Source organism: Schistocerca cancellata, chromosome 4, assembly GCF_023864275.1.
Source record: "Schistocerca cancellata isolate TAMUIC-IGC-003103 chromosome 4, iqSchCanc2.1, whole genome shotgun sequence".
NCBI lineage: Eukaryota > Metazoa > Arthropoda > Insecta > Orthoptera > Acrididae > Schistocerca > Schistocerca cancellata.
The window spans coordinates 114,638,098-114,710,186 of NC_064629.1; positions in this window are offsets into that span (position 1 = coordinate 114,638,098).

The window sequence follows — 72,089 nt, forward strand, 5'->3', positions numbered from 1 at the left end:
TCACACGTGCTATACGCGTCTCAGTTTGGGCTTAGACTTATTTGAACCTGTGAAATTACGAAAAAGCGCGCTGCGCTGCGCCGCACCACACGCGCTATACGCGTCTCAATGTGCACCTAGCCTTACGGAGTGTGGGGATGGGGACTTGTGCCACCACTATCTTTTCCCTCCTTCCCCGTTCCGTTCACCAACGGCGTGCGGGAAAAATATCTGTCTGTCATGCTCCCTACGACATCTAATACCTCTGATTTTCTCGTCGTGTTCATTTGGCGGGACGGTTGCGGGAGGAAGTAATATGCTGCCCGGCTCTTCTTGGAACATATGCTCTCGAAATTTCGACAGTAAATCTTTCCATGATGCATTACGCCTCTCATACAGCGTCTGCCACTGGGGTTGTCGCACGGCAACTGAATGAACTACGTCATTTTCTGTATGTACGTCACTGAAAGTTATGATTTCTCTCCCCGATTTTCCCCTTTTCCTTCCACTTCACACATACAAGCGCGCGCGCGCCTTTGTGTGCAGAGTTGGCTGCTCCTATACATCTCTGGCTGTCAGATCACTGGCTTTCTTTTTCAACGCCACGCTCGCGAATGGCCATTACTGATGCAAAGGCGGAATCTTCTGTCATCACTAAAAACAGCAGAATTTTTCGATGTTCCGTCAGAGGCGGGAACCTCTTGCAATGCGTTGACGCGCTTGCTTACGAGACACGCAGATGAGTCAGAGCCAGATCGAATGCGCACGCGGTATTACCCAGTGGCCCCTGGTCGGTGCACCGGTCATCTACAGAGTGGCTTATAAGCGGTTTCCCACGCTCGTTCAGGCAAACACCTGACTCGTCCCGAGCCTCTGCTTCTGAAACCACGATGCACAAAGAATCAGAAACACGATAACAAAGCTTGCGTGATTCACAGAAAGCTGGCGCGCCCACTAGCCTCTATTTGAGTAACGATCGAAAACAGTAATCGATCTCATTGTAAAAATCGATACAAAACTTTGCGTATTGTAGCTACACCACCTAATTACATTCATCATTCAATTATACACATGAAAAATAACCTTGATACTTATCAACCAAACAGCTCTTCACCACGACCATGGAAAAATTTCTAGACTAAAATTATATTTATCAACGAATAAACGTAAACCTCAAAACAGCATTTTCTACCAGAGACTAAAGTTGCCCAATAATTTGCCTAGGAATATGAAAGAGAGTACTAAAAAAAATTGTTTAGGAAGACTGTTAAAAATATCTGCTAGGGAATACATTATATACAGTGAAGGATTAACTAGATAACACATAGTAGCGATTTGATAAATAATTTAACACCATTAATTAATAATACTCGTAAAACACCTCTGTCGTTTCACAAAACATTTTGCGCAGTATAAAGTTGTTATTTTTAAAAAAATTATTTTCTGAAAAACCTGACACCAAAGCCCTGTAATGGATAAAACTAATATTTTATACCGGAGTGCATTTTAAACCTTTTCGTCAGGTGGTTTTTTGAAAGTACATGTTCTTCAATCAATGGTTTAAGCCGATTCTAGAAATAACTTTCGTTATTATCTGTCACGTCAGGTTTTTAGACAAAATAAGATACGGTCGCAGGTTCGAATCCTGCCTCGGGCATGGATGTGTGTGATGTCCTTAGGTTAGTTAGGTTTAAGTAGTTCTAAGTTCTAGGGGACTGATGACCACAGATGTTAAGTCCCATAGTGCTGAGAGCCATTTGAACAAAATAAGATGTAATATTTTGACGATTTTAACTTCTAAGCCCGCAAACACATCGAAACCCTATTTCACGCAAGGTGAGTTTTTAATCAAAACACATTTAAAAAATAAAATATATTTAAAGAATACTCTACAGAACACTCTTGATTTACTTCGTGACTACCTTGTACAAAAACAAGAAGTCAACAGTGTTTCTTTAATTTTTAAACTTCCTCTTCCTTGACTTTCTTGCAGATCCTTGTATACGATGACTGTCCCTCTTCAACATCCAACAGTTGTCCGTCCACATAGCTCCATTCAACTTCCCCTGGTATCTTCTCTCCACCTCCATATCTTGGTGAAAACTTTCACCTTGTCCTTCACTATAACGCCCCAAATTTTGCGGAAAGCCGTCGATATGTGAGTTTAGAAAGTGGACTTAACACTTACGTTACAACCCATCTTCTTGAAATTTTGCAAGTGTTTTTTAACAATGGCCTTGTAATTAAGATCTTTGTTATTCTCTAAAGAGTTCTCAGTAACTCATAGGAAGGCGGTCCATGCGTCTTCTTTCTCTCTGCTTCATCGTCTTTTGAAAATCTTCATGCTTCATCGTTTCTTTATTTTAGGATCTTCAAAATTTCTAGCTTCCAATTCGTCTTTTGTGATGAGGGGAAATTTCTTGGAAAAGTCCTTGAAGCAGCTTCCAGGACATGGTAGAGCCTTTACAAATTGCTTCATCAAGCCCAATTTTATGTGTACTGGTGGAAGCAAAATATTTTTTGGTACCACAAGTGGTTCGTGCAGAATATTTTTAATTCCAGCCGTAAAATTTCTCCGCTCTGACCAAACTCTCACGGTCCAATGTCATTGCCTTACCCGACCTTCCCATTCACGTAGAAAGCAATGCATTTTTGTGAACGCAGCTTGTTGTCCTAATGGTATTCCAACAACTCTGAAGTCACCACAGATAAGCCATTTGTGTTCCTCATACTGAGTACTTACTAAGAGTATCTTCATGTTGTCGTACGTCTCTTTCATTTGAACTCCATGTTCCACAGGAATGGACCCATCAGGCTCCTCGTTGTTGAGTCTAGAAAATGTCTCCACTCAGTAGGATCATGTTCAATGCCACAGAAGTGTATTAACACATTTATGTTATTGCAGCAAACCACGAATTCTTTCTACGAGAATAAAGGAACTAGTTCTTTCTCTCTATGTCTGTAACATGTGAAACGTCCCCTTAGAACAATTTTACAAGACTGTGCTTAAACTGACACCCAATATTTTTAGCGCAACGCAATCTGACTTTCAAAAATCCCTACAAAAGAATAGCCCTGACTAACATTAACCTATACCTTTCACAAATCACTTACCTCACAAAAATCTTCGTTACTCGAACTACTGCAATACAGCGAGCGCCACTAATGCCAGCTAAATAAAAGTTTCAAACTACTGAAGGCACTAACTACTGATAGGCATAGTTAGCAAATGAAAGATTTTGATAGAGAACAAACAATATATTTACCTTAATAGTCATCAAACGTCATAATATATATATAGCAGTTCATTACATCCAATCTTAGAAATTTCAAAACTCCGCCATCTCTCTCCCCACATCCACCACTGCTGGCGGCTCACCTCCAACTGCGCAACGCTACGCGCTGTTCACATCCAGCTGCAGCTGCCCAACATTACAATGGCAGACAACAATGCAAACTAGCCACAGACTGCACACAGCACAGCCAGTGATTTTCATATAGAGCGCTACGTAACGCTACCAATAAGAAAACATAAACAGCCTACTTACATAAAGAAAACAATAAGAAAACATAAACAGCCTACTTACATAAAGAAAACATAAACAGCCTACTTACACATGAATTAAGTGTTCCTGGTTCCAGAAGATTCTCACTATTTAACCGGGAACCAAATAGTTCCACAGATTCCATAGACAAATTCAAATCTCGTACGAGATCATTAAATTCACTCTGAGAGAAAAGTTGTGGAGTAAAGTCGCATTCAGGCTTGAATACATCGCTACCGTCTTCGGTAATTCACCTTCATTTCCATCTTCATCTTCTGCCACGTCTGCTAAAACAGCTCAAAGAAGTGGAGCAATCAGATCTTCTCCAAGTGCAACTGGCCTAATGGCTGAATCAATGCCTGGATACACAATTTCTTCCTTATTTTTCGAATTACGTCCTTGAACATTAATTAAACAAAAGTAATAGTCATTAAGGTGATTTTTAGGCTCCCTCCACACCACTCGAATCGCAAATGGCATCCGTGGTATCTTTGCTTTCGTCCACAATCTTAAAGTCTCAGTACAATAGCGGCAACCCGTCTTTTGCTCTCTTCTCTTGTCCTGCTCACCAAATTTCATTTTAAAATCAGCACGGTAAATTTTTTTCATAAAGTCCATTATAACCATTCTCTCCTTAGGCACTGCATGATTTCCACAAATGTAAGAGAAAACATTTAGGTTGTTCACACATTTGCGTGTTGACATTGTAGTAACTACAAATAACAGGCTAACTGTTTTATCAATACTGTCTTAAACATGTAGAATAATCGCAGTAAAACACTGTTAATGCAAGCCTGTGAGATAAACAACGCTTTCATCGTCACAAAATAACAACTAGCATCAACAAGTGTAATAACCTAAAGGTATACAAGGCTGTAATGAGAAATTTCTCTCCAACAATACGCATAACCTGGTGATGCCTCCCTTTTTCTTTGTGGTGACTTTGGATGTCCGCCCCAGATGTCATTAGTGTAGTGCTAATGTTTGAACCTTTCTCTTTCATTTTCAGGTGGTTCCGTTGTTCTGCGGTAGTTGGCACCAGCAGAGAAGTGTTCCAAAATGGAGTGATTCGGACGCACGTACAAAACAGCGACATGTGATTGAATTCCTCACTGCTACTAAATTGCGCCAAATGAAATCTATCGACCCTTGCTAAAGGTGTATCGATGCGATACAATAGACGTGAGCAATATGGGGTGATGGGTACGGCATTTTCCAGGCGGTGAAAAGAGTGTGCAAGACAATCAAAATCGTTCAAATGTATTTGACTTTCTAAGGGACCAAACTGCTTAGGTTACTACTTAAACTAACTTAAACAAACTTATGCTAAGAACAACACACACACCCATGCCCGAGATAGGACTCGAACCTCTGGCGGGAGGCGCCGCGCAGTCCGTGACATGACGCCTCAAACCGCGCGGCCGCTCCGCGTGGCTCATGACAAGCCACGGCGCGGCTGACCCTGCACGGCTGTCATCCCTCGCAATGAAGAGAGTGTTGATCAATTCATCCGTGCTGATCGACGGACAACGACCAGGAAATTGTGTGCAAAGCTGAATGTCTGCTGTAATGCCGTGGAAACAACGTTGGGACATCTTGGTTATTGCAAAATCTGTGCTAGATTGGTCCCTTGGATGCTTACAGAAGCACAAAAAACTCATCGAATGGAAATATGTAGGGACCGGCTAGACCAATCTGAAACATAATTTTCTGAATAGCGGCATCACCTGAGATGAGACGTGGTGTCACCACTACGAGCTGGAATCCAGAAGACAGTCCATGAAATGCCGATATGCGAATTCTCCGTCAGAGAAGAAATTCAAGACACAGCCAGCTGCAGGCAAAGTGTCTTCTGGCATAGCCAGGCTGTGACTCTTTTGGATGTCCTGGAGGCTGGAGAAACTTTCAGTTCAGCACTCTACAAGACAACAATGACCAAGCTGAAAACCCGAATTTCCAGTGTAAGGCCAGAGAAGAAGACCGACTTTCACTTGCAACATGATAACGCCAGCCTCCACATCAGTTCTGGGACCACGTAACTCATTGAAAAATTTGGCTGGATTGTCTTACCACATCCCCCATACAGTTTAGATTTAGCGCCTTCAGACTTCCACGTCTTTGGGACTCTGAAAGATGGACTACGTGGCGAACATTTTCAAGACTCGGAAGCTGCTGTCAATGTTGTAAGGAAGTGGTTAGCCTCAGCCGGTTCCGATTTTTACAAGCACAGCATGCAGGCCCTGGTTCATCGTTGGCAAAAGTGCATAAACGAATTGTACGGACTATGTGGAAAAACGACAGTCTGTAGCTGAAGTATTGCTCTATTTAGCCGTACTGTTTTAATTTATGTATCTCCTGTAGCTTCCACGAATAAAAATAATAAGCATTAACTTCGGAACGATCCTCGTTTCTTTGAAGTCGAACTGCGGCAAAACTGTATGTGATAGAGAAAAGCTGAAAGCAGACTTGGCATCAGCATAAAAAATTAAGATAGTATCACATATTAGTGACGAGATGTTGGTCGTCCACTCCTCCTATACAAAAACCACTGTCCTACAACAAAAATTCTCCCAAATGACATAAACTGTTGTTGCGTAACCACAAGCGCTGGAACGAAGATGAAGAACGCAAGAGAAGGCGGTGAAACGTCGGTCAATGGTGCGCTTATTAGGACCGCAGCACGACGCGAGCGCCCTCTACAAAAGGAGAATATAAGCGCCGCTCCTGCCAGCGTCGACCACTGAGATTCGCCCAGTTTTCGGACAGTACACGGACAGGCCCAGCAGAGAACACTACGACAGCAGTTATTAGTGATCCACAAACCGTGTGTCAAACTTACATGAAAATTGTATATAGCAAAGGACTCGGATTTATATTGTATATCGCCCGTCGCTTGTGACATCATTGTTACTTCAAAGTTAAGTATTGTCAATCTGCTTTATAAAATAAAACCACTAATATTATTTGCTTCAATTGTTGTATAGCATTCCGAGAACACAGCATGCTTTAGGCACCCTATACGATACGAGAAGGGTAGACCCCGCATCAACAAATTACAGTTTCAGGCCTTTGTACTTCTCACACTTTCTCGGGAGCTTTTGAAATCGGAATGTTACATGACTATAAATGTCGTCAAATAAGGAGACCACTGTTCAAATAATAGCAACAAAAATAGTTTCACATGATTTAGCGGGAATAAATATACTTTAAAAATGGTTCAAATGGCTCCGAGCACTATGGGACTTAACTTCGGAGGTCATCATTCCCCTAGAACTTAAACCTAACTAACCTAAGGACATCACACACATCCATGTCCGACGCAGGATTCGGACTTGCGACCGTAGCGGTCGCGCGGTTATACTTTAAAAGGACAGCTGATAACGGGAATAATATACCGTGGCAGGGCGCGGAAAATAAACGCTGCCTGTCTTCTAGTAATTTATACTAGTGTTGTGATATGAAAAGTATACAGGGTGTTACAAAAAGGTACGACCAGACTTTCAGGAAACATTCCTCACACACAAATAAAGAAGAGATGTTATGTGGACATGTGTCCGGAAACGCTTAATTTCCATGTTAGAGCTCATTTTAGTTTCGTCAGTATGTACTGTACTTCCTCGATTCACCGCTAGTTGGCCCAATTGAAGGAAGGTAATGTTGACTTCGGTGCTTGTGTCATCAACACAGATTTTCTGTGAACGTTTGGGCAGGCATTGTTGGTGATGTCTTGATTGGGCCCCTTGTTTTTTCACCTACGCTCAATGGAGCATGTTATCATGATTTCATGCGGGATACTCTACCTGTGCTGCTAGAACATGTGCCTTTACAAGTACGACACAACATGTGGTTCATGCACGATGGAGCTCCTGCACATTTCAGTCGAGGTGTTCGTACGCTTCTCAACAACAGATTCGGTGACCGATGGATTGGTAGAGGCGGACCAATTCCGTGGCCTCCACGCTCTCCTGACCTCAACCCTCTTTCATTTATGGGGGCATTTGAAAGCTCTTGCCTACGCAACCCCGGTACCAAATGTAGAGACTCTTCGTGCACGTATTGTGGACGGCTGTGATACAATACGCCATTCTCCAGGGCTGCATCAGCGCATCAGCGATTCCATGCGACGGTGGGTGGATGCATGTATCCTCGCTAACGGAGGACATTTTGAACATTTCCTGTAACAAAGTGTTTGAAGTCACGCTGGTACGTTCTGTTGCTGTGTGTTTCCATTCCATGAGTAATGTGATTTGAAGAATGAATATGGTTGCGTTGTTAAAATGTTTGTGCTTATCTTATTTTCGTTGACGATCGGACTTCGCTGACGTACTTGAAGCTGCAGGCGACGGAGAACTCCGGCGACACCGGCGCTTGACGTGATCACGAAAATCCCCTTCAGTTCAATAAATAAAATGCCTGATACGGTTTTTAAAATTATGTAATTCACTCACACAAAAAAAAACATCGAGGTCGCAATACTTCATCTCTAAAATCGCACCTCCTCACCGTCCTTCTACATACGAGAGAGTCTGTAAGAGTGAAGAAAACAAAAAAATAGTTGAATTTTTTTCGTTCATTTGTCTGCGCCTTACCGCGCATTTATAATCGACATCTTTGCCAACCCTCTAGTTACTCGGTGTTTGATTTTTTTCTTTTTTAATAAATCTTAATTTTACGGCATCCTGGGTGCCTTTCATTATGTACTTATCCAATTGCCTCCACACTTTACGTTGACATGTTATGGAGACGTACAGTGTTTTTTTAATTACATTTGCTGATAGGGGTCGATGCCCTTAATGTCGGCTTCTTTTTTATTTAATTGAATGGATATGTCAGCGTATCCTATGTATGTTAAAGATCTACAAGACATAAAATATTATATACACTCCTGGAAATGGAAAAAAGAACACATTGACACCGGTGTGTCAGACCCACCATACTTGCTCCGGACACTGCGAGAGGGCTGTACAAGCAATGATCACACGCACGGCACAGCGGACACACCAGGAACCGCGGTGTTGGCCGTCGAATGGCGCTAGCTGCGCAGCATTTGTGCACCGCCGCCGTCAGTGTCAGCCAGTTTGCCGTGGCATACGGAGCTCCATCGCAGTCTTTAACACTGGTAGCATGCCGCGACACCGTGGACGTGAACCGTATGTGCAGTTGACGGACTTTGAGCGAGGGCGTATAGTGGGCATGCGGGAGGCCGGGTGGACGTATCGCCGAATTGCTCAACACGTGGGGCGTGAGGTCTCCACAGTACATCGATGTTGTCGCCAGTGGTCGGCGGAAGGTGCACGTGCCCGTCGACCTGGGACCGGACCGCAGCGACGCACGGATGCACGCCAAGACCGTAGGATCCTACGCAGTGCCGTAGGGGACCGCACCGCCACTTCCCAGCAAATTAGGGACACTGTTGCTCCTGGGGTATCGGCGAGGACAATTCGCAACCGTCTCCATGAAGCTGGGCTACGGTCCCGCACACCGTTAGGCCGTCTTCCGCTCACGCCCCAACATCGTGCAGACCGCCTCCAGTGGTGTCGCGACAGGCGTGAATGGAGGGGCGAATGGAGACGTGTCGTCTTCAGCGATGAGAGTCGCTTCTGCCTTGGTGCCAATGATGGTCGTATGCGTGTTTGGCGCCGTGCAGGTGAGCGCCACAATCAGGACTGCATACGACCGAGGCACACAGGGCCAACACCCGGCATCATGGTGTGGGGAGCGATCTCCTACACTGGCCGTACACCACTGGTGATCGTCGAGGGGACACTGAATAGTGCACGGTACGTCCAATCTGTCATCGAACCCATCGTTCTACCATTCCTAGACCGGCAAGGGAACTTGCTGTTCCAACAGGACAATGCACGTCCGCATGTATCCCGTGCCACCCAACGTGCTCTAGAAGGTGTAAGTCAACTACCCTGGCCAGCAAGATCTCCGGATCTGTCCCCCATTGAGCATGTTTGGGACTGGATGAAGCGTCGTCTCACGCGGTCTGCACGTCCAGCACGAACGCTGGTCCAACTGAGGCGCCAGGTGGAAATGGCATGGCAAGCCGTTCCACAGGACTACATCCAGCATCTCTACGATCGTCTCCATGGGAGAATAGCAGCCTGCATTGCTGCGAAAGGTGGATATACACTGTACTAGTGCCGACATTGTGCATGCTCTGTTGCCTGTGTCTATGTGCCTGTGGTTCTGTCACTGTGATCATGTGATGTATCTGACCCCGGGAATGTGTCAATAAAGTTTCCCCTTCCTGGGACAATGAATTCACGGTGTTCTTATTTCAATTTCCAGGAGTGTACATAATATGGGAGTCCATTAAATATTTAAATTTACCGCGCTAACAATAATTTCCAGATTGCTCCATTTTCGCTGCCGGGTTTCACGCTGGCGCACTGGCTGATTTGGCGGTAATAACTAGTTGCCAGCGGTCAACATGCTATATGCTGCCGTTGCACGTTCGTACACTCCTTTTCGTAGGTGTTGATGTCACATAGAGCGTTACACTTTCATCTGAGTGCCACGTATCGAAGAATTGCTGTGGCGATTGTCTTCGTTCTGGGTGCAGTGGGTGTGTGATTACTGTTCAAAATTCGGCGCTGTGGCAGAAGACCTCCATTTTTACGGCCCGGGCGTAATTACTACCCATCGTACTCGCATTTTCAGCGGAGAGAACCCTGACCAACAACATCTGTCGATGAGGTGAGTACTTGCTTGAACAACTATAGTTCACTTGTCAATGTATGAAGATACTCAGATGTTATTTCGTTGCACACGCATGTTCATGTCACCACACTTGACCGTGCACTTTTTGAAAGACACATACAGCCGTCAAAAATATTGTATAAATTGCTTGTCTTTGAAGTTCATTTCTTCATATAGAGTTTGGTTTCCAATGAGAATTCATACAAGTATTGAGTTACAACAATATACATAACATGATAGCTTATACCTATGGCTGACATTCCATCGACTGCTTAAATTATGAACATAAATTTCTTAAGTTTTAAAACGTTATAAAATTTTCATCAACTGGGTTCTCTTACTACAGTTTGCTTGTTGGCTTCAACTTATCTTCGTTCACATCAAATATACAAATTAATTACATATCATATTTTTATGACACAATACAAGCATATGATACATTTTTACTTCATTTTATAGATAGGCTTTTGTTACTTATGAGAGCTCATTTCTTTCTTAGGTAGAGGAGGGAGAAAAACATGCGAAATTGGACTAAAACATTGCGCATTGCTGGCCTAACTACGCTTGGCGCCGTCTCCTTTGTTTGGAAGGGAAGAAAGGAAATACTCGTCTACTGGTTCCAGGATTTATGAGGAAATGTTACTCGTACAATCATGGATTGGTTGCCAAGGAACTATTGCTTCCTGTAAATAATGTGTACCGACTAATCACTGACGAAGTGTCATATTGTTTCTTCATGTGCTAGTGCTGTTTACTTCACTTCAAGCGTAGCTTAGTGTGAAACATGTTGGTTTAACCATCGTATACTTACTTATCTTTCTCAAATACCTGGAAATGTCATTGTTCAAGGTTTCATGTGACACGATAAAAAAACATTTAATTGGTTTTTGTAAAATCTCCCGCTTAAAGGTTTATGTGTACTCTGCAGTGAATAGGTAGTGATAATTGTCACCGAGACACACTGCAACGATGCATATTTCATTTTTCATTTGCCTTATGGCCCTTGTACAAATATCCTTATAACTAAATTGTTTTCTCGAGGTGTGGCCCGTTTCTTCATTTGGTACCTGCTACTCTCGAGGTAATTCTCTTCTGCGCCGTGGCGATGCACTAGTCGCTGAAAGTAAAAATACATAAAACTAACTTAAAACTAATTGCATTTCGTAGCTCGATGGCCACTGATACATTTGGTCATTGCATACTTCCGGAGATATTTCCATATTTTGTTTAAATTCATAGACATTCGTTTATTCTGTTACCCTTTATAATCATTTACCCTGCAAAGAAAGTTATCTGACATTTCTTACGGTATTTTGTCGTTAGTCCTTAGCTTACATGTCTCGTATAGTTTTTCATAATGCCTCCTTTTGGTTGTAAATATGTTGCATATAGCTTAGTATTTAATTAACTCTCTGTGTACGTATATCAATAGGTTCCCTAGTTTTTAGATAGTAGACGTATTAGCGCAGTATTTCCGTTTACTTTGTATTTAGGTTAAGTACACAATATATTCCTATTTTGGTTGCACCTTCAGCCAGTCTGTCACGCATGCGCACAGCTCAATGTCTCCTCTCCCGCTACTGACGTCAGTGCGTATTGTTGAGCGCGCGACAGTTGAGCCATAAGCTAGTTACGTTTATACTTTTGAATCGCAAGAAGCGGTGAGTTACTTCTCATTGCTGTTAATTTTTATGCCTATGTGTACAAATTAAAAGGATTAAATACACCTATACATATTACTTTATCTTAAAATGCACTCCAGAAGAAAAATTACACTTTGAATTATGTACACGATGTACAGTTATCTTGAGATAAAAAAATGTTACCACGCTTCGTCATTCTATAAAGGCTTTTATATTCTTGTGAGGGTAGAGCCCCTGTCTTTTCTTGTTTTCTCGTAGGCTAATCTGTAAATCCCAGGATATGGTATTTTGGAAATTACATATGGTCCTGAATAGAGTAATTGCCACTTCTTATTCAGTTTTCCAAATTTTATCGATTTAGGGTGATTCCGAAAGAGGACTCGTTGCCTTTGAAAAAATTGTGTAACATGTTTCAGTTTCTTGTTATAAACTTTCCTTCTATACTCGGCCCTGTTTTCTAGAGTAACTATGGCTTGTTTGATTTGTGTCTTGTAATGTCATTTCTGTAGTGGGTACCTTTGGTACTCCCACTCATTCGTTTGCTTTGTCCGGAACATCAATTCATTAGGTGTGAAGCTTGTTGAAGAATGTGAAAGGTTATTGACAACTTGCATGAAACTAGTTACGTATTCTACTCATTGGGTATGTTTGTGAAGGGTGTATGTCCTAATATACCCGTTAAATTCTTTAAAGACTCGTTCAACTGTGCTTGCTTATTGGTGAAAAAAGTTTCCTAATATGTGCTTTATGCTCTGTGAGGTAATAAATTGTTTCCACTTTCGCGCAATGAAATATGAAGCATTACAAGTTAGTAGTACTTTTGGTTTACCTACTCTTCTCAAATAGTCTCCCGCAATTCTTTTTCTGATATTTGTGGCTGTTGCATTTTTAATGGAATACATTTTGACATGTTTCGAGAAAAAGTCGTATAGTGCTACTACGTATTTTACTCCTCCATTACTTCTTGGATATGGACCAGCTTTGTCCAGGGATACATTATCTAGAGGGTTTTTTCGTGAGTATTGGGTGTAGCTCAGTATACTTTGACACATTGGACTGTTTTGATACTTGACATATTGCACACTTTCTTAATACCTGTAGGACTCGTCTTTTCAAATTTGGAAAATAACGAAGTGTTGCAATTTTTGCAGTACATTTGCTCACTCCATAATGTCCCCATACTTCTTGTGTGTGTCTTATAAATTCGTCGATATAATCTTCAGGAATACACACACACCATTGATCAGATTTTTCATGTTTCCTATGAAACAAAATACCCTTGTACTCCTGATATCATTTACTTACCTTTCCATCTTCATCTTGCGTTAGGTTTTGCATGACTTTACTCTATCTGCGATCTTGCTGTTGTATAATTTTCATCTGCTTACAAAACATATGATAATCAGACTGTTGTGTTGTACCATGCATTAATAACGTTTTGATATCTGCATCTTCCTCTGTTAATTCACTAAATTCCTCTAAACCTAGGAGTAGCCTAGACAAGGCGTCTGCAATAACGTTCTGACTTCTTTTAATATAAATTATCTCAAAATTGAATTCTTGTTAATATAGGCATCACCTAGCTAATCTACGGTGCAATAGTTTACATGTTAAAAGAATTGACAGTGATTGGTGGTCACATTAAACTTTGGTATTCTTTCCCCACGAAATATATTCAGACTTTTTAAATGCCCATATTACCGCTAAACGTTCCAGCCCTGACACAGAGTAAGACCTTTCTGCTTCTGATAACGTGCGACTAGCAAAACTGATGACCTTGGGTACTTCCGTACCTTCTTCCTCTCGCATCTGGAATAAGCAAGCCCCCAGCCCTGTCTGTGCATAGACAAAAATCCTTTGACATGTCAAAGTGGCTAAGAATATTTGCATTTACCAGTACCTGCTTAACGTTATTAAGTCCTCTTGACACTTATCATCCCGTAACCAAAGCCTACCTTTTTTGTAACAAGTTGAGCTTTGCATCACTGTTCATTAGTTGTTGTGGTACGAATTTACGTAGAAACGAAGCTAGTCCTAAAAAGGCTTTTAGTTGTTTTTTATTCCTTAGAGCTAGCTGAACAATTGCGCATGGCATCAAGTTTTTTCGGATCAGGTAATATAACTTGTTCTGACACAGCATGTCCTAAAAATTTGACTTGCTCCTTACTGAAAACATTTGCGTACTTAAACAACAAGTTAGGAAGTTCTTGTCGTTGCATCTCATTTAGAACCAGTGATTCACTTAGTTTCTGCTTTACAATTTCGTAATTAATCTCAGTGTTCGCTTCTTGTTCAGTATCAAATTTGTTTGCGAAATATACAGCTGGAAAGGAAAACTGTACTACGACATTTGACTCTGGTTTGTTTTTGTTACTTTCATCAGGTGTTTTGACTAAATCAATAGAAAAGATCTGATCAAGTGGCATTTACAGTTACCTATGTCAATCTGTGTTTTGTACGTTCTAAACGTGTCCATGCCAATAAGGCAATTAACTATAAGTTTGTCATTTATAAGAAAGTATCACATCACTGTAAAATGTTCAATCTATACTGGAATAAGTGCCTGCTGCTTAACCAATTTAGTCTTACCGCCTGTATCAGTTTGCACATTGCAATTTTGTACAGGAAATTTTGGGAACTTGCCTCTCTTCTTCAATGCACAAAAAATGCATTTGACATTACGTTGGTAGTTGAACCTGTATCTAAAATTAACTGTGTGTCAGTGTTAATCATTTTCACCTTAATGGTTGCTTGCATTTGTTCTTCTTCAACTTTATCTACTATATCTAACTCATGCTGATACAAATCATCCTTGATGTCACCTTGTTTGTCAAATCTTATGAAACATGTTTGTAGTTCTGCCTTGCCCCCACTCCCTGAGAGGTCAGTAGCTTGGGTCTTAGTTACGACCGGTTGGTGTTCTCCGACGACGTAGTGTAACTTAGTTAATTACCTGGAGAAATTTTCGTGAGTTGCTGTGTGTGTGTGTACTTTTCCAATTTGTGACGTTAGCTGCTATGCAGTTATTTTGCTGCCCAAAGGTCGGCTGCGGTACAGCGTAAGGCATAGCATTGTTGCGTCGCGTCGACTATTGCTGCGGCTGACTGTCCCCAGTTATGTTCGGCTTAGGGCCTTGTGATGGTGAAATGTAATTCGCTCGTGCGTTGAAATTACTCCTGTCGATTTGAAAATTTCTCGTAAATCGTTTGTTTTTTCCGTTCCCGTTACCGTACTCGTTGCCTCTGGGTATGTAATTTTGCTGTTGTGTGTACCAACCTCGCTGTGTGTTTAAATCAAGTTTTACTGACTGATTTCCTTAAGTATGTTGTTGTTGTGCCTGATTTTCTGTTGCTCTATTGGGTACACGTCTTTCCTCATAGATTAAGTCGATAGAATCTAGTACTGACAAAAAATATTCAGTGTCATGCTCTGGCGTTGTGACTTACTTTTCTCTAATATGCGATGGTAAACGACTTTTCAAAATTTTTAACACGTCTACCTGTGATATTGGGTTCGCCCAGTAGCTTGTCTTGTTCAGGTATTTTTCAAACTATCCACGTACACTACCGTATTTGCCATGGAATGGTGCGGAGATGAAAATCTCACGTCTGAATCTTTCTTACACTGCCTCAGACCAATATTTGTCGACGAAAGCTCGTTCAAATTGGGTATAAGTGCTGCAACGTTCGGCCACTTCCCCATAAGAGCACATCGCCTTGCGTGTATCCCACGACAAATACATTTTCTGTACTTCCGTCCAGTTGCGTGGAAATACATGACGAAAGGCACTGATAAATACCACGCGATTCATTCTTTTACCTTCGGTAGTGAATGTAGGAAACTGTGGATGTCTCAGCAAACCTTCGTCTACAAAAATAGTTGATAGCCTTGTGGCATTTTCGATCGTATTTATGTTGTTACTGTAGTTACCTGTAATTGCGGCTGGTAATGGTTGAGGTATTGGAGTTGTGGTTATGTTTACATTTTGCAATCTACATCTGTCACTGGTACCTGCTGTGGGACTCGTGACAATTTGTGAATAGATACCTACAGGTTGTGGTTTGTTCACTGTAGCCTGTCTCTTATTTACATTCATATTTCGAGATCCGGTAATATTTTCTTCTAAAAGATTGCGGATACTATTTTCCGCGGCTTGTAGGTTAATGTTTACCTTGTTAACGATTTAAAAAAAAATGGCTCTGAGCACTATGGGACTTAACATCTGTGGTCATCAGTCCCCTAGAACTTAGGACTACTTCAACCTAACTAACCTAAGGACATCACACACATCCATGCCCGAGGCAGGATTCGAACCTGCGACCGTAGCGGTCACGCGGTTCCAGACTGAAGCGCCTAAACCGCACGGCCACACCAGCCGGCCTCTCGATTTCATTTTCTTTTTTCTGAGTAGCCTTTACTACTACAACTGTATATAAATTACAATCGGTTACTAACTTCTCTGCAGTGTTGTTACCCTTATCTAGCGTAACTGCTTCAGCTTGACTAATGATATCACTCAGATTTTAATTAATCTCCTCTCTCTCCTTCTTAGCACATGCTGAGTCAACTTCTAATGTTGCTACCGTTAACGTAAGCTCTTCTACAGCTAGAGGTACGCCTTCATAGTCTTTATTTAGTTTGTTAACGACAGTGGTTACCTTTTCTACTGTCGAAACCAACTGGTTTTGTGTGGCTTCAATGTTTGTGTTTGCGTCTGTGATTTTCTTTATTTGTTGCTCTGTGACATCGTGATGATCATTGAAAGAATCTACCTTCTATTTTAACGCCTTAATTTTACTGTTAACTTCAGAAAGTACTTCATGCCTTCATGCCTTATCTGTGTTTTCATATCATTCAATTTTTCGTCGATGTCAGTGCAAAAATTTTTGGCTAAGTCATCAAATTTCTGTGAGACCGTGTCTTGCAAATCCTTGTATACTTGTTTTTTTTTTTTTTCTTGCTCCATTGCATTTAGATCTTGTGTAACAGGACTTCGTTTCTGTTCTACCGTGTTCATATCTTGTGTAACAGTGTTTTGTTGCTGTTTTACCAGGTTCAAATCTTGTGTAACAGTGTTTTTTTGTTGCTTTACCATGTTCATATTTTGTGTCAAATTACTGAAATTGGTGTTCATATTGTGGTTCATATCACCAAATTTCGCATTTACGTTAGATAGTAACTGCCGTTGCAGTGCTTCAGTTGTAGTACTGTGGTTGCTGTCCGCTGTGCTTTCCAAGTTACTGTTTGTATTGTGGCCAAGTGGTGTTTGTAACGTGTTGTTAAGATTCATATTTAGATCGCTCTCCGACGTTTCATTCATGAGCGGTATGTTACTGAGGGAGATGCGTGACATTGTCTCGTCAATTGTAAACATTGTGTCGTCAAGGTTATTCTGCTGTGGAGCGTCGCTATCATTTGTCACTCCTGCAACACTCATGTCTGATCTTCTTAAACCTTCTGCAGCAGGCATACATGGCGCCTGAACTTAATTGTTCGATCTCGCAATTCTACGCCATCTTGGCTGATTGCGTTTTCGCTATCGCTATCAACAATGGGTGTATATTTTTCGGCCGTGTTATATGAATTTGCAAAGAACAGAAATTTCACAAAAATCTTAAAAATTTCATACGATATTTATTATACTTGATAATGTAAATTACGTAATGTCAAAGCCTGTTTTGCGTCTACGATGCGCAAACTATTGTGTCACAAATCTTTATGTTTTACTGACAATATTTATCACATTGAAAAATTTCTGTAAATTTTTCGCAAATTAAATTTAGGGAAGGGAATAGTGAGGAAAAGGTTTCTACCTACATCAAAAGAGGGGTTACCAAGCGTAACCATAAGAGCAACTATGCTGCGCCGAACAAAACAGCTTACTATGGAAAATTTTACGTGACCTGGGTCCAATTCTTATTCCTTTAAAAATTTTTCTCCTCAATGTTTGCCTTTTTGTAATACTTGCTCCCCGTCGTGATTCATGCAACAGAAAATACAGGCAATTAGTTTTTATAATTCAAAACAATGTCATAGAAATTTCTTGCTATAATAATAGTTAACAAACACTACTCACGATCGGTGCCCAGATACGCACACACACACACACACACGCACACACACACACACACACACACACACACACACACACACACAAAAAAAAAAATGGTTCAAATGGCTCTGAGCACTATGGGACTTAACTGCTGAGGTCATCAGTCCCCTAGAACTTAGAACTACTTAAACCTAACTAACCTAATGACATCACACACATCCATGCCCGAGGCAGGATTCGAACCTGCGACCGTAGTGGTCGCGCGGTTCCAGACTGTAGTGCCTAGAACCGTGCGGCCACCCTGGCCGTCACACACACACTCACACACACACACACACACACACACACACGCACACACACAGATATATATATATATAGTTGCGTTAAAATGTTTGTGCTTATCTTATTGTCCTTGGAGATCGGACTTCGTCGGCGGGGGTGGCCGAGCGGTTCTAGGCGCTACTGTCTGGATCCGCGCGACCGCTACGGTCGCAGGTTCGAATCCTGCATCGGGTAAGTTCTAGGGGAATGATGTCCTCAGCAGTTAAATCCCATAGTGCTCAGAGCCATTTGAACCATTTTTTTGATCGGACTTCGCTGACGTAGTTGAAGCTCCAGGCGGCTGAGGACTCCGGGGACTCCAGCGCTTGTCGTAATCACGAAAATCCTCTTCAGTTCAATAAATAAAATGCCTGATACGGTTTTTTAACATTATATAGTTCACTCACATATATAATACATCGAGATCGTAATACTTCATCTCTAAAATCGCACATCCTCATCGTCCTTTTACATACGAGAGGGTCTGTAAGAGTGAAGAAAAAAAAAAAAAAAAAAAAAGACGAACTACAATAGTTGACTGTTTTTTCGTGCATTTGTCTGTGCCTTACCGCGCATTTTAATCGACGTCTTTGCCAACCCTCTGGTCACTAGGTGTTTCAATTTTTTGCTTTATAATAAATCTTAATTTTACGGCATCCTGGGAGCCTTTCATCATTTACTTATACATTGTCCACCACAGGGAAGGACGGCACTCAAACCGTAGTAGCCCTGGGTGGTGGTTAGCGACAAGGTGGTCCACAAGGAATGTAGTGCTGTGATCAGTCTGGACTCAAAACACATGTCACACCAGGGAGATGGACGCCATCGGGAGGTTGTCAGGCAGTAGATGATTCGGTAGCGTGAAGATGGTAGGCAGCCACATACAAGTGCCTGTAATTTCTGGCACCTAAGTCGAGATTACGTGACAGGCTGCGTCTCCTTGCACTCCGAACGGTTTTCATCTCGAAGTCAGAGGCTGGCACCAGTAGCGTAATTCCACATCACATATATACCTGGATACTGTCTGAGAATATCTGAGGACAGTGGGAGAGAGGGTCCGACAAACCAGGCCGGCTAGTGTTTTCCTTTCGCCAGTGCATTAGCCCCGAAACCAAAACAAGACAGAGCGCTTGCTCGCCTGCGTGAAGCAATAGTGAATTCACTTGGCCTTCTTTTCTCGCCTCTTCAACTTTTATGGATGACCTGTCGGAGCTGAAATGTGTCTCTACGTCGCTTATCAAAAGCGGTGACGGGCGTATTTTGCAGCATCGGCATACTGAATAAGTGCTCTTGCATTCTGAATATGTCTTCCTACTTCATAATGTACAGTCACAATGTCGGCGCCGGCCGGGGTGACCGAGCGGTTCTAGGCCCTACAGTCTGGAACCGCGCGACCGCTACGGTCGCAGGTTCGAATCCTACCTCGGGCATGGATGTGTGTGACGTCCTTAGGTTAGTTAGGTTTAAGTAGTTCTAAGTTCTAGGGGACTGATGACCTCAGCAGTGAAGTCCCATAGTGTTCAAAGCCATTTGAACCATTTTCACAATGTCAGCGCCTCGGTCCTTATGTCATCGTTTTGATATACTGCCACCAGGCAGTTGAATGCAAAAGACTAGGTCATGGTGCAACAGAAGGAAGTAATGTAAGTGTAACCTCAGGTCGAGGTTTAGCAAATTAGTGTTAGGCTGCAAGTTTGAATTTGGCTCCGAGGCAGATATCAATAGTTGGAGATTTGAAGAATCTTTTTTGTTACACGGATAGATGCAGCTAGTATAATAGATACGCCAGCTCTTGTATTAGCCTTATTATAAGTTAATAGGGTTTTTGTAGGAAGCTAGGAAATGGCAGGACTGCAGACTGAATAACTGATAAAGAAGTTCCGTTGTAAGGTTGTCGCCCCGCTTGTATCTTGGCTTGCTGAGAACAGCAAAAAAAAAATGGCTCTAAGCACTATGGGACTTAACATCTGAAGTCATAAGTCCCCTAGACTTACAACTGCTTAAACCTAACTAAGCTAACGACATCACACACATCCATGCCCGAGGCAGGATTCGAACCTGCGATCGTAGCAGCCGCGTGGTTCCGGACTGAAGCTCCTACAACCACTCGTCCACCGCGGCCGGCTGAGAACGGCAGCAAAGGTTAATCATAATGAGTGATTGTCCATGTCTCCGTATTATTTACAGTGAAATTATGTTCCGGAACATTTGGTAGGTGTGCCGGCACGCTAAAACAAAATTGTCTGCCCAAGTGCTCATTAGCAGTTGCACAGAAACTTTATCTGTTTTTTGATATATTGACGAGGTAGACGTATTTCTCACGCCGAGCTGATTCTGACAATGTATATGAAAAGGAGGCACCAAGTGAAAGTCGTCAGCAATGCGTAAGTACTTCGTGTCGTGAAAGTTCTTTGGCGCTAGGCTTTTTTTAAAGAGTGTTCATCCCGGCGGCGTACGGTGGACGAGTCATCGCCGATGGTACCGCAGTTAATCTGCAGCATGTCTGCGGGCTATCTAATTGCTTTGCCGCTATTGGTGGAAGATGAAAGGCGTTTCGCTTTGCGGCTAGGCATTCGCGGGTTTTAATTAGCTGTGGAGGACGAGCAGCCGCCGAGGGCGACGTGCGTTTGCGTTCTGCGTTCGGCTGTCTCGCGATACGAACCAGCTCCCGGCACATCCGTCAACAGCCATACATCATCTCCAACATATACCGCTAGCCATTAAATTTGCAACACCACGAAAGATAGCAAATAAATTTTTTTTCTTGGTTTGTGTGTAGAGTATAGTAGGAACTACACATGATTATATTTGCAGGTGATTTGGGAGTATACAGAGTGTGAAATTAGTACACGGAACTACCACCTCTGGCAGCAACACAGATCTGGCATCAAGTCGAACTTGACTTCTATCAGCCGGCCGCAGTAGCCGAGCGGTTCCAGGCGCTTCAGTCTGGAACAGCGCCACCGCTACGGTCGCATGTTCGAATCCTGCCTCGGGCATGGATGTGTGTGATGTACTTAGGTGAGTTAGGTTTAAGTAGTTCTAAGTTCGAGGGGACTGATGACCTCAGAAGTTAAGTCCCATAGCGCTCAGAGCCATTTGACTTGTATAAAAGCTATGGGCACGTCATTCCATGCTACTTCAGCTCTATGGCAGAGTAATGGCGGTATAATTCGAGCATTTCCCTTTTGTTCATTACAGAGTATTTCAAAATTGCAATAGCTGAGCCTGAAAAGTAAGTGAATCATCTTATATTATCTTCAAAGTATACACTTCGTTTAATTTTTTTTTTAAATGAAGAATTTCAACATAATATGTAGCTACTTAAAGGGTTTTCGTGAAGAAATGAATGTACTGTAGCGCAACAGCGAGAGAATGCTGTCAAAAATTATTTTCTGTGCTACAATTGTTGAAAACATTTCGTTCCCAAGCAAAAGCGCGTCGGTACTTTACAGGTAGAAGGAGTATCTGCTCGCTTCCTCCTACTGTCGTGACACATAGCCGAACTTTTCATATTTACGTCCTGTCTGAAGGCTCTGCTTCTCAGTGGAATTCCTGGTTGCCCTGCATTCAGTCCTGCTGGAAGTATGTTGAGCTAGATATAGCAGCGATAGGAGGCTGGACCCGAATGCCAGGCGATCCGCCATCGCAAATGCAGCGTTCTTTATTTCTTCTTCATTTTATTCTGGTGAATTAAAAAGGGATCTTCAGAAGCTATGCCACTACAAGATCGCCGTCGCTACTGGAGAAGTATCAGATTTCTCACCGTTTTGTTTAAGATTAAGATATACTGCACCACACAAAACACACAATAATATTCTTGCTATAGAAAGAAACAATAAAGAAGAGTATAAAAGGCTATCTAAATAAAGCCAAGAGCGTATCAAGAACGAGAAACAGCGATCGTAAATGACAACTGTCTGGAGGTATGGCTGGGCTAACTGAGGAAGCAACCGTCCAGCGACGGCAGGGATTGTGGTAACAGAGTATTCACGGCGATGAAAATGGTTCACTGAGCAAAACCACAGATAAATTATGATTAGAATATGTAAAACGATAGTCTATGGTTCAATTTCTACACAGTTTCCGGTAACTGCATGCCTTCTTCTCTAAGACGAACGGACAAAATGTTACGTTTCTGTATCGCTACCAGATTTCTCGTAAATTACGTGTTTTTGTAAGTGACAACGCAGCTATTATGCTATGGAATGTGTTTTATTCCCGGAAAAGTTAATAAATCGAACACGACAATGTACCAGTACAACAAGCCAAATCTGTTCTCTGTGATTTCAAGGGCAAGACAATGTTTTGATTAAAATAACCATTACGTTTGTTGCGCTACTACCACGAAAAATGAAGGAATTTGGCCAGAAAATAGTTAAAACACTCATGTGACGGCAGGCGAAGATTATTGCAGTTGGCGATGAATTTACAATAAACATGATACATGAGGCGTAGAAGGTAGACATCGTGAGTTAATATTAAATCAAGACAAACACTTTGTACAATATCCCAGGTCAGAACAGTTGGCCCCTTCAATATTACTTGGATATTTTAGTCAGTTTAAGAGATTATGGTGTATAGTGTTAGAATTCAGTTTCAAAAATCAGCAGGTGAGTAACACACACAAACCTACAAAAAGTATCCGGAGACCCCTAAGTAAACTGGAATTAACCAATAGAAGGCACGAGAGGCGGATAGCCCAGTATAAAAGGAGATAGGCAGTATTGTGTCGAAAGTTTCTGTATCCAGAAAGGTCCATACAGGACCTGCAAAATGCTGTCGTGCATTATCCTGCTGAAATGTAGGGTTTCGCAGGGATCGAATGAAGGGTAGAACCACGGGTCGTAACACATCAGAAATGTAACGTCCACTGTTCAAAGTGCCATCAGTGCGAACAAGAGCTGACCGAGACGTGTAACCAATGGCACGCCATACCATCCATCACGCCGGGGGACACGCCAGTATGGCGATGACGAATATGCGCTTCCAAAGTGGGTTCACCGCGAAGTCGCCAAACACGGATGTGACCATCGTGATGCTGTAAACAGAACCTGGATTCATCCGAAAACATGACGTTTTGCCATTCGTGCACCCAGGTTCGTCGTTGAGTACACCATTGCAGACGCTCCTGTCTGTGACGCAGCGTCAAGGGTAACCGCAGCCATGGTCTCCGAGCTGATAGTACATGCTGCTGCAAACGTCGTCGAACTGTTAGTGCAGACAGTTCTTGTCTTGCAAATGTCCCCATCTGTTGACTCAGGGATCGAGACGTGGCTGCACGATCCGTTACAGCCATGAGGATAAGATGCCTGTCACATCGACTGCTAGTGATACGAGGCCGTTGGGATCCAGCACGGCGTTCCGAATTACCCCCCTGAACCCACCGATTCTATATTCTGCTAACAGTCATTGGATCTCGGCCAACGCGAGCAGCGATGTCGTGATACAATAAACCGCAATCGCGATAGGCTACAATCCGATCTTTATCACAGTCGGAAATGCGATGGTACGCATTTCTCCTCCTTGCACGAGACATCATAACAACATTTCACCAGGCAACGCCGGTCAGCTGCTGTTCGTGTATGAGAAATAGGTTGGAAACCTTCCTCATGTCAGCACGTTGTAGTTGTCGCCACCGGCGCCAACCTCGTGTGAATGCACTGAAATGCTAATCATTTGCATATCACAGCATCTTCTTCCTGTCGGTTAAATTTCGCGTCTGTAGCACGTAATCTTCGTGATGTAGCAATTTTAATGGCCAGTAGTGTGTGTGTAAATAAATTTAAGCCCCAAATCTAAAATAATTTATTAATTCCGTGTATTGTCTTTAAATTGTCTTACAATGTAAAATTGTAATCAATTTTTAAATGTGAAAGAGCATACAGATGTTAAAATTGCCGAAAGAGAGCAATTGTATGTTTTAATTGGCAGCCGGCTGGTGTGGCCGTGCGGTTCTAGGCACTTAAGTCTGGAACCGCGTGACGGCTACGGTCGCAGGTTCGAATCCTGCCTCGGGCATGGATGTGTGTGATGTCCTTATGCTAGTTTAATTAGTTCTAAGTTCTAGGCGACTGATGACTTCAGAATTTAAGTCGGATAGTGCTCAGAGCCACTTGAACAATTTTTTTTTAATTGGCAAATAATCCATCAGACACAGCACAAGTGGCGTCAGCAGTCAAATTTCATGCGATCAGCCGCAACGGGAACGAGCGCAGCGAAGTCTGTCGAACATTTTTCCACGAATAGGCTTCCAGAAAAATAAGAAACTGAGGAAAAATGACAGTAAAGTTGCTTTCAGTTGTGTACTTGTATATAAACACGAGCGGCGTCTGTCTCTCTCTCTCTCTCCTCTATTGATGTCTCCGCTCTTGCCGATCGCACTCTCTTAATGATCGCTCTCTCGAAGGATTTTGTAACAGGTAATTTACTTGAAAGAAATTTTCAAGGTGTGTAAAGTATTTATATATGTAAAAGTATCGTCAATTATGAATAATTGTTGTTGTTTACCAATGTTTCATTTCATCAACATTAACCCTGCTTCCCAACTCTTCTATGTTTCAATGAAGAGAACTGAAAGACTGCCGACATATCGTTTGCTGGCCGCTGCCGAACATCATTGACGTTCGAATTTGTAGCAGCCACTCTTGCGTCCCTGAGATCTGTTAAGGGTTAAGCTGATCTCTAAATGCAGATTCCTGGCAGCACTTTTGTGCATAACTCGTAATATTAATGATCGGCATACGGCCAACAAACGATATGCGTGTTCAGTCCATTTCACTGTATCTAAGCAGGTTAGACAAAATTTTGAATTACTAATTTTCTCTCTTTTAGTGGTAAATTTATCTGTGCCCTGTGATAATTTAAACCTATAATTGTTTTTACTTGGCTGCTTCTTTTGATTAACGGCACTCCAGTTAACTTCCTCTTATCAAAATTTATTTTTCAGTTACTACTAAGGAGGGTCACACAAAATAGAGAAAACTTTCATTTTTAATTTAATAATTCGAGTGACCACCAAGCGTTGTGAAAGGTGGTTGTAAAAAATCACATGACTTCAGTGGAAGGAAAGACTCGTGAGCCCCGAAGTGCAACTAGCACAATGACTGAGCATGTTGTTGTTGTGGTCTTCAGTCCTGAGACTGGTTTGATGCAGCTCTCCATGCTACTCTATCCTGTGCATGCTTCTTCATCTCCCAGTACCTACTGCAACTTACATCCTTCTGAATCTGCTTAGTGTATTCATCTCTTGGTCTCCCTCTACGATTTTCACCCTTCACGCTGCCCTCCAATACTAAATTGGTGATCCCTTGATGCCTCAGAACATGTCCTACCAACCGATCCCTACTTCTAGTGAAGTTGTGACAAACTCCTCTTCTCCCCATTCTATTCAATACCTCCTCATTAGTTATGTGATCTACCCATATAACCTTCAGCATTATTCTATAGCGCCACATTTCGAAAGCTTCTATTCTTTTCTTGTCCAAACTATTTATCGTCCATGTTTCACTTCCATACATGGCTACACTCCATACAAATACTTTCAAAAACGACTTCCTGACGCTTAAATCTATACTCGATGTTAACAAATTTCTCTTCTTCAGAAACGCTTTCCTTGCCTTTACCGATCTACATTTTATGTCCTCTCTACTTCGACCATCATCAGTTATTTTGCTCCCCAAATAGCAAAACTCCTTTACTACTTTAAGGGTCTCATTTCCTAATCTAACACCCTCAGCATCACCCGATTAATTCGACTACATTCCATTATCCTCGTATAGCTTTTGTTGATGTTCATCTTATATCCTCCTTTTAAGACACGGTCCATTTCATTCTATTGCTCTTCCAAGTCCTTTGCTGTCTGACTGATGACCATAGATGTTAAGTCCCATAGTGCTCAGAGCCTCCTTTGCTGTCTCTGACAGCATTACAAAGTCATCGGCAAACCTCAATGTTTTTATTTCTTCTCCATGGATTTTAATACCTACTCCTAATTTTTCTTTTGTTTCCTTTACTGCTTGCTCATTATACGGATTGAAGAATATAGGGGAGAGGCTACAACGCTGTCTCACTTCCTTCCCAACCACTGCTTCCCTTTCATATCCCTCGACTCTTATAACTGCCATCTGGTTTCTGTACAAATTGCAAATAGCCTTTCGCTCCCTGTATTTTACCCCTGCCACCTTCAGAATTTGAAAGATAGTATTCCAGACAACGTTGTCAAAAGCTTTCTCTAAGTTTACGAAAGCTACAAACGTAAGTTTGCCTTTGCTTAATCTATCTTCTAAGATTGAGAATAGCGAGTTGAGAAGAAAAGTCATACATTTCCGTAGTCAGTGCTAAGCGTCGCTTGAGATGGTATAAAGAGCTGCACCATTGGACAACGGTTGACTGGAAACGATTCATTTGGAGTGATGAATCATGCTATTCCTTGTAGCAATACGATGGAAGGGTTTGGTGTCAACAGTGAAGACTGGATAACGTGGTGTTTCGGTATAAGGGTGTATTTCGTTTTTAGGATGTGGGCCCTTTATTGTGCTAAAGAAAACCGAACTCGTTTTACAGAAATGTGTATTGCGTGTGGAGCGGAACAGCTCGGAGGCGATAACTGTTTGTATCACCATAACAATGCACCTTGTCATCAAGCAGCATCTGTGATGTAATAGTTTCGTGAACATTAATATTCCACAAATGGACTGCAGTGCCCGAGGTACCGACCCGGACTCGATAGACCATATTTAGGATAAGTTAGAACGTCGCCTTCGCTTCAGACCCCAGCGTCCAACATCACTACCTACTCTGGTTTTGGCTCTGAATGATTAATGTGATGCCATTCCTCCATGAACATTCAGACACCTTATTGAAAGTGTTCATGACAGACTTCGAGGCGTCATAAAGCTGAAGAGTAGATACACTCATAATGTCCAGTGACGGATTGCGGGGTGGCGGATTGATGAGAATACTAATAATAATCATCAGTCATAGGAGGAAATTGGAATTGTTGTTGTTAATATTGTTCGCCGTCTTTTACGAGAGCCTGGCAACTATTTCTGTGTTCAGCCAGAAAGCGACGGAGACAATACTGACCATAGTTTACAATATGCAAGTCCACATTCTTGTCCAGCCCACTAAAAGAAATGTTTCTACTCTCTATTTGCTCAACGGGATCAGGACTATGATTATAAGTGAAAATTTTGAGTTCTAATTGATACTCATATTTGTTTAAGTTCCACACGCACAACATTGCACTATTCATTATGTTCATACTGACAGTAACTCTCTCTATCCTAAACAGAACTATGAGCAGTTCAGAGGCGACCTCTTCGGTAAGTTCCTATTAAATTGTCTTTCGCACTGACTTCTACAATCAAAATAAATGCTCGCCACAGAAGTGGAAAATAACTGTCGCCACTTGCCACGCGAATTTGTTAACATTACGGGTTGCACACTAACAATTACTTTTGCGAAATCTGAGCGATCCAGGATGGTGTACAGTCCTCGCAAGTTCACATTCTATTATTACTGAAAATAAGCGTTTTGTAACCACCAGCCGGCCCCTGTGGCCGAGCGCTCTAGGCGCTTCAGTCCGGAACCGCGCTGCTACAACGATCGCAGGTTCGAATCCTGCCTCGGGCATGGACGTGTGTGATGTCCTTAGGTTAGTTAGGTTTAAGTAGTTATAAGTTCTAGGGGACTGATGACCTCAGAAGTTAAGTCCCATAGTGCTCAGAGCCATTTGAACCATTTGATCTTAATCTACTACCAATAAGGACGTTTTTGGTCCAAATTTCTTTTCAGTAAATTATTCGGAAACTATTTGAGGTAAATTAATGGGGTCACGTAGTTATTATTTCTGTGTTGAACTGACGCGTCATACAAAATTTCAGATATCTAAGTCTAATATTTAGCGCCTTCAATTTTTCTTAAAAACGTGGATTCCGACCAAAATATTGCTTTAATCACGTTGATACTTGTACCAGTTAATTTTCACATATATCTGCACATTATGACAAATTTCTGGCTTCTTAGCTTTATTATTTAGTGCCACTTATTTTTTTCTAAAAATGATGTATGTAGGTAAAATATTGACCTAATCAAATTGATACTTTATAGTTTAAGCATTATTACACAAAAGCATATGTGGACAAAGTTTGAAAAAACAGCTTTAACATTTAATTTCATTCTCAATTATGGTGCAATACTTGTGTGCTACTCACAGACGCGTTATGGTGACGTGGGTGAATTGGGATAAATCCCGGCACACTAGCTTGCCTCTGTATTTTTCAAACGATTCAGCGCTTGTTTCGCCACAGGATATCTGGATACTTTTGGTGAGATAGTGTACACTATGTTTTTATCACGTAAAATCTCTCATAAGTTATATGAATCTCTGCTGAGACTAGCTCAAAGTGTAATGAAGGGAAAAGGTGCGCAACAGCCTATGCGCAGAGAAATATGTATGACGTTACAGTTTCTTCATATCGTCACTCGTCTGCTTTTCTTTTCATACACATTCGAGGAACTGGGCATGGTAAGTGGAATACCTATCTACCTCAGAAATAACCTCGCAGAGTCAAAAGTTTCAGAATGATAACAACAAACTGCGCCGCCGTTAATTTTATCTCCCGGAAACGACCGAATCTCGGGCCGAATCTGTACGTATGCTCGCAGCCGTGAGGCGTTTCCTGTTTCCACAGCAAAACGGCTGTGCAAGCGTCCAGCAGGGCCTGATAATGCAGCTGAGTCCGATTATGACGGTCGGCAGGTGAGGCGACTTGCGACTGCGGCATCTCGGCGAGTTCCAGATAAAGGACGCCCACAAAGGCTTCGGGGAATTTGCGCACCCCGCTCGCCTTCTCACCTTTTATCTCTCTCACAGGCGCAGTAATGTGATAGGATTCGCTGGAATCTGGAAAAAAAACCCGCAGCTGCCAGTGTTGAGAGAGGAAGGACGATCCGGAAAAGGGAGCAGGTAGAACTGGATTTCGTTGGTGCACTGTCGTTACCTGGATGAATTGTAAATATCGATTTCAAACAAGAAAATTCCTATACTAATTAGATTTTTATGCGAAAAACTTTATTTCGATTCTGAGGTGCTGTTAGATCAAAAACTAGTGAATACGATGTGTGCGTGTGTGTAGCTCTGCAATTTCATGCATTCATTCATAACATCCACGTTGGAATCGGAAAAAAAGTGGAAATGTGTGGAGCTGAAACTTTATTTTTTTCATTTTTTGTCGTCGGGTCGTGCCCATGCAACCATCTTAATGGTGTAATGTTAGTTACGAAGATACGAACGTAAGAGCAACACAACACTCAGTCTGCGAGCGCCGCGGAGAAAATCTCCGCCCGAGTCGTAAGTCAAACCCGGGCCCCGCCGCTTAGCTATCCAACGTGCTGACCGCGTAGCTGCCTAGGTGGACAAGATGAAACTTTACTTTATTTCTACGAACAGATCTAGAGCTAAAAAGTACGAAGGGCTTAAAAAAAGTAAGTTATTCATGTCGTCCCACGACAAGACTATTGTGCAACTAAAGTGGTGCATTGTCAGAAGAGAGTACAGGTTCAGAATTTAATGCGGACAAAGTTATGCTGCTGTATGGACAGAAGCTACATCACAGTTAGCGATTAAAATGGCGCAGCAACTAGAAATGTACTCTGAAGCTGAAGTATGCGGAATAATACGATTCGTGTGGGCAAAACGTCTAAACTGCACGCAGATTCACAGTGAACTTCCGGTGGTAAATGAAATATCGGGTAATGGTACTAATAATTTTACCTAGGCCGCAAATACGTGGCTAATGCTGATCGGGAAGGAACGATCACAGACAACAATATCCAGACAGTCGAGAAACTGATTCACAGAAACCGCAAATTTCCGACGGTGAGGTCGTTCACACAGCGGTTTGTGAATTGCTCCCGGTGGGTCTCTGTCATCGAGGAACTGAACGGTTGGTAGAACGTTCCGACAGTTTTGTATGATGCAAAATAGTGTAATGTATCTGTGTCACTTTGATGTGTAGTACAGCATGAAATAGAAATTACTTGCCTTACCATAATAATGAGTAACTTACGTTTTGAAGTACCCTCGCAGCATCGAGCTCCACTTTATTTGAAACACTTAGCCTCTAATGCACCCGTGCTGCCAAACTGTACTCTGCCATGACCCATTAGCAGTAGGTATATTACGACGTGTGGAATCCCAGTGCAGTGCCCAGATCTTAAAAAGAAACGACTGTTTCAAGCTATTACATTCACTTCACATTAGTAACTCAGCTGTCAGCTGGACCCAGTGATCACATTGTGCCCGTGGATCAAAATGACATTGATGTGAACAAATCACGAAAAAACCTAAGTAAGTATTTGGTATATATTTTCCAATTAAAACTGTTATTTCATTTTCATTTTATAGCCAAAGGACAAAAAAATCTCACCTTCTGTCATCTTTTGTCAATAGAAACCCGTCGACAGCGTTCTTCTTAAGCTCTGTTCTAAGCCTAATTGTAAAAAGTAAGCTCCAGAAAGTTAAAGTTTTCCCATTGTCTTATGCGAATTGCCACATTAGATATAGACAACAGCTGTCGAATCGTCCAGTCAAAGATAGTTCTGGACAAAATCTAACGTTTAGACTTAGGACATAAACTTAGGTCGTAGATAGTATTTACAAACAGACACGCCAGAGGAGATGGTTCGCCTAACGCCGACTAAAAGTCTACAGAATGTGACACTGTCTGCGTGCCGTGCCGCAATTAGAGAAATTTGCTGTTACTAAAAGGTATAGAACTGATTTGTTTAACATAAATAAATACTTTTAAGCTACATCAGAATAAAAGAAAACAACTGAAACTTGCAGATACACCATATCTAAGTTGTGGAAACACTTCACAGCACATCGCCCCCAATATTATGACGAAAATACAAGCATTACAATGTATGTAGAAAGCATGCCACGTCGACGTTCAGTCAAGTGTTACTCCGGTGAAACGTGTGTGTCGGGAGCACGGATCTGTGAAAGCACTTTAGGAACAGAAGAAGCGAACAGTCGTGACGGTAATGAAAGGAGCGCTAGGCAACTACGATGTAGCCAATTTACTCGAGCCGGCGCACAGCCGTCAATGCCTCGGCTTAAAGATATACGGCAGTTTGTCTGGCGTGATTAACAACTCCACAGGCTGCTGATCTCGAAATACTAAAAGGAAGGCGTGCTCGCCGGCATAACGGCGTTTCAGACGGTAGAAAATGAACGCTAAATTTGTTGACACGTCTGTGTGTGTCCAAGTTATTTGCGACTTCGCGCCCGGTCAGCATCGCCGCCAGGCGCCGCAAGCGGCTTCTCTTCGTTGTTTTCATACCGCCGGCGCCGGAGTTTCACATTACTGCAGTGCGATCTCAAAGCAAGCACGATCGGCGTCTAGCGCGATGCGCCGTCTCATTTTGTGGCGTACAGTTCACTCAACTAAAAGTGAATATAGTTTTACGGTTTGTCGAGAACGATGTCATTGAAGGGAAAAGAATGAGAGGATAAGGAGTCAGCTTGACTTCCATCTTAAGTGATTTAGAGAGACCGCGGTAAATGTAAACTAGGATAGACTGTTCGATTACGATCACGTAACTTAACTAGTTTGTCAATTTGCTCAGTTTTCTCCGTATGAAGGTACATGGATTGTTTCATGAGAGCCCGTGGGGATGGAACGTGTCAGTTATTCTCTTCCGAGATCATATATCAACTTTGCAGCGTATGTACTTTGAGGGACGCTTGGCCAAATCCAAATTCACTTCTAATCTTCTCCAGTCATCAGTACAAAAAATGTGAAAACAGAGCTGTACAATTTATATCTTCCCTCATTTGCATGTCTTAGGCCGATAAATTAGAAGGATATCTGGTTTATCGGACTGACGACGCCGAATGTACATACTACACTACTGGCCATTAAAACTGTTGCACCACAAACATGACGTGCTACAGACGCAAAATTTAACCAACAGGAATAAGATACTGTGATATGCAAATGATTAGCTTTTCAGAGCATTCACACAAGGTTGGCACCGGTGGCGACACCTACCGATTTCTCGTACACAAACAGCAGTTAACCGGCGTTGCCTGGTGAAACGTTGTTGTGATGCCTCGTGTAAGGAGGACAAATGCGTACTATCACGTTTCCGACTGTGATAAAGGTCGGATTGTAGCCTATCACGATTGCGGTTTATCGTATCGCGACATTCCTGCTCGCGTTGGTCGAGATCCAATGACTGTTAGCAGAATATGGAATCGGTGGGTTCAGGAGGGTAATACAGAACGCCGTGCTGGATCCCAACGGCCTCGTATCACTAGCAGTCGAGATGACAGGCATCTTGTACGTATGGCTCTAACGGATCGTGCAGCCGTGCAGCATCACGATGGTCGCATCCGTGTTTCGCGACATCGCGGTGAACGGACAATGGAAGCGTGTTTTCGCCATCGCCATACTGGCGTATCACCCGGCGTGATGGTATGGGGTGCCACTGGTTACACGTCTCGGTCACCTCTTGTTCGCATTGACGGCACTTTGAACAGTGGACGTTACATTTCAGATTTGTTACGACCCGTGGCTCTACCCTTCATTCGATCCCTGCGAAACCCTATATTTCAGCAGGATAATGCACGACCGCGTGTTTCAGGTCCTGTACGGACCGTTCTGGATACAGAAATCTTTCGACTGCTGCCCTGGCCAGCACATGCTCCAGATCTCTCACCAATTGAAAACGTCTTGTCAATGGTGGCCGAGCAACTGGCGCGTCACAATACGCCAGTCACTACTCTTGATGAACTGTGGTATCGTGTTGAAGCTGCATGGGCAGCTGTACCTGTACACGCCATCCAATCTCTGTTTGACTCAATGCGCAGGCGTATCAAGGTCGTTATTACGGCCAGAGGTTGTTGTTCTGAGTACTGATTTCTCAGGATCTATGCACCCAAATTGCGTGAAAATGTAATCACATGTCAGTTCTAGTATAATACACTCATGGAAATTGAAATAAGAACACCGTGAATTCATTGTCCCAGGAAGGGGAAACTTTATTGACACATTCCTGGGGTCAGATACATCACATGATCACACTGACAGAACCACAGGCACATAGACACAGGCAACAGAGCATGCACAATGTCGGCACTAGTACAGTGTATATCCACCTTTCGCAGCAATGCAGGCTGCTATTCTCCCATGGAGACGATCGTAGAGATGCTGGATGTAGTCCTGTGGAACGGCTTGCCATGCCATTTCCACCTGGCGCCTCAGTTGGACCAGCGTTCGTGCTGGACGTGCAGACCGCGTGAGACGAAGCTTCATCCAGTCCCAAACATGCTCAATGGGGGACAGATCCGGAGATCTTGCTGGCCAGGGTAGTTGACTTACACCTTCTAGAGCACGTTGGGTGGCACGGGATACATGCGGACGTGCATTGTCCTGTTGGAACAGCAAGTTCCCTTGCCGGTCTAGGAATGGTAGAACGATGGGTTCGATGACGGTTTGGATGTACCGTGCACTATTCAGTGTCCCCTCGACGATCACCAGTGGTGTACGGCCAGTGTAGGAGATCGCTCCCCACACCATGATGCCGGGTGTTGGCCCTGTGTGCCTCGGTCGTATGCAGTCCTGATTGTGGCGCTCACCTGCACGGCGCCAAACACGCATACGACCATCATTGGCACCAAGGCAGAAGCGACTCTCATCGCTGAAGACGACACGTCTCCATTCGTCCCTCCATTCACGCCTGTCGCGACACCAAAGGAGGCGGGCTGCACGATGTTGGGGCGTGAGCGGAAGACGGCCTAACGGTGTGCGGGACCGTAGCCCAGCTTCATGGAGACGGTTGCGAATGGTCCTCGCCGATACCCCAGGAGCAACAGTGTCCCTAATTTGCTGGGAAGTGGCGGTGCGGTCCCCTACGGCACTGCGTAGGATCCTACGGTCTTGGCGTGCATCCGTGCGTCGCAGCGGTCCGGTCCCAGGTCGACGGGCACGTGCACCTTCCGCCGACCACTGGCGACAACATCGATGTACTGTGGAGACCTCACGCCCCACGTGTTGAGCAATTCGGCGGTACGTCCACCCGGCCTCCCGCATGGCCACTATACGCCCTCGCTCAAAGTCCGTCAACTGCACATACGGTTCACGTCCACGCTGTCGCGGCATGCTACCAGTGTTAAAGACTGCGATGGAGCTCCGTATGCCACGGCAAACTGGCTGACACTGACGGCGGCGGAGCACAAATGCCGCGCAGCTAGCGCCATTCGACGGCCAACACCGTGGTTCCTGGTGTGTCCGCTGTGCCGTGCGTGTGATCATTGCTTGTACAGCCCTCTCGCAGTGTCCGGAGCAAGTATGGTGGGTCTGACACACCGGTGTCAATGTGTTCTTTTTTCCATTTCCAGGAGTGTATATTTGTCCAATGAATACCCATTTATCGTCTGCATTTCTTCTTGGTGTAGCAATTTTAATGGCCAGTAGTGTATAAAAATGGATGTATATTTATATGTAAGTTCGACATCCCCTCGTAAACCAATGTACCGATTCCAACCAAACTTGGTACGCATATCACTTACTGTGTGGAAAGAATCGCCCTGAGGGAAGAACCACCTACCTACAAAGGGGGTGGGGTTGGTGGTGAAAAAGTGGTGTAGCCCACAACACAAGAACATCCAGACTTAATTAATCCACTGGATTAACTTGAAGAAAACTGAGCATATTAATTTGGTCACAACTGAATTTACAAATGAAGCACACATCAAAATGTAAAAATATTTTTCTACGGTGGTACACACGCCTTTGATCAAATATTCGTCTATGTTACAAGAGTAGTTGTCCATTAACAAAGATTTTAGACTGGATTTAAAACTAGCTCAGCTACCTGTCAGATATTTTGAATGAAGAAAAAGTTTGGTTTCCTCTGCCGTCGACGACGTGGTCGTTAGAGACAAAGTATAAACTCGAGATGGGAAAAAAACATACCGTCATTCGCCTTAGGTAACTTAGTGATATCATGGGGAAACAAAATCTGGATGGCAGGACGAGGATCCGAACCGACTTACTCCCAGTGTCTCGTCCCATGTAGGACATTTAATATTACTGGGCTGATGATCAAACACTTTGGAGGTTCCAAGTTGGACACTTTTCCAGGGGAGCGGGGCTTTCGCCTGCCTATCATCCACGATGGGGGAACTTTTTCCGATGGTTTGTTGCACAAACTGCCAATCCGTTGTTGGACTCCTCAGTCTGGTTTAAAACGAGGCAGCGTTTGGAAGAGCTGGAATAATAATTTACCACAACCAACACACGTGGGGCGGTCGCAATCCTCAGGCTATAACACAGGCTAGATATCACATCAATTTATGATTAATTAATTACTAGTTAAGAATTAATTAATTATCTATTAATTAGGTAACAAGGTCATTCTTCTGATTAACTTCTCACGGTCTGTATTCAGAGTCATGTAGATTTTTTAAAAGGATGTCGTATTTGCCGTTGACTGTAAAAATCAGTTATTTCATAACTGCAGTTCCGGCCTCTGAGCAAAAGATTTTGCTTCAAAATCCTCCGACATGTATACATATCATCGTCAAAAATAAGTCTTTTTAGTGTAGAAATACAGTAATATCAAACGAGTACGAAGTTTTTTACATTGTGAAATGATGTAAATTACGTGGAATGTTACCAGTGTTAACATCCTTCACATAAATCGCTTCAAAGCAATCAATTATTCTGTCAATGATTTCTAGCGATTTATGTGTAGGATGAGTTTAAAGTGTGATATGTGCTGAAGGAAAATCTTTTGCAGCACCACCTCAGTACGGCCCAAAGATCAAAACTGCAATTGAGAAATAAATAATTTCTACAATCAGTGGTTAATATGGTGCTCTTTAGAACATCATTCTTTCTGATGTTGTAGCAGCAGACTTTACCATTATTGTCAAACTGAATCACCTCACTCTATTCGATAAATCGAGAAGATACAGTTGTGTCCTAGTTGTAGATAAAAATTGTTGTGGATTGGCAAGACAGCGAACCCACTATGAGAGGAAGCCGAAAGGCACCCGTTTTAGCTCACGCAGGCTGGCGTGATTTCTGGAACAGGTCAAGGAAATGAGACTAGCAAAAAAAGGACGTAGCTGTGGAATACTTAACTTTAATCCATAAATGGTGAACATCGCTCTTGACGGTACATGTTTTACAGCATCAATAGTAACTGGTAATGGCGCTTTGCTAGGTCGTAGCAAATGACGTAGCTGAAGGCTATGCTAACTATCGTCTCGGCAAATGAGAGCGTATTTTGTCAGTGAACCATCGCTAGCAAAGTTGGCTGTACAACTGGGGCGAGTGCTAGGAAGTCTCTCTAGACCTGCCGTGTGGCGGCGCTCGGTCTGCAATCACTGATAGTGGCGATACGCTGGTCCGACGTATACTAACGGACCGCGGCCGATTTAAAGGCTACCACCTAGCAAGTGTGGTGTCTGGCGGTGAAACCACAAAAATTGTAGAGAAAAACTTGATTGTATCATTATTCCCAGACCCGGAATGATACTGACTGTGTACCGTTCTTCGCCACCGCATTGTGCGGCATTGCTTGGGATAAATAAAACAGCTCTGCACAGTGTCTTATTAGTTGAGAGCAAAGGTAAGAGTTTCCTCCTCAAATTATCATAGCAGTCATCCAGGCTACACAGTTATCCATTGTACATATTGCATTACCACAAGTGCAGTTCAGTTTGTCTTCATATTCAGTCACTGAGAAAGTGAGCTCATTATTACCCAGTACTTCTTTCTCTCAGTATGCGACAAAGCTTCCTGGAGACCAACTGAACGGAGTTGAGCTAGAGGAATAAGCAATTATTGCTGTAACTATGCTGCTTTTAGTCCACCGTAAGCCAGGACAGATTAATTAGGTGAAGTAATGATCAGTGGCCAAAAGACGAAAATACATGATTAATGGTCCTTATGAAAGGAAATGACCAACTTTTTCCCATTCTTGTCCATTCCGAGCACAAACTCCATCTCGAATAACTCTGTCGCCCACGAAAGACAATACTTGAATCGGCTCTCCTACTAAACTTAGGGGACTTGGCTCGTAAGGAGTTCTATAAAACCATGAAAACGCTGATTCTCGTACGACGGCACCCTCCGAAGAAGATCCGCTGCGCAATTGGTGCGGAAGCAAGAAACACGACATATTGTGCATCCAGGAAACATATGGAGACAATCAAATAAGATGACCAGAAGTGCGAGGCATGACGCTAGCTGTCACTCTAGGTATGAAAGTTCCAGCTCTGTGATGCCAGATCTCCAGGTGAGCAACGTTTATCACACGGACGAGAAAAACATCGATATGTCGTAATCATTTCCGTGTATTGACCACCATAAGCAACGTTCTCCTCCAGTCCGCTCAAGAACTCCCACAAAAAGAAAAGGGAAATTGTGACAGGCGATTTTAATAGCCTCTGACACGCATGAGGCTACCTGTTAGATGACAAAAATGGGCAGAAACTCACGATCTTTTCCTCATTCACGGCAGAAAGCTACCAACCACATTTAACAGTAAAATACGGCAACGTGGACCTAAGCCACTCTTTATTTCCATGAGCGACTACATCGTGTAGCAGTGCACAAAATCAGAAAGTATACCAATACCAAACACACAGCACCAGTTGATCCTGAGTCAGTTCCACGCAGCACTAAGACCGGAGGGAGTACCCTTCAGATGCAGTATGAAACGTCCCCTTATGAACAATTATACACGACTGTGCTTAAACTGACACACAATTTTTTTTTTTTTTGCGCAACGCAATCTGACTTTCAAAAATCCCTACAAAAGAATGGCCCTGACTAACATTAACCTATACCTTTCACAAATCACTTACCTCACAAAAATCTTCGTTACTCGAACTACTGCAATACGGCGAGCGCCACTACTTCAAAACTCCGCCATTTCTCTCCCCACATCCACCACTGCGGGCGGCTCACCTCCAACTGCGCAACGCTACGCGCTGTTCACATCCAGCTGCCGCTGCCCAACACTACAATGGCAGTCAACAATGCAAACTAGCTACAGACTGCACACAGCACACCCAGTGATTTTCATACCGAGCGCTACGTAACGTTGCCGATAAGAAAACATAAACAGCCTACTTACAGCAGATACAACTTTAGAAAGGCAGACTGGGCTAAGTTCTCTGGATGAGGATATCAGTACAGTGTAACTAGCCCCTGAAAAAATATGAACATTTCACTGAATTAGTGAAGTATTTCTCTCGGTAGTCCATTTCGAGAGCCTGTACGACTCATTATCCTCCAGGTATAAAACAAGTAACAGCCATATTAGTGGAGAAATACTACAAACGTTGCAAAGAAGACCCTATTATTGAATAAACCCTCCAGGCTGCACAAAGTATCCTTACTTCCATCTTCCATGCTAAGAAGGAGCAATGGATAAAAATGATAACAGAACTTGACATGAGCAGGAGCACGCAACAATCATGGAGGTTACTAAAACGCCTCAGCATTGATCCTTCCCAAAAGAACTCACTTCACAGCTTGAAAGCGAACCAAATAGCACATTAGCTCCTGTTAAATGGAAAGCCAGCCACAACCACAAAAATAAGAAAGCAAACCATCATCAGACAGCAAACCCACAAATGCAGCGAGCTGCGTCACCCTTTCACTGCGCCTTGATTGGAACTTGACTTGGGCAAATATAAGAAGGATAAAGCAGGCGGTGACGACGATTTAAGAATAGATCAGGTAAAGAACGTCGGCCTTGCAGCCAAGAGATGGTTCCAGCAATTGATCCAGTCCTACATAATATGAATAATTCGGAGAAAAGCTAGGATTATAGCAATCCTGAAACCAGGAAAAGATAGAAACTACCCAAAGAATTACAGGCCGATGTCTCTGCTGTGCCTTGTTTACAAAACTCTGGGTAGATTACTCCTACGGGGGCTGATGATGAAGACTGAACCATTCTTGATCTCACAATAAGCTGGGTTGAGAGAAGGATAGAGCTGCACCTCCCAAAATCTGAAACTGTCTCAGCATATAGAAGATTGCGAGTACTGAAGCAGTTTTTATAGGCCTTTCAGCAGCCTATGAGATCATTAATCATCGCCTTTTGCTTAGGAAGATCTGCAATAATACGGAAGAAAGTATTTTCAGTATTTTCACCCAGATAATCAGGAACCACCTCCAGAACCGAAGTTTCTTCGTAGTGTTCCAACGATAAAGCAGCAGCTCTTGGAAACATAAAAATGGATGTCTACCCACAACAAGACGAACCAACTGAAACCAAATACTTGTAAGACGCAGACGTGTGCATATCAGCTGAAGAATAACGAGGCCACTAGAAGCCTATAGTTACCTGGGAAGGAATTCTGCTGGAACACTGCGTGGCTCTTAAATACCTTGTGGTCACGGGCGCAAGAAACTATGAAGTACAGTAGATCATTGGACCAACTTGAAGGTCGCAGCCAGGAAAGACTGGACCAAAACCACAACATCTGCAGCCCACTCCCTGTTTTGACATCATCCAGCACAGCCAAGACCTAAGTCAAGGAAGAGTTTCCTGAGAACATTTGAGGGGTTTTCAGAACCACCTAAGCAAGCAAGACTTCAGGGGTGGCGCGCAAGGAGCCATCACATTAAATACTGGCCAAACAGAAAACTGGGCCACAGGAAAGAGACGCAACCGACTCCACTCCCGGTGAATGAGAGAACCTCCACGGCCCAATCATATTAATGTGATCACCGCCTATGTTCGACGTCAACGGGAAATAACTCACAGACGGCACGTGGCAGCACTAGCAGTGAAGGGTGTATAAAGCGCGTCGCCGGAGTGGCCGAGCGGTTCTAGGCGCTACAGTCTGGAACCGCGCGACCGCTATGGTCGCAGTTTCGAATCCTGCCTCGGGCATGGATGTGCGTGATGTCCTTAGGTTAGTTAGGTTTAAGTAGTTCTAAGTTCTAGGGGACTGATGACCTCAGAAGTTAAGTCCCATAGTGCTCAGAGCCATTTGAACCATAAAGCGCGTCGGGGAACGCGGAAAACAGTGCAGTCGTTGTCGTAATACGGAAACGGATCGATTCTTTGCCGAGTTGGAGATTTTATCCGTTCTGGGGACTGGGCGCTGTGTTTTCCTCATCATCGACGCGCAAGTCGTCAATGTGATGTCGCACAAGGAGGCCGAAAAATCCCAGATGAAGTCTCCTGGCCAATAACACCACACGACTGTTTCGTGTCCTGTACTGGATGATTGTTGGTATTCGATTATACTGACGTGACAGCTTATTACAAGTGTTGCACTAGTTCCTACAATTTACTGCGGTATAAGTGTTGTCTGCATGTGTCTTTACGCCAGAAGAGGTGAAGTTGTCATCAATCAGTGGGGGTTGTGTGATGTTCTTAGGTTAGTTAGGTTTAAGTAGTTCTAAGTTCTAGGGGACTGATGACAATAGATGTTAAGTCCCATAGTGCTCAGAGCCATTTGAACCATTTTCACATTAACAGACACTGTCAAAGAACTTATAAGCTACAGTTAGAAATCTTAAGTCTGACTAGGGATCGAGCCCAGCTTCTGGTCTTTAGCCTAAGACTTTACCAGTGAGCCATGTGTGCAATGAAATGCACGAACTCACAAATAATATTCTTCGATGTTAGACATATGTTCCATCGCAAAGGTTTTGGAATTCCACAAAGTGAATTCGATGAAATATTCCTACGGGGAAGGCATAGAAACACGAGAAAGGAAAGTAAGATTAGAGTTCCACTTGCCGTTCACGACGAGCCATTAAAGACGGCACACAAATCGGCCCTTCCCTTTCAAAGTAACCATCCCTCAGCTGCCTTAAGAAATTTAGAGAAATCACATAAAATCAAATCTAGATGGCCAGGCAGTGTCCTTCCGAAAACGAGTGAAATGTATTGTAACTAGGCCATCTCGTTCGGTAGCACGAACGCGATACGTTCGTAGGTGTCGCTTCAAACACCAACGTACGTCTGCGAGAACTCTGAAGGACCGTCTCGTAACTGCAACAAGTACGCTACGAATACTGCGCCAGCGGAAATTCCATCCATATCACTTGACGCTGCAACAGCAGTTAAGTGGAGGTGTTTTCCAAGAACGTAGCATTTAGCAAAAAAGCAATGTTCACAAATAATGGACGCATTTCTCTTTCCTAGAGTTTGACCATTCGTACAGGATTTAGTACTTTTTTAATTATTTTGGCTTTAATTTTCCCTTTGTGGCGTGATGCCCTTCCTGTCGTCATAGTACTACAGGGATGAAAGTCTATGAATCGTGTAAATTTTTCATGTTTGTTATCGTATTTTAAGTGTTTGTGCATGGTGTTTTCTGAGGCGGAGATTGGGGATCAGCCCAGAATTTGCATAAGTAAACGTAGACAACCACCTAAACACTAGAGACAAGCAGACCATTGTACCAGACCAACGGTCGTTAAACCGTCACGAGGATTCTATCAGGGTCTTTCTCGTGTCCTTGTCTCGCTTTGGAGTGCGCTGCGTGTTAAACCGTACAAGCAAGTCAATTCATGGGCTCATAAGTTTACGAAATATACAGCAGTGGGCATGTGTTGGATCCGGTTCGTAGGGCATCCGCGGCAATGGAGTGTAAAGGCGCGTGATGGCGGAATCGTTGGAGACTTCGTCATCGCACCGCACTTCATTCAAGGGACACTGACAACTTGTTCTTAACTGCATCTGTTTCCTCATAAATACCCCATCAGTACTTCTGGAAGAAATATTGCTATACGTAAGTCAAGATGTGTGTTTGTATCACGTCAGTTGTCCTCCGCATTCTTCTTTAGTGGTGAGCAAGTTTTAAACGAAACATTGCTAATCGGTAAATAGGTCGTGGTGGTATTGCTGGTAGACTACCTTGCTCCCCCAAAGTCACACATACATATATTTTTCCTGTTAAGAACACTGAAAGATACAGTGTGGAACATGATTCCTACAAAGCCAAAAATCTCTGCGCAGCGTTACTCCAGGTGCACCTCAAAATGCTTGTCGTTCGCTACATCTGCGTTTACTGCTGTGTAATGCTGTCGATGGCCAAAACATCGAGCATCTGTTGTGGAAATATACAACATGAAGTGTTTCACTCATAACTAGACTCTTTTGCAGTATGTGCCTTAAAATGATTTAATTTCTTCTTAGGATACATGCTTTTTCTTTTACTGACAATGAGTCAGGATTGCTGCCTGATTGCCCATATTTCTTCCAAGAATGTAGAAGAACTGAGCTAAATTCAAACTGTGATGCATGCTCCATTAGTTCAGCGCTGTTAGGTACTTACACTAATTAACGATAAATGGGATTAGCTTTCTACTGCTGCATTGTGACACCGAAATTAATTATGCAGTACTTGTACTTTATTTGCGTTATGACATTTCTAAATTTTAATTTATTTCTCTTCGCTACTATCTCCAATTCTCATTAGAATAAATGCGTGTTACCTACCAGAAAGACGTGTTTGGTCCAGTTTCCTTGTACGTACTACCATTTTGAACAGTCAGTATGTTGTTTGCCTACCATTTGAAGAAAATCGTTTTCCAATATCTGCACCCTTTGTACAAATTATTGGGTATGAATGTTAGACGGACAACTTCCCTCAGGCAGACTATTTGACAGAACGTAATTTTGCCTGTATTATGCTGCCTTTGCTCCTTCTTCTCAAACCACTATACTCCAATTGTATGGGATAGCTTTAACAAAGTAGGGTTGAGTGCACGCGTAAATAACACTAGCCACGAGTGTGGCAAATCGCTGGAACCTGTTCTGATACATTTTGGGTTGCTCTGTTCACAGATTAAATATCTACATGCACTGTAAACGCCGTACTCCTTACCCTTGCATATTACAGCCAGTTTAGGAAAGCCTACCGACCGGATGTATTAGCGGACGTCCACCTATTTCGTGAGCATCCAGGTCACAGCAAAAATATGTTGTCTAAAAAAAATGGTTCAAATGGCTCTGAGCACTATGAGAGTTAACATCTGTGGTCATCAGTCCCCTAGAACTTAGAACTACTTAAGCCTAACTAACCTAAGGACATCACACACGTCCATGCCGGAGGCATGATTCGAACCTGCGACCGTAGCAGCCACGCGGTTCCGGACTGAGCGCCTAGAACCGCACGGCCACCGCGGCCGGCATTTTGTCTCAAGACGCAAGATTATTCGTAACTGCAACTACACTATGGGCAATTTTCCGTTTTGGTGTAACCCTCTTGGGGCGTGGTAGATTGTAGACGTCTCCACTATATATTAGTAATATAAATCTTACTAATCATTTTCAATTTGCATATCTGTGCTTTAAGTTTACGCAGTGCCGATGTTCATAAATCATAATTACTTCTAAAGTCAATCTAAATTCTGCTGTCCAAGTCCATGTGCTAACTAGCACGCTCACAAAACACACACATGAGCCAAAACTTTCCGGGCACCTTCAAACACGTATGGCCAACAATAATGTCTTACGTCGTCACCTAAAGGGAACCTACTGATGCTAGAGACAGTGGTCTTCAGATCTGCCAGGTATCTACATTTAACGGCGATAGTTCCGATTTTCCCGACTAAACCTTTTGGGCTTACGTAAAAATAACGATTACCCTAAAACGGAAAATATTTTACGTAATAGTTTGTTCAGTATGCGTCTGTTTAAATAAAGAAGTTGTCTTCTCAAAGTAATTTGAAATAAAAAATTTAGCTTTTATTAGAAAGAGAGCTAAGTAGGCGAACTTGCACTCATACGTAGAAGTCACTCGAATTTTGTTAGAGAGTCAGAAGTCTTTAAAAAAAAAAATTCGTTGTTGGTACTGCACAACTTGTCGGTAACGAAACTAATGAGTCGAAATCTGAAGTTTTAATAATGAATGGCGTAAGGTTTTCTTTCGCCATAACAAGGGTAAAAATGATTATAATGCTCGGAGTAATTAGGGTCCGTCATATTATAGTGTAACTTGCAGAGGTGACAATGATATTAAAAGATATGTAAGCAACGCAGTGAACAAAGTCTCGACATTGTTCAGTTTGGGCGTGCCAGTTTCATAATAAAACACGACTTTTTCGGGAAAACTTGGCAGTCTTAATGTAACTGCGCATTACTACTAGGACTGCCTGTTATTGTGACACGCTTCGAAGCTGTAGGAGGCCGCCTTTATAGGATATTCTTAAGCATTGTGGTATGACAACGAAACAAAAGTGTTCTGGGTCCTCTCAGCTTGAAAAGTGATGGAAAGCAGACGATGCAGCAGAGGGAAACGGAAGAAGAAGGCGCCGCAAGCAGGCGGCGAGTCGCAGAGAGCCAGGTTTTGTTCCCACATTCCCGCATGCCCGGCCGGGCCGGTTCCCTACGCACACGCGGCGAGCTTCGCCCGCCGACGCCGCCAGCCGCTCGCTCGCTCTTTCCGTTATGAGACAATGCTTGTACGTGCCAATTAAATCACAGCCTAATTACATTTACTTCTTAATACATGAAGCTCAAATCCTTAGCGTTTAAGTAGGGAGAGTCTCAAGTACGTGTATAAACTTCGGGTAAGTAACTCAAATCGAGAGCAATAAGAAACATCGTGTAAACGAATGTCCGTAAATGGACAGTTTACGTACTAGACGTACAGTCGTGTCACAGTTTACTTACTAGACGTACAGTCGTGTCGCAACAATATTACTTTGTATTTTACGTTGCATGTGCAAAACAGTGACACAGAGAAGTATTATACCTGTCGAATTTTATTAGTGATACATATTCAAAATGTACCCCACCAGGTTCATTGTACTCCTGAATACGTCAGATCAGGAGCTGTTGTATCCTCCAAAAATCTCAGGCTCGTAGTGAATTATTGCGTAGTTATCTAAGCTGTTGTTGCGGTATTCACTCCGAAGACTGATTTGATGCAGACGCTGGTCTATCTTGTGCAATTCTCTGCATAGCTACTGCAACCTAAATCCAACTGAACTTAATTGTTGTTCCCTCTTTACAATTATAACCACCATACCACTCCCCACAAATATCAAATTAACTATTCCTCGATACCTCAAAGTTTATCCCGTCACCCGATCCTTTGTTGCACCCAAGTTGTGCCGCAAGTTTCTTTTCTCCCTGATTCGATTTAGTAGCTGTTTATCAGTAGCCCAGTATAGCACCACATTTAGAAAGCTCCTGTTTACTTCTGTCTGCACTAATCATCGTTCTCGTTTAAGACACGTGTAAGGCTGCACTACAGACTTGCAGGGAATACTTCATAAAACTAAAATTTATGTTGGAAGTTTAAATATTTGTCTTTCTCACAGAACTTTTCTTGCTATTACGAGTCTGCATTTTATATTCTCTGTACGTCTGTTATGTTGTTACCCAAGTATTGGAAACTGTCTGCTGCTTCCAGTGTCTCATTTACTAATCTAATCCACTCACAATCTCCTGATTTATTACGAATACGTTACGAATACGTTCTATTAACCTTGCCTTGCTTTTGTTAATGTTCATCTTATTACCTCTTTTCAAACCACCGTCCATTCAATTTAACCGTTCGTTCAAAACCTTGCCTTCTTTGAAAAAAATTACAGTGTCATAGCCAAACCTTAAAGTTTTTATTTTTCTATCTAAATTTTAATTTCCTTTCCAGATTTCGCCTTTGATTCCTTTGCCTCTTGCTCTACACATATAATGAATAACATGAGGGATATGCTACAACCTTGTCTCAGTCCTTCTGAACTATTGCATCCCTTTCATGTCCTTCGATTCTTAGAACGGTAACGTAGTTCCTTTACAAGTTGGAGATAATTTTTTTCTCCCACTGTTTTGCCCTGGTTTCTTATCTGATCATTGTCACTCGCAACTGCATGTAGTAAAAACTTTAAATCACCCCATAAATACAAATTACCTAAGGGCCGTGCAGGTCATGAAGTTGATTCTTCCTTACCTATCCAGCTATGAAGGTAAAACGTCAGTTAGTACATTTAGAATATTGCAGCTGAAACGACTCGTAATTTAAACACTTTATTATTCGCATATTTAGTACTACGACACCAAAAATAGCTGTAATAGCGTATAGTAGAAATTCTCTGCATACGATACCTGTACGACGACGTGATAAAAGGTGTTGTCCTACACGACAGCCACCAACAGTATCATCCTCACTAACCCCGAACTCTTACTCACGTCCATATTGGATAATGTTATGTGGATTCTCGTCTACTGACAGCTGATAGTGAGTATTTGTGACGCGGTCTCTGCAGAAAGTAACAGCTTCATATGGACGAATGCGTGCTGAAAAGTGATGCCTCGGAATGTTTTACGTGAAAACTACTAAAGTTTTTCAAATAAAACAGAAGTTTTAACATTATACATCTTTATTCTTCATGTCTTCATATTTCCAGCCCTCTGCCGATAGAGTGCTCCGAAATGAAGGGCGTAACATGGCAGTGTGTAACGCAATTATGTCCGTGCGTTAGGAACAGCGTCCTGTAGTCGAATTTTAAATTAGAAGAGTTCGTGACATCAGCAGCAACCCGACGCCTTAGATTCACTGTCATCGGTCGCCCTCCATGCAGTCCCAAAATGGCTCCATCCGAGTTTCGTCTCTTTTCAAAACTTAAAGAACGCCTTCGAGGACTTCACTTTGATAGTGACGAAGTGGTGCAAACAGACGTGACGTTGTGACTCCGTCTGTGAAGTCAAACAATCTACAGCGATGCTACCAACAAACTTGTCTCTCGTTGGGAGATATGTGTTCGTAGGCAGAGTGATTATGCTGAGTAACAAAATACGTAGACATGAAGAATAAAGATGCAGAATGTTAATAACTTTTGTTCAGGAGCTTTCACAAAAATTCGGAGGGATTACTTTTCTGCACGCTCTCGCCAAAAGAGCGGAGGAGATAATGAATGAACACATAACGACGTGTAACCGTTAAGGATGAGCGGTAGGAACAAGATGCTGCACAGATTGAAGAAGATATGTGTGTTGAGGCTGCCCGTTAAATATGCACCATGGGGTACTTTACTTTGTAGTAAATTTATACACAGTAGCTTTTTCGGTAACATGCTGTAGAATACACTACTCAAGTAAGAGTTATTTTTGTCTCCCTCTGTCCACGGTTCGTGTGTTGGCGATCCTGCTTCATTACGTCGTGTGTAAACTGCAACGAATGTTTCACGGTTTCGCCGTTGTCAGCGTGCGCTACGACTGTCGTCGCCAAGTGTACAAGTGGAGCAAGTGGCACCTGTAAATAATGTTTTGATTTGTGACAGGAAAATACTATCGTTGTTCAACATGTCATTTTATTGTAAATTAAACCGACAATGGGAAAATTAAGCAGCGACAGATATATTGTACCACTTTCGCTTAGTATCATCGCTGGATTCAGATATCGATACCGAGACGAACGCACCAGCGAGCAGCGGGAACGTCGCTTCTGTTGGCAACGTCCTATGCTGGCGTAGGCTAGGAGGAAAGTGCGCGCCATCCTCAGGCTGTTCTGTTGCTGTATTCAAGACTTTCCGCTCTCCGACGCTACTGTTCGTACACAATCACATGTTTCTTTTTGATCACTTCTCTCGTTTGCTATTCTGAAGAAACCACCAACATGAGGATGCATGCATCCCCTCCACGAGCGGTTCTAGGCGCTTCAGTCCGGAACCGCACTGCTGCAACGGTCGCAGCTTCAAATCCTGCTTCGAGCATGGATGTGTATGATGTCCTTAGGTTAGTTAGGTTTAAGTAGTTCTAAGTTTAAGGGACTGATGACCTCAGATGTTAAGTCCCATAGTGCTCAGAGCCATTTGAACCATTTCATTCCCTCCCCCTCGCACACCCCTACGTCACAGCTGACCTGGGATACCATCGAGTCTCCCGTGCACTTCTTCTAGCTAGATACGAGCAACTCACGACATTTATTATTAGGTTGCGCAGCAGTGGATCAGGGATATTCTACAACGGTTTAGCTGTCTTTCGGAGTTAATACCACCACGCGTCACCGCATTATCAGTGAGAAACGGGATGCCATTTTCTAGTAAGTAGCCGTGTAATTCGATTTTTTATAACTGAAGAGTGGAAACGGGAAAGGTTCTAATTACCAAATCTGAGGCCGGCCGCGGTGGTCTAGCGGTTCTAGGCGCTCAGTCCGGAACCGCGCGACTGCTACGGTCGCAGGTTCGAATCCTGCCTCGGCCATGGACGTGTGTGATGTCCTTAGGTTAGTTAGGTTTAAGTAGTTCTAAGTTCTAGGGGACTGATGACCACAGCTGTTAAGTCCCATAGTGCCCAGAGCCATTTGCACCATTTGAACCAAATCTGACGTTAATCAAGAGAATTAAAAAGAAATGTATTTCTGTTTGTACATAACTGATTTTTATCCCAAAAAAATGAGAATTTATTGCCGGCCGGAGTGGCCGAGCGGTTCTAGGCGCTACAGTCTGGAACCGCGCGACCGCTACGGTCGCAGGTTCGAATCCTGCGTCGGGCATGGATGTGTGTGATGTCCTTAGGTTAGTTAGGTTTAAGTAGTTCTAAGTTCTAGGGGACTGATGACCTCAGCAGTTAAGTCCCATAGTGCTCAGAGCCATTTGAACCATGTTTTGAGAATTTATTGTGATATCATAGAATTATGCTGCTCACAGCATCAACACAAACAAATAATAGGAAAAATGGGAAAATGAATACTTAATTAAGAATGTTCTAAGTGCTATACCAGGAAACTGGTTATGAGAGCAAAAAACAAAATTTTTGCAAGTTGGTTCTTGCAAAGGCGAAAACAGCAACCAGATACATTACATTAGTTTACATTAGTTGTTGGGTGTTTTCTACAACCAAAAATGTCATACAAACGTGGACGGAAGGCTGAAGAATTTGTGTAAATAAATATCATTGTTAATAGGGTCTAGTTGCTGTATTCTTCTCTGCAAGAATCGAGTTGTATTTTGTAAACAGCCATGGTCTCAAAATTCTCAGGTTTCGACAAAATACCATCCAGAATCACGTTGTATTTTGTACACAGCCACGGTCCCAAACTATCAGTTTTCGACAAAATACCAGTAAGAAAATGGTTGTTCCACGTGCCACGAACAATGAGGCATTACGTTTTATTTGTGATAATACAAGTACTGAAACACAGCATCACGTTTTTAACTAGTAAAACTGTAATCAGCTAAAACCATTATTCAGATAGTTAAACTTTAACTGCGGACTGAAGCACAGCTTGCAATGTGCCAACTACCAGCGCGTGTTTGAAAGACTTTCCCCATGGTCTGTCACGTCGATCAAGTCTAGGGATATGCAACGAAGTACCAATTCTATCAGTATTATAAAGATGATTTACATTATTATAGCCTTTGACAATCACAGCAGTCATTCCAGCTTGACGAAAATGATACAGATTGTTGTAAACACTTAACTAAATCACACACACACAACAGAGATTTATGGCAGGTTCGTTTTGAACTGTTATTACGAAAAAACAGTTCAGTTGCGAGGACTAAGTGATTGCATGCAAAGACAGTAAGTGTCTCACTTCCTGCAGAGGTCATTAAACGTGACAAGAAAGCAATTCCCACGGTAACATATTTTTGAAGATTCTTTGCAAAATATTCATAACCACATCATTTGACATCTGTACCTTTCCAGTTTCCGGTAACAGTTTTAATAAAAGTCCCATATGAGGTGCGAGAACAAACCGGAGTAAATTAATCCGTCCTACACGTAAGTTAAAAGTCACTCCATGTGTACATATTCGTTCATGTAAAAGATAGTCTTGTGAAACTTCACGAATCTTTTATAAACATTGTGTAATAAAGAAAAGGCTGAAACAAAGCCCTTCCTTCACAGGTTCACGAAGTATTCAGTATGTCCGTTCCTTCTTTTTCGTACTCATCTTTAAATTGTAAGTAGGCTGTTTATATTTTCTTATTGGCAACGTTACGTAGCGCTCTGTATGAAAATCACTGGCTGTGCTGTGTGCAGCCTGTGGCTAGTTTGCATTGTTGTCTGCCATTGTAGTGTTGGGCAGCGGCAGCTGGATGTGAACAGCGCGTAGCTTTGGGCAGTTGGAGGTGAGCCGCCAGCAGTGGTGGATGTGGGGAGAGAGATGGCGGAGTTTTGTAATTTTTCATGAACTGCTATATATATTATGACTATTAAGGTAAATACATTGTTTGTTCTCTATTAATATCTTTCATTTGCTAACCATCCCTATCAGTAGTTAGTGCCTTCCGTAGTTTGAATCTTTTATTTAGCTGGCAGTAGTGGCGCTCGCTGTATTGCAGTAGTTCGAGTAATGAAGATTTTTGTGAGGTAAGTGATTTCTGAAAGGTATAGTTTAATGTTACTCAGGGTCATTCTTTTGCAGGGATCTTTGATAGTCAGATTGCGTTGCGCTAAAAACATTGTGTGTCAGTTTAAGCACAGTCTTGTATAAATTGCTCAAAGGGGACGTTCCAAAATGTATTGTTCGCTTTCAGTGCTGTTCCTTTCACTAACTTCAAATAAGTGGCCGGAAAGTTAATGCAGTGGCGCGTCGTAATATCCTTGGTTCGTTAACCTTGGTCTGTTTCCCCCATATTAATTAGCGCTGGATGCGATCGGCGTTAAAATGAAGCGATCTTTTCTGAGTGAATTCTGCGAACGAGACACGATGGTTCACCCGAGGATCATGAGGCGTTCCGATTGGTCAACATCCCAAGTGTGGCCTATTAGGACATCCCGTCTGCCTAGCAAATGTCTCGTTGTCTATGTTTGATTCTATTACAGATCGACATCTGGACAACCCGCGTTACTATAGTTCAAAACGTTTAAATAGAAATCAAACAACTTACCGAAAAGTGGATTAAATAAATAAATGTCTATTTAAACTGAGATTTTCGCTATTCAGGCGATCTACAGGGAGAAGCACATATGAAGTAATACCCTTTTATTTCGTGAACGCTTACACGTATCGAACACCGTTTTCGGCAATTGTTAGAGAGTCTAGGGACCCTTATGTTTTTGTTTGGTTAATGATTTTAGCGGTGGTATCAACTGCGATATTGAAGTAAGCACTTTTTTTAATGGAACCCTGTACTTACAACTGCATTCAACAGCTCTTGGGAACACAATTACAATGATATAGCGTTTGTTAATGTTGATGATGAAATCTGCCGTAAAAAAAATCAATAAATATCATAGAATGGCTGGCCGGTGTGGCCGAGCGGTTCTAGGCGCTTCAGTCTAGAACCGCGCGACCGCTACGGTCGCAGGTTCGAATCCTGCCTGGGGCATGGATGTGTGTGATGTCCTTAGGTCAGTTAGGTTTAAGTAGTTCTAAGTACTAGGGCACTGATGACATCAGATGTTAAGTCCCATAGTGGCCAGAGCCATTTGAACCATTTTGTCATAGAATTTGAGATAAAAAATGGTTCAAATGGCTCTGAGCACTATGGGACTCAACTGCTGTGGTCATAAGTCCCCTAGAACTTAGAACTACTTAAACCTAACTAACCTAAGGACAGCACACAACACCCAGCCATCACGAGGCAGAGAAAATCCCTGACCCCGCCGGGAATCGAACCCGGGAACCCGGGCGTGGGAAGCGAGAACGCTACCGCACGACCACGAGATGCGGGCAATTTGAGATAAAGGTCGCCGCAATTGGCACTAGCGGTGCAAACACAGCCAAGCAGATCTCCCGTGCTACGCTGTGTCAGAACGTCAACACATGGACGTGTTTACTTGTCTGCACTACAGACCGCTCATTTATGCTTCAACGTTCCATCCGCGCACACGTGTACACGAATGTGGAGAGGTTAGATATGATACTTTTACAAGGTAAACGAAAAATAAATGTCTTAAAAACAGTTCAGCCGTATAGGGAGAGCTATATATCTGGATCGCCAGCGTCCGACGCGCCAGGCAATTTCACGAATTATTAAGACGCTAGTGCGGACAGGCTGCTTGAACATCAGAAAGAGGACAAGAAAGTAGACTTCAGCTAACAAAGACGATAAAAATGTTCTGACTATGACGCTAATGAATCCGCACAGCGGTACGAGACATATTGCCAAGGAGACATGTTGCCAGAAGAGTGTCATTCGCATCCTGCATTGACAGTATTTTCATCCCTATCATCTGTCACTAGATCAGGCATTCGATGACCATGATTTCGAACGTCGTACAGAAATTTGTCAGTTTGACCTTCAGAAACTGATAGACGACCCTACGTGTGCTCTTTGCCGATGAAGCAGCCATCTGCGTAACATTCACTACTAGGCAGTCTGAAATCTGCACTTGCTTCGTCAGATGCAACATCAGTGGCAATGGAGCGTAAACGTATGGTGCGGCATCATAGGAAATCACATTGTAGGAACTTACTTCATGTTGTTGTTGTTGTTGTGGTCTTCAGTCCTGAGACTGGTTTGATGCAGCTCTCCATGCTACTCTATCCTGTGCAAGCTTCTTCATCTCCCAGTACCTACTGCAATCTACATCCTTCTGAATCTGCTTAGTGTATTCATCTATTGGTCTCCCTCTACGATTTTTACCCTCCACGCTGCCCTCCAATACTAAATTGGTGATCCCTTGATGCCTCAGAACATGTCCTACCAACCGATCCCTTCTTCTGGTCAAGTTGTGCCACAAACTTCTCTTCTCCCCAATCCTATTCAATACTTCCTCATTAGTTGTGTGATCTACCCATCTAATCTTCAGCATTCTTCTGTAGCACCACATTTCGAAAGCTTCTATTCTCTTCTTGTCTAAACTATTTATCGTCTACGTTTCACTTCCATGTTAGGTTTCCTAAGTGGACATTCTGACGCACACTTTCTGACGAACATTCTGCCGGTTCTTCTGGAAGAGGTACCACTGGATATTCGACAATGTGTGTTGCTACATCCAGACGGTTGTCCAGCTCACTCGTCCCGTGTTGCAACGCACGTTGCATAGGACGAAATCCTGTTGGCAAATGGCCTGCGAAGTTCCCCGATTTGACTCCTCTTGATTTTTTTCTTCGGGGAGCACTCAAAGATGCACTCAGTGAGGAAGCCCCAACTACGCCAGACGATACGAGTATATGTCATGCAATCACCATTGCATGCTCTAACGTATCATCCACAGTAATTACATCTGTTCATCGTTTTCCGAACGCAACTGCAATTGTGATTTCAGTCCATGGTCAACAGTTTGAACACATGCTTAAATAAAGGATAAATTAATATTTTTGGAAGACAGAATTTATGTCATGTTGTTTAAATGGTTCCAAGTCATTGTTAGCAAATTGTGTATTTCATTCACGTGTGTATGAAATTGCTTTGCGATGTCAAATAAGTCGACAGCGCGTATTACACGTAGCTGGTAATACTGTCATTACGCGCTCACGTTTAGGACGAAACGATGTTTCGTTAGGAGGAATGTTTATTTTAGGGTGTACAGGTTTTCACCAAAATATTTTAATAACATTTTTAGTTCAGCCAATGTATCCCATGTGATATAATCTAGAGCGATATGGGTAGAAACAGTTGTTCAACAGATTGTACTTTACCTCTGAGAAGCACACAGGCACGTACAGGGAAAGATACGCCAAATCTTTCTTCTAAAATTTAGGAATTTAAAAGAGTAGTTGCTTTTAGGAGCACGTATATCTGGGAGGATACACAAATGTGAAATAGTTTCCCTAAGGCCTCTGTGATACACTAGATCCTAGCCTATGTCTTATTTCCATATAAAATATTCATAGGTGAACCTGCATCTAGGCGTAAGTTGGTTCAAGGGGAAACAAAGCTTTATTCCCGTAACGCAGTCTTAACTTACGATATACGACTACGCAGCCTAGTCCGAAACGACTGCTTGGCAGTGTTTGCATCGCAAATTCCGTTTCCGGCGACCATGCTCCCACATTCTACGACATTTCTCCAATTTTTTTGCGACAAGTTTCAACGTGAACACTAACAAACGCTATATCACTGTAACTGTCTTCTCAAGAGCTATCGAATGCAGTTATAAACACTACACAATTCCACTTAAAAAAACGTACTTACTTCAGTATCTCAGTTGATACCAGCGCAAAAAATATTACCCAAACATAAACATACGTGCCCTTCGACGCTCTAACATTTGCTGGAAACCGCGTTTCGATGTGTGCAACCGTCCACGCATTACTATAAAGTTTAAGAATTGTTTTGGTTCAGTTGGATATATTTTGTTTCCGATTCATTCACTGATCAAGTGAAACTCTTCACAGGTATTATAAGTGGACATTGAGTGTGTCGGTACCAAAAAGTACAATAGAAAATATTTAGTTAACCGTCAAGTGACTAAATGATAGAATATTTCAGTTGAATTTAATAATATCAATTATACAAACGTATTCCACACATCGATATTTTCGGGGTCAACCGAAAAGCGCTCACTTTGACGCCACAGCGCGACTCTTAGCAACACTAACAGCATAAAAATGTCTCTTACAACATACCATTTCCATCACATTTTTGGAAGAAAATGGACGTCAAAGAAAGACAATCTGAGGACACAGTCTTCACATGAATGTCACGGTAGGTACGCTGCTTGGTTAGTGCCGCGGCTATGGTACTGTACTGAATTATAGAGTTCGGGAGTTAGATTATGGGTCTCAATGTAGATCTAATTTTTATTCTCTAATTTTAGACTGCGCAATATGTTATCTGGCTTCTTAATCGTAATAAAGAATCTAGAGTAAAATGTGCAGTTGTTCAATATTAACAAAGAAATGAAAGTATATTAGTTTTCATTATTCCATTTTTAAAGATTAATTTTACTTTGAAGCTTTTACTTTGTCGTCCTCCACCCTTTTACACCCTTTCAGGCATTGCGCTTCATTGTCAACACTGCTTCCCTTTTCTTTAATTATACCCCTTCTCCAAAGGAATAAGAATTAATGCTCTTATTCAATACAGTATGCATGTTTAACATCTTCACATGAACAAGTTTAGTAGCTGTTTCTGTCCTATCACAGTTACTTAATTTTTTACGGGTCATGAATTTAACAGAGCGGAGAGAGGTAACTAAGAGAAAAGTAGTTCAATTAAAGGTTCGTTTAACAAGCGCGATAGCGTCTCGGAAATGCTCATTCAGCTCCAGTGGCAGATGCAATATGGAAGCTGTTGAACATGACTGAGGAATTTACCAAGAGTATGTTTTAAAAGATGTCAACCAACGCATTTCTTCCTGCCTCATATATCCCGCGTCCGGCCATCCTGATTTAGGTTTTCCGTGATTTCCCTAAATCGCTCCAGGCAAATGCCGGGATGGTTCCTTTCAAAGGGCACGGCCGACTTCCCTACCTGTCCTTCCCTAATCTGATAAGACCGATGACCTCGCTGTCTGGTCTTCCCCAAAACAACCAACCAACCAACCTGCCACATATACAGGGTGGTTAGGAGCAGTTTGAAAATCTTGCAAGGTTTTTGCAAGGTAGGTTGTGCTGAGAAATAGTTGTTAAGAAAAAAACTTCGATACATTGCTGCGTTTCCGAGTTAATTATCACTGAAGTTATCCAATCCAATCAGGCCGTAGCGCGCGTAAATTCAAGCAGCCTTCCAGATACGTGTTCTTCGTTTGGTTTCCTAAAACCGAACAAGAGAGCGGCACAAAAACTGCACATGGGAAGCTAGTTGGGATCGAACCTGAGACAGCGACAGAGCAGTCTCGGGCGCTGTCATCTACGCTAGAGCAACTGACAGTAAATGTACCTGGCAGGCCAACTGAATTTTCGCGCACAACGCGCTAACTTCGGTGCTAATGAATTCGTAAAAGGCGCAACGTATCGATTTTTTTTTTCTTTAGAATTATTTCTCAACATAAACTACCGAGCCACATCTTTACAAACTTGTAAAGTTTTTCAGATTGTTTCTGACCACCCTACATACAGGCATTCGCGCACTCGGTCTTCGCAGCACGATTCCTCGCATACTGGCAATACAAAAACGTCTCTCACAAAATTTCATCCTGCCCAATTTCGGACAGTAAATGAACGTTAAAGATCGGCAATCTGGCAAGACTGTAATCACGTGTACCGTAACTGCTTCTGTCAGGACGTTGCGGTAGCGTCCTGCAGTTGATGCAATGCCTAGCGATTTTGGTTTGCATTCAGGAGGTCGAGAAGTTGACAGTTCGATTCTGCAACGTGGATTATTTGTTTTTATTCTCTAAAAGTCTGCGTGATACGGTATCTGGTATCTTAATTGTCATATAGCTATTGCTTTGGGTCTTCTACGAAACATTTGCAGTTATGAGTTTCGAACACGAAATGGAAATACAGTCGTTTCCATTGGTCAGCTTTTAAAGAAACCTTTTGCATGTCGTAGACGCGAATTGTTTGGCACCACTGCATCTACTAGATTCCAAACTCGTTTTGTGCATATCCTCCCCCAATGGTCCCATCGATTAATAACAACTAATATTCTTGCACGAAACGATTCGCGACCACGACGTGCAAAAGGCTTCTTTAAAAGCTGGTCAGTGTAAACAACTGTACTTCCATTTCTATGTTCGTGGTTCGTAACTGCAAAAGTTTTGTAGAAGACCCACTGTAATCGCTGTGTGACGATTAGGACGCCAGATACCGTATCACACATACTTTTAGCAGATAAAAACAAATAATTCACGACCCAGAATCAGAACCCTCGATCTCCTCCATGCTAAGCCAATACGCTATCCACTGACCCAACTGCACAGTGCTACTGCGATATTCTGACAGAGGTGGTTACCGTACACGTGATTGCATTGTTGCCAGGTTGCCAATCTTCAATGTCCATTTGCTGCCCGAAATATGCGCAGGACGAAATTAAGTGAAAGATATTTTTGTGTTGCCAGTACATGAGGAATCGCGCTGCGAAGTCCGAGAGCGCGAATTTTTCTTCACCCTGAATAAAGGACCATGAAAGTGAAATATGTAATATTTGATGTTATAAAGAGGTTTACCGATAATCGAGCTTTCCACGCAGCTTTCGCAGTAGGAGATGGAATGGTGAGAAATAAGAGTGGCACTTCAAGAATTCTTCGTGGCACAAAATAACATGCCTCGCACGGTATAGATGTAGACTAAGTTGTATCACCATTTTTAATGTACGGTACATATACTAAGCGTCTCCCAAGATTCTTCACTGGTTTTCAGTTTTATCTACTACGGGGAATTTTTATAACTATATGGATCTAAGCAATATGCCAAGCTCGTCGCTCTAGCAGTATGAAAATCTATCTACAAATAAATACCTAGTAAATGGACGATCCTTACCTCAATGCTCTCTGAACTGCAGATTACAAGATAGTTACAGTTTATTTTTCCGTAGAGTCGACCTCTTTTTCTTAACTAGAAATAACTTTCTGTGAATCAGTGCTGAAATTTTAAGTGTGATGTCGAATGCTTTACTGCTTCAACGTTTGCTCTGGAATATATTTTCGTAGGTTTGGTGCATGAAATGCAGAGCAAATGTTCCGTTGTGTTAGTAGAAATGCTACAGCCCCTTCTTTCGGGTTGCTGTAGACTCCCAACCAGTACATTTGCTTCAGCTCTCCTACGTAAACAAATAATCGAAGAAAAAGTTGGTTTTTAACACCACAAAACATTATTGCCGACTGTCCAAATGAAAATGATATTGTCTTGAGTTCTTTTTGCCTGTGAAACAGCTTGCTCAGAATGTTGAGATGAGGAGTTAACCTTAACGTGAATCAGAACCGCAACACATACTTCAACTCGCCACTTTCTCTTAATCGGAGAATATAAATTGCCATAAAATATCCTACGATAATCTAGGGGCGGAAGACCGAACAACCGAGCAGCACAAATACTGGTTCTAAATTCGAAGAAGACAACGCCTCACTACAGAAGTCTTACACCTCCCATGGCCTAATCACAGCAAGAATATTTGCTTCCTGGAAATGTTAATTTTCCAAGCATTCTCGTTTATCAAACTTGAATTACTTATTGTCATTTTGCAACTTGCTGTCTAAATATTTTAGCAGTCCATTTTTACAATTTGTTAACTTGAAAAGAAGCTAGGCAAGCAATACGTCGCTGCACTTCATTTCCTCTCTGATACGATGTCATGAAGCATCATTCATTTCAGCTCATTGTAACTGCATAAAGTAGACCCACTGATTTTCTCATAGTGATTTGTTCCTTAAATAGGCCTAATACCTACATCCATATTATTCATTAATTGCCACAAGTTTTCATGATCTCGCAAAGACTATTTTACAAAGCATCGTTGTTCATCATTGTTAACAGCTCGTATAAGTATAAACTTTGGTCAAACGATAACAACTGTAATTCCTCCAAAAGTTAAGTTATTTTGTACAGACCTTACGGCTGGACACACCATCTTTTGTGTTGTCACATAGTCCCAAATTGAAAACCATTTCAGTCAAGTACGTTACAGACCAGTTAATTACTTGTGATAAATTCTAATCCAATTTATTTTTCGAATAAGTTTCATCGTAAAGTAAAGTTAAGTTATAGCGTGACAATAGGATGTAGTCTCGTATCCTGCTTCATGACGTTGGATAAAATAATAAATCAAAGTGGCGTCTCAGTGTTAAAATACTTAAACAGCAGAATATTTTCCGTTTCACTCAGAAGTGTCTGGCAAGCAGAAGAAATTGAAATGGCAGCAGACATTCCCGACGGACACGGAAACCTGCGTTAGTCTTCACCGACCTGCGTGAAGTCAGCGATGTTGGTAGCAAACCGCCAGCTCACTGCTATCAAAACCCCACACGTCAGCTTTTGAGAACTGCAGCGCCGACATTTTGAGGCGTTGACCTTCGTGGCAGTTTTCCTGTGCTGCCTCCTTCCAATGCTCGTGTTTGCTGAAAGGAACTCATTGTTAAAATATTACATAATTCTGCTCTCGCTTGCTTGATGTCAGTCGTTTTGCAACATTGCTGCTGAGATCTGCGACGTAGCTCCAATGAACCTTTTACGTCAGTGTTTTCCCTTGCAGCCTGTTGCTTACTGATTCTAAAGCAACATGTGCTATTTTATATTCGTTTCAGTGTTCTGCGGTACTTCAGCAAGATTTATCTTCAGTGTTTACATGTAATACGCTGTCTTGTTGTTCGCAGCTCTTAGCATTTTGAGTACGTAAAGTATTCCAGACGACTGGAAAGGAGAAAAATATATTTTCTGTAAGCTGATCGTCTGAAAGTGAAACTTAGACTCCTTTAACTACCTTTTATTAGAGAAATGCTGAGAAGACTCTTGACAATAGATTTGTAGCTTTTCAATTTTTTGCAGCGTGTTCCAAGAAAACATGGTTACAGACTGTCTTAAAAGTCTGATTACTGTTAAAGTAGGATTGATTACTCTGCCCCGTGTGGAATTCGAGTAGAAGCAAAATAGTATGCTGTTCGTGTGTTCACTACGAAACTCAGCCAGCCTTTATTTCCTTCTCAGCACCGCAACACCAAACTCCACAGTGTAACCATCGTACATAACCAGAAATAGAAAATTTTACGCCCTGAGCACCTTAATTAACGCGACCAAACTAGTGCTCTACTATTTTCATTCATGTGGAATACCTTCAATAAAATTTTATACATCTGCGATCTTACTATCAGTATAGAAAAGAATCGTTTCTACAGATGGAGAAGGCGAATAGTATGAATACTTGATGGCTACTGGGAGTATCTAAAGTTACTGCAACTTTCAATTGGAGACTCCAACGCAGAATGCCTCTAGAACTTCCACGTGCAGCGTTTGGAATTCTGAGAAAGTTCAGATCATTAGCATGTATCATACGGACATACTTAACAGACAGTTCGCTTCGGTGCTAGGACTGCAGTACGAGTGAAGGCAAGAAGAAATCAGGATAATAGTTTCATTAGGTAGGCCCAAGTACTTACAGAAGGACTACAACATGAGAAGATCGTAGAACTGTCAGCCTGAATCTCATGAACAGACAGATGACAACAGCTGAAATCCGGGTAGAAGTTTATAGACAGATGTCACCACGAGCCATAGACAGCAGATTACTGGAAAAGAAGAATAATGTTTAACTTCCTGTCGATAACGAGGTCATTAGCAACGGAACATCAGCTCAGATTAGGGAGGAGGAGGAAGGAAACGGGCTGTGTCCTTTCAAAAGAACAATCCTGGTTTTTGCATTTAAGCGGTTTCGAGGAATCCGAAAAGACCTAAATAATGGAGGGTCGGATGGGGATTTGAACCATCACTCTGCCGAATACAAGTTCAGTATTCTAACCAATTTACCAGCTCGCTAGGTCAGATTAGTGCAAACTGATATCTGCATTTGTATCCATACTCCGCAAGTACGTTACGGTGCGCGGCAGAGGGCACTTGGTGCGCCACTGTCTGTTTCCCTTTTTCCTTTCCAGTTGCGACTGGTTCACGGGGAGAACTGATCCTGTTAATCTTCCGCGTGAATTTGAATCACTTAAATTTTACCTACATGCTCTTTTCGCGATATGTACGCAGGAGGAAGCAATATACTGTATAGGTTGATTTTTCTGAGACCTTTCTTGGACCTTTAAGATTAAATTACATCGTGACGCAGGATGCCTCTAATGCCCCTCTTGCAACGCCTGTCGCTGGAGTTTTTTGAGCACATCCGTGAGGCTTTCGTGCTTACTACATGAACCTATAAAAAAACGCGCTGCTTTTCTTCAGATCTTCGCTATTCTATCAATCCTACAGGGTGCGGATCCCATACTCACAAACAATCTTCAACTACTGTTCGAACGAGGCTACCTCCTTTGCGGGCGGACTGCATTTCCTGGGAATTGCTCCAATGAATCTCAGTCTGGCATATGCCTTATCTTCGATTAGTTTTATATGGTAGCCGCGCGGTCAGGGGCGCCTTGTCACGTTCCGCGCGGCTTCCCCCGTCGGAGGTTCGAGTCCTCCCTCGGGCATGGTTGTGTGTTCAAATGGCTCTGAGCACTATGGGACTTAACTTCTGAGGTCATCAGTCCCCTATAACTTAGAGCTACTTAAACCTAATGACATCACACACATCCATGCCCGAGGCAGGATTCGAACTTGCGACCGTAGCGGTCGCGCGGTTCCAGATTGTAGCGCCTAGAACCGCTCGGCCACCACGGCTGGCATGGTTGTGTGTGTTGTCCTTAGCGTAAGTTACTTTAAGTTAGATTAAGTAGTGGGTAAGCTTAGGGACCGATGTCCTCAGCAGTTTGTTCCCATAAAACCTTACCACAAATTTCCAAAAAATTTATGTGGTCTTTCCGCTTTAAGCCGCTATGTACGCATACTCCTAGATATTCTATGTATGTGACCGCTTCCAGTGATTGTTCTGAAATCGTGTAATCATAGAATGAATGACCTTTCTGACTATCTATGAACAATGCATTAAATTTTTTTACGTTATGAGTCAACTGGCCCTGCTTACACCAAGCGTCGATCGACTGAAAGTCTTTCTGCATTTCGCTATAATTATGCGGAGTTGCGACTTCTGTTATCCACTACATCATTTACATATATTGCGAACGTTAATGATCCAATGACACTCCCTTAGCGTACGCCCAAAGTTATTTTTACGCCAGAGATTTTTCTCCGTTGAGAATGACTGGTTGTATTCTGTTTGCTAGAACCTGGTCAGTCCAGTTAAACAGCTGGTCCGATATTTCGTATGCTCGTATTTTGGTCATTAGGTGGCAGTGTGGGGCAGTATGGAACGCCTTCCGCAAGGAACACGGTATCTTACTGGGTTGCCGGTACCTTCTTATTTGGTCACGTGGACGAACACAACGAGCGGGAGTTCACACGATCCTTTTTCGAACTCATGCTGATTCCTACAAAGGAGATTTTCGGTCGCCAGAATTGTCGTAATATGAGAGCATAAAACATGTTCTAAAGTTCTAGAACAGACATCAGTGGTACAGGCGTGTAGTCTTGTGTGCCTGTTCTACGACCGTTTCTGAAAACGAAAATGAGCTACGCTTTTTTTTATCATTATGAACGCTTCGTTCCTCCAGGGAACAACGTGTAGTAGTGTCCCGTCAGTTCCATCGCCCTTTCCTCTGTTGAGCGATTTCTGTTACTGTTATATTCCACAGTCACTTATTTCTATATCTGTCATTTTGAAGCTCTTGTGACGATTTAAAGGGTGCACTGCAGTGCGATATTCCGCAAAGAACCAGTTCTGGAAATAGGCGTTCACTATTTCAGCCTTTAGTGAGCCATTCTCCGTTAGATACCATTATGATCACAGAGTGACAGAACAGATCGCTTCTATCCGTTTACTGTTTTAACATTAGACCAAAAATTATTAAGACTGTCTGTCAAGTCGGCAGACAGAATTTTACTTTCGAATTCACTGAACACTTCATTCATGCCTCTCCTTAGCTAATTTTGGCTTATTTTAGTTTTATTTGCTATTTGTCGTGTACCGCTGACACCATACCGCAGACAACAGAGACTCGCAAGGTGTAAAGACAGAGCCAACTGGGATATCGAGTGCCATTCAGTGGTGTTCAGCGATGAGTGTCACTTCTGTCTTTGGCGGCCAGACCAACGTCGGCATGTTCGGTAGACGACTTGGTAAGATATCACGAGAAGCAGCGATTATTGAGATCCATACCTGTTCAACTGCCGGAATATTGGTGTGAGGAGCTACGTGTGACGACATCAGAACTGGTTTGGTAATTGCTGAAGGGAGGCTGCATGCTCATCAGCGTGTGGCAATAGTGGTAGACCTTGTTGTCCTATCTTCATGATCTGGGTACCAAATGTCTTATTCCAAGAGAATAGTGCAATATTCCACACTGCAGTTCATACCAGAAACGTCCCAAGAAATGTTCGAATGCTTGACTGTCGTGGTCGCTCCCCTGATTTGCCCCCCATACAGCGTGCCCTCGATGCGCTGGGAAGACATGAAAGCCTCAAGACTGCAATCTTCATGAGCTGACACGTTATGTGTTTCAGGCATGGTAAGAAATTTCACTAGATGACAATAGCAAGTTCTTTGCTTCCATGTCACAAGGAATACACACCGCGTAATGATGATTATGGTCATGAGTTGCGAATGGAATGTAGGACTGCTTAGTCGTTAATACCAGTTATGTGATGAACATCTCCACAAAGTTTGATAAATATCGGACTACTGTTTCAAGATGTAACCCTACCTCTTTCCGTCAGGACGTAACAGGTCGTGTCACACAATACTTTCACTCTATTTTATTTCATTCATTTCAATTAGGTTAGTTATGTTCTAACCATAATGCACTACTACTCAAGTTCCTAGGTTACCGTGTGGAAAAAATTAGGAGATTTATCCTATACTACTAAGTACCACCGCGATAGGTATGAGGGAAGCCATATACAACCGTTTTACAACCTATTCTCCTCGGAGGTGGCTCACGAGCATGCATACCAGCATTCCCCATTTTGGATAGTATACCTAATAGGGTACGGGTGTATGCGTGAGCGGCAAATGTATCTGCTATTAATCCCTACTAGAAACAGTTCATTACAAGAGTTTCCTGAAAAGGTCTATAATTAAATAAATATTTAATTCATGTTGAAAAGCGATTGAAAAGCGATCCTCATTTGGGTGAACAAAGTTGCAAAATGGTTGGTTCAAATGGCTCTGAGCACTATGGGACTTAACATCTATCGTCATCAGTCCCCTAGAACTTAGAACTACTCAAACCTAACTAACCTAAGGACATCACACAACACCCAGTCCTCACGAGGCAGAGAAAATCCAACAAAGTTGCACAATGCGTTACAAAGCCAGATGTAAGACTGCTGGTTGAACTATATAACATCAGTGCAGTCTCGGGGTCGACTGGGATGTTCACCTTGGGTCAGCCTAGATTACATTTTTTTGTTATTTGTGAAATTTATTATATGTGGTAAAGGATTGATGGATAACCTAGTCGTAAATAAATAGTCAGAAACGTCAAAATCGGTAACCTCTTTTCTAGAAAACCATCTATCCCAACACAGAGACTAGCAGTAACAGGATTATAGGAATTGTGGGCCCGCCTCGACGCAAAAAACATTTCTTATTTGTTTATTTATTCCCAAACTGGTTTCAGCGATCATCAGTAGGTTCTTTAATTCTAAGACATACAGAAATAGGATAGTTCCAAAACATTGTAAGACATTACTACATGTGTACCGTTCGCTTTTTAAATACTGTTATGCACATGTGGTAATTTTTTACAATGTTTCATAACTACGCTATTTCTGCATGTTTTAGAATAAAGGAACCCACTGATGATGGCGATATTTGTGGCTGAAACTAGTTTGAGAATGAATAGATAAATAAAGTGTTTAGCATCAAGGGGAACCTACAATTCCTATATTGTTGTTTTTGTATGCAAGCACGGACCAGTGGAAGAGTTCCAGGATAAAATTATGGAATTAACGAGGCGTATAGAAGACTTTTCTTTTGTCAGACGATATCCAATCACAGAACCATTGATCCTTCCGAACATTGCAAAAAATGGTTCAAATGGCTCTGAGCACTATGGGACTTAACGTCTGAGGTCATCAGTCCCCTAGAACTGAGAACTACTTAAACTTAACTAACCGAAGGACATCACACACATCCATGACCGAGGCAGGATTCGAACCTGCGACCGTAGCGGTCGAGCGGTTCCAGACTGAAGCGCCTAGAACCGCTCGGCCACAACGGCCAGCACAAACATTGCATCCGGAATGTTTTGATGTTATGAACCATACGGCTCCAGTGGTTCATTATAGAAATGTTGATCTGGATTTCTAGCCAAATTAACTTTCTAACGCACTGAGGAAACCTGCACGCCAGTACAAACGTGTTTAATTAGGAATTTAAGCCTCAATTTTAATCCTACGTCACGTACCTGTAAACGTTCCAAGAATAGGAATCTTGTGGCTTTTAGATTACAATTAGAAGTTGAAATACTTTTCCGTTTTCATTGAGATTATTGATAAAGAAACTAAACGTCCAAATAATCGTTAAAATGTAGCTTAATGAATCATATGAGACTAATGCTGATTACTCAGTCAGTTTAGTATCGTGTTCATGGTTGTGTCCGTGGTTGTTCCTTGTACAACAGGCTTTTATTGAATTGCACATACGAAGGTTTTCTACTTATGTTTCTATGCCCGCTACATAAATAATTTACTCCAGACTTTTCTGGTTCTTGGGCCTGTAGGTTTTCGTCCCTATAGCTGGTCAATAAGGCATGAGTATCTCTGGGAAGTATTTGAAATATTTCTCAGTGTATCCAATAATTCTGCGCCAGACCAAGTGTAAGATATTTTTAAAAAATGTTATCGTCTATCGTCATTGTCAGAGCTGTTGAATTTGGAATTTATGTTTGAATTAATCCCAGAATTATTGCGATTTCCGTAGAAAAATGCAAGTGGCCATCGTTGCGTGATGCTAGAAGTGGTGTGGGTTGAGCATATTTGGTCTACTGTGTCTGCTCCTCCTTTAATTCTTCTTCTGATATGTTTCTTAATATTTTATTAACCATGAATCCTATTCAGTAACTTCTTCTCTTCGTACGTACACTTTTATGGTACCTAACAAAATCATAAAAAAAATAATTTTGGGAAAAGACTATTCAGTAACATTAAAACAATAAGGAAAATAATGAATATGCATAGTTGTCTCAATTTTATTGGAATATTCATTACACACACTAAATAGTCCCAAGTAATGGACATAGGGGGAACAGATGCACAAATCCTGCATCGCCGTGCCACTCACGGCAAGGTCGTAGTGGAGGTGGTTTTCCGTTGCTTTCCTCTGACCTATTTGAAGCATCAGATGTGTATCTCTGTCGTGTTTATGACTATGATGAGTGGTTGTATAGTGCAGTGTTGGGTTTCGTTGTTACGAATGAAGGAAAGGAAGAAAGGGAAACCGGTGCCGACACTTAGCCTACTCGTCTCGAAAAGCACCAACGGGGTCGTCGAGCTTAAAGACCATATACGACGGACGGATCGACTTCAATAGTGTCACATGGCCCCACTTCATGAGACGCTGTGGAGAGGTTTGGAATTTAATCCAAAGTGTTGGTGCAAAGACTTGCGATCAGGAGCTTTACGCCCTACCTCTCCTCCCCTTACCAGCTAAATATCGGCAGTAATAACTTCATCCACCACCAGGACTGCAACCGGCATACCGTAAAGTGTCACCACAGAGGCGTGCGTAAGTGACTCCTTGCCTTGAGGAAAAGAAAAATTCATAAATCACTAACGTACTCCCTACTCTTAGGCCTACTAACACCGCAAACCCTACACTCACTTTGACATTCTCAGTGGCTACTAAACAGCTGTTAACAAGGGCTACATAAATAACGTAAGCGGTTACATCCATTATGAATGAAGAATACGGATGTGTCCCCAAGCTGTGTAACACCGCCTAACGAGATCTTGCGGTCAGAGGCAACAGCTACAGCCGTGGGCATGCGCGGTTTCCACTCTCTCACTTGCTCGATGCTGACAAGGCATCACAAACGTCCCCTCGCCTATTCGTACCTATGGTTCATCTCTGAAAACGGTGGAAATAACCTGTGGCTTGTTTGTAAACATCGAATCATGAGAAAATTTCTGCGAAAAGCAGGAAGATCCGCAGATCAACAACATTTTCTGCAGTGATTTGTAACTGACCAACGACGTATTGTAATGCGTCTCAACTGGTGATGTTCGTCGACTATAGCACCGGGAATCAGCCACTGGGATCAGTCTCAAGTCTCACATATTTAGAGGTATCCATCCACAGAGATTTTCTCTGCCTCGAGATGACTGGGTGTTGTGTGATGTCCTTAAGTTAGTTAGGTTTAAGTAGTTCTAAGTTCTAGGGGACTTATGACCATAGATGTTGAGTCCCATAGTGCTCAGAGCCATCCACAGAGGCTGGATTCAAATATTGTAACGAAAGTAAGAAATCAAAAGACATGCTGGGGACAATGGGTAACTCACGTCCAAAAGTTAGGTAACTAACATCTGTAAGTTTGTCTTTAAGAGTTCGAACTAACGTAGCAGTCGTGTATAGTGGTTGCCTCCCACTAATAAACCCGTACATCTTTACCAGTTTTTTTACATATCAATTTAAATATTATTTACCCACTTACATCAAGTGATCGCTTCCACGAATATTCAGATTGAGGTGGTTGCGTTCAAATAACATACTATTTGTGTTCGTGTTTGCTTCTTCAATAAATATATTTTTTAAGTTTAAAATAATTTTTCGGTTGGAACATTCATAAATGTAATCACCTGACGAGTTCTGGGTGAGCAAGCCTCCATCTTCAAACAATGTTGATTCTCTTAAACTGTCACTGTCCTGTCGACCGAAGCTCCGTGAATATTACGTTGATAACTGTCACGCTATTTATGTCTGTGTGTAACTGAATGAAACAAATTTTATCATTCCGTACGCTTTTCACCTAGTTTTTTCGAAAGGCGTCATCAGTGGCCTGAAACATATACGTATTTAAGTTTATACTCTTTTGTTTTACTAGTTGTAGTCTTCCGAAATGCGCCATTTTTACTGTGGTCGCGTTTGACGGTGATAAACGTTACAAGTGTCACCGAGCCGAAATATTCTCTTAAATTATTAAATTCCAACTGCGAACTCACTTTCATCTAGCTATGTATAAAATTAAATAGTTTTGGTGACTCCATCTTAATTTGAGAAGCTACTTTTCAAAACGCATTATCTCCCAAAAAGTAAATTTTTCAGGAGAAGCGAAAAACGTATACCGCAAAAAATATTTGATTAATTTTTACGAATTTTACACCACTTACTCAGGTAGGGTTGTTGATCAAAATGTGTCTAATACAAGGAAATTGCTTCTTGCGCTTTCAAGCTATGAGTACCTTAGTGATGGATAATATGCGTTTTGTTGGGTTCTGTTAGACAATCTGCCTTTTGATTTAAGCTATTTTGGACATAATGCGTTTTGATTAGTTTTCAGTGACATAGAACTAGTAAAAATACTTTTTATTGTTTAAAATATTTTTTTAGTATTCAGTAACATATTTTAACACCAGAGTTAGGAACAAAAACGAAATTGTGCTTCATTTACAATAACAAAGTTCACAATATTTTTCCCTAAACAGGTTCCTCTTCTAAACAATCACAAATACACTCCTGGAAATGGAAAAAAGAACACATTGACACCGGTGTGTCAGACCCACCATATTTGCTCCGGACACTGCAAGAGGGCTGTACAAGCAATGATCACACGCACGGCACAGCGGACACACCAGGAACCGCGGTGTTGGCCGTCGAATGGCGCTAGCTGCGCAGCATTTGTGCACCGCCGCCGTCAGTGTCAGCCAGTTTGCCGTGGCATACGGAGCTCCATCGCAGTCTTTAACACTGGTAGCATGCCGCGACAGCGTGGACGTGAACCGTATGTGCAGTTGACGGACTTTGAGCGAGGCGTATAGTGGGCATGCGGGAGGCCGGGTGGACGTACAGCCGAATTGCTCAACATGTGGGGCGTGAGGTCTCCACAGTACATCGATGTTGTCGCCAGTGGTCGGCGGAAGGTGCACGTGCCCGTCGACCTGGGACCGGACCGCAGCGACGCACGGATGCACGCCAAGACCGTAGGATCCTACGCAGTGCCGTAGGGGACCGCACCGCCACTTCCCAGCAAATTAGGGACACTGTTGCTCCTGGGGTATCGGCGAGGACCATTCGCAACCGTCTCCATGAAGCTGGGCTACGTTCCCGCACACCGTTAGGCCGTCTTCCGCTCACGCCCCAACATCGTGCAGCCCGCCTCCAGTGGTGTCGCGACAGGCGTGAATGGAGGGACGAATGGAGACGTGTCGTCTTCAGCGATGAGAGTCGCTTCTGCCTTGGTGCCAATGATGGTCGTATGCGTGTTTGGCGCCGTGCAGGTGAGCGCCACAATCAGGACTGCATACGACCGAGGCACACAGGGCCAACACCCGGCATCATGGTGTGGGGAGCGATCTCCTACACTGGCCGTACACCACTGGTGATCGTCGAGGGGACACTGAATAGTGCACGGTACATCCAAACCGTCATCGAACCCATCGTTCTACCATTCCTAGACTGGCAAGGGAACTTGCTGTTCCAACAGGACAATGCACGTCCGCATGTATCCCGTGCCACCCAACGTGCTCTAGAAGGTGTAAGTCAACTACCCTGGCCAGCAAGATCTCCGGATCTGTCCCCCATTGAGCATGTTTGGGACTGGATGAAGCGTCGTCTCACGCGGTCTGCACGTCCAGCACGAACGCTGGTCCAACTGAGGCGCCAGGTTCAAATGGCATGGCAAGCCGTTCCACAGGACTACATCCAGCATCTCTACGATCGTCTCCATGGGAGAATAGCAGCCTGCATTGCTGCGAAAGGTGGATATACACTGTACTAGTGCCGACATTGTGCATGCTCTGTTGCCTGTGTCTATGTGCCTGTGGTTCTGTCAGTGTGATCATGTGATGTATCTGACCCCAGGAATGTGTCAATAAAGTTTCCCCTTCCTGGGACAATGAATTCACGGTGTTCTTATTTCAATTTCCAGGAGTGTAGTATCTTGGGCAGTAAGTTCGTTACACGAAAGGCTGACAGTCTGAGTGAAAAATTCAAGTATTTCATTTTCTCTCTTCTTGTTTCCATATCTGATACTTAGTAGTTTTTCCACATCGTCTTTCTTTTCTTGTTTCAACCTCATCAGTGATGACACTTTGGAGATGTTTCATTATTTGTTTAAGCTGCATCCACGTTTATCTAATGGCAAGAAGCGCTTTGAAGAATCATCAGGATAGTAGGTTATGCACGTTTTGATTTTCACATCAGTTACCCTTTTACCTACCATATATTTCTTCAGATGGAACCTTTTCAGATCACTAATCCCATCTACAGGCCTCAAAATAGTACTTAGTTCCTTGAAATCAAATATTTCCCAGTCTTTCCCTAAAATCCTTGTTTCGCCCACTTTTGCATAAACATCCTGGTACGTGTTTGGATTCAATATTTCCGAAATTTTACGAAGTTTCTTTTCGACTCGTCCAAATACTCTGTCAGGAGGTAAAAAGGAATGTCTTCGAACTGGAATCCAGAGAAGTACATCAGTCACAAGCACTGGAGATTCTTTGAATAACCAGAAAGCAATTACTTGAATAACGTGCTGATTTTTGTTTTGGCCAGCACATCCATCTGCGAACAATCTAACAAATGTCACATATGTGTCAATGGTCAATTTCTTTGATATATCAGTGATGGCCGATGAAATTTCTTGTGTCTCTCTACCTGCCAGCGTTTCATTTCAAAAGTAAAATGTAGGTTCTGTACATGCCACATTTGTTACGCAAAAGGAGTACAAAGATATCTGCCTTGCGTAGCACGCCTCACCAAAAGATAATTTTGGGAGAGGTTGCACCTGCTGTAAATCAAAGGCAAATGTCAGGCTACAGTCAAACGTTTGCTTCATTAATTTGTGAAAAGTTCTAGTTCTTAATTTATGTGACCCAAGTTCAGTCATTAGCTTATTCTTTGTGCTGGTGTCTGTAGCAGTTTTCTTTTAGTGATTCATTCTATGGCAGAAACTACAGGTATCACTTGCTGGAGTTCCAAAACCTAGATTAAATTTCGTATTAAATATTTTCATATAAAATGTTTTACTCACTTTCAGATCAGATGTGACTGAATTTTTATACATGAGGAAAAGTTTATACTCAGGTCACTTGGTAGATAAAGGCGCTGCCTCTTACTTCTGGAGTAGTGACGCTCCCTTGCTTTTAGATGTGAAATGAATTCAGTTACCTTCTTCCTTTTTGCACTATACTTTCCAGGTTTATGGTCTCCTCCTCTCTTGTCAAGCATTCCTTCACCTGTTGTAACGCCATAAGCGATGGAATGCACTCTTCTTTGACCAATGCCAAAAAGCTTCCTGAAGAAAGCAGCACACACATGAACCCTACCACCTTTTGAATAAACCTGAATAGCATTAAAGCTAACAATTACAATATTATTTCTCTAACACTTCTTATCAGAATAATAAATCACAAATCTGACGATTTTTACTTACATGGTACTGCACTGTTAGAGCAGTTGGTTTATTTTTCGGATTATTCCGTACCAAGAAATGGCTCAAATGGCTCTGCGCACTATGGGACTTAACATCTGAGGTCAGCAGTCCCCTAGACTTAGTACTACTTAAGCCTAACTAACCTAAGGACAGCACACACATCCATGCCCGAGGCAGGATTCGAACCTGCGACCGTAGCGGTCGCACGGTTCCAGACTGAAGCGCCCAGAACCGCTCGGTCACACCGGCCGGCTAGTCCGTATTCTCCCACGCTTAGGACTGCTCATATTGGGAAAGAAGGAAATCCTTTTATCTTGTTCCTTTTTATCTGGTTTAGCAAACACTACCCTTTCAGTTTTGTGTAGACTCTTAACAGAAATATAACAACAGCAAAAGCGTCCTACGTTATGCTGGCAAGGAGGTTCGAAGCTCATGATATTAGGATCCTTATCCCGATATCTGACAACAAAAAACTGCAAGAGGAATAATTATACAGGTAAGTACAAATACATTAATTTTTATAGCTTTGCAATAACAGTAATTTTATTGCCCTTTACTCTTACCTCTTTTCATACTCTAATTCCTTTCTTGATTTGCTCTTCATTCGTTTTCTCGTTCCACGATTCATTTCCTCTCCAACAGTCACACATTCACTCGCTATAATACTCTCCGTCTTAGCACAACATGTTTTTACGTCTGGATTCTGTAAGTCTAACAGACAGAATGATAAACGTTTTTACACAAAAATGCTGTAATACTGGAAACGAATATTAGCTGGTCATTGTTGGTCAGTTACAGAGTTTC